General features: G+C 38.9%; 1 protein-coding gene across 1 annotated transcript; it reads left to right on the top strand.

The window, feature by feature from the left end:
* The first annotated feature begins 32,031 nt into the window (after positions 1-32,031).
* APCDD1 (APC down-regulated 1) lies at positions 32,032-70,176 on the top strand. Its single transcript, XM_087707296.1, has 5 exons — positions 32,032-32,689; positions 41,214-41,391; positions 48,273-48,804; positions 65,186-65,507; positions 68,228-70,176. The coding sequence occupies exons 1-5, from the start codon at positions 32,632-32,634 to the stop codon at positions 68,677-68,679; spliced, it is 1,542 nt and encodes a 513-aa protein (XP_087563422.1). The 5' UTR covers positions 32,032-32,631; the 3' UTR covers positions 68,680-70,176.
* Positions 70,177-72,089: the final 1,913 nt, after the last annotated feature.

Here is a 72,089-nt window from a genome sequence, read left to right as displayed (position 1 = left end):
TTGATCCCATCTTGCAAGTCAGCAGGTCTTAATATAGCGCTGGAATAAGTATAATGATAACTGAAATGCCTATGACAAAGAGAAAAGTTTTTAAAAAAACAATACTGAAGTATATCTTCAGTCCATGTCTATTTACAAAGAGGCGTTGCATTGTTTAAATTCATTTCATGGCATCCAGTAAAGAAATGCAAACATCGAAACAAAGCAGAGTCTCTGAGAGGAAGAACCATATGCATTTACTAATGTGTACATTTATTTATTGGATTTGTATGCTGCCAGATATATAATGGCTTACCATATAGGTTCCAGTTATGTTCTCTACCAAAAGAACATAGCATTAAGTCACATTCTTTCTTAGCTCATAAGAGAGCCAGTTTGGTTTAATGGTTAAGGCACCAGGCTAGAAACCAGGGACTGTGAGTTCTAGTCCTGCATTAAGCACATGAAAACTAGCTGGATGACTTTGAGCCAGTCACTCTCTCTCAGCCCAGGCCAGGGTAATTGTTGAGGGGGAAACAGGAGGAGGATGGAGTATTACAGTAGATGTGTTCATAAAAAATAATGTGGAATAAAAATAAACAACACCAATTGCAACAACTGAAAAGCAAAACTCCCATGGTGAAGGATTTGCAATGTAAACAGACTTTTATTCACATAACATTGGATTTCACTTAGTTACAGTGGCATTCAACCCAGTTTGTACAGGTTTCCTGCATATTGACTGATTGAAGATTAGCCCCTGCTTTTCAAGCACTACTGGATCAAAGAGTCTGAAAAACAGACAAAGTTAACTGCAACTGCAAAACTAAAATCTCCAGATTTGGAAACAATATGTACTTTATCAAGGAGTCGCTGTGCAATGTAAAAACAGGGGTTCTGAAATCCCCTCTTCTCAAATGGGTTTAAAGTAGTTCAAAATAATATTCACTGATTCTCCCTGTCATTGCACAGCCAAGGAAAACACAACTACAAGTAAATGCAGTCTCTCCAACAACAATTCTCCTTTCCTAAAGATTGTTTTATTCATCTGCCTCCAAAAATTCAAATGAGGAAGTAAATAAATCCATATTATATTTCTATAACATGGAAGCAATTGAAATTCAAAATTGAAAATCTACAGCAAAGCCATTTAAAAAAAAATCACTAGCAGATTACTTTACAAGTGTTCCAAACTGAAAAAATAATGAGATTTTGGAAAACAGGGTCCCCTTTTCAAACCTGTATATGTCTTGTTAAAACCAATTATCTTTGTTTTTATGTGTTAAACAAGCATGTAAATCATCTCTTACGATTTACAAATGAATTATTTAGGATTCTTTGACACATAGGCTTTGCTTGTACTACCTCTCTGATCTTATCACAACCTTGTTAAAGATGCAAATATGATGCTGAACTACTGTATATGCTAAAACGTGGATTTTGACATCTTTCTGGAACTATGGATATACTGAGACTGGAGATTAATTAGGGAAACTTTTCTGTGTTGTCCATTTCAAAAAAATGGCAAAACGGAAAACTGCAAAACTATTATATTATAACGTGAAAGTGCAGTTTCCCTATTTCTGAGACAACTGGAAGTATTTCTGCTGTCTTACAACCTTCAGTATACAGTACTGTAATGTCCAGTTCTGAGATCAATATGGAAAACTATGATTAGTTTATAATTAGAAGCATAACTTCCTGGTCTACTTCTAGTTGAGAAAGAGGAGGAGAGAAGAATATACACAGCCCACAGTATTTCTTCCATGTATCAAAAAACTCCAGTTCCCTCAAACACCTGAACCAAAGCAATATCATGGATAAAACAACATCTGTAAACGTATTTGGTTTCTTTGTCAAGAAGGCTACAATGAAGAGCACAGAACTTACTAAACAGTAACTTTCTGTGATGATTTTTGCTTCTCCAGCTAAAATAAAAACAATGTATTAGGCCATCATAAACAAAGACTCTTTCCATATCCGTTAGAACAAGTGTTGTGCTAAGGATATCCTGCTTTGCACTTGCCTTTCCTCAAGTTCTGGAAAGAATTTTAAAAGGATTTTTATCTAGAGTGGCAGACATATATTTACCGATTAAATACTGCATACCCCTCCAAAGGTTTATCATTAAGTCTATTTTAAAGGCATGCTGAAATAAATTAATGAAAATTTCACAGAAAGTGGCTGACAACTCTTGCACTATTTGCACTATCTGGAAGGCACCAATGTAATAGTGTGAGGAATTTGTCCCATAAAGTGAATCCCTGCAGGTTATTGCTGTGCATGCCTGCAGTATATGTCAGGCCATTTTCTCTGGCATCATGGAGAAAAGATATTTTATGTCGCTGAATGAATCTTGCTCCCAAAAAGTTTTATGTATCCTTGCAGACCTTCTGTTTCGGAAACGTATATTTCAAAGGCAAAATAATGTGCAATAATAGATGTTGTGGGAAAGCAGCAACCAAGACAGAACTGGGTATGTTAATGTGCTTTCAAGCCTCTAAGTTAGCCTGGTTAAAAAAATAGAAAACATTGGCTCAATAGCTGTATTAAATAGAGTCCAACTTTTGTACACGACACTGGAAAGGTTACTCTTTGCACCTTTGCCCTGGACTGTCTTGAATAGACCCTGGTTCTTCCTAGTATTTTATCCAAACCAATGGTTTTCAAAGGCCTAAAGTGATTGGCTTTGCTAGAATAATTAATTGCTATGCCCTGGCCCTGGGGCTGATGGAAGGTGTAATGTCGCATGTGGTATCTCTGGTCATATTCAAAGTGAAAGAGCCTTTGTACAGTAGCAAAAGCTTGTTTGTTTTTCCTCCGAAGCTTTTTTCCAAAAAAAATTCGTCAATAGCCTTTCTTGAGATCCAAACTCAAAAGTAACCAGGTGAATACTAGTAATTCAGAAGATTACCACTTCTGGCTTCTGGAGGGCCTCCGGGGGGGCAGAGAGTAATTCAGAAGATTACCACTTCTGGATTTGGGTGGGTTTCCGGGGGGCGCGGAGGAGGCCGTTTTCACCATCCCCCTTCAGGAAAGTCTCCAGAGCCTGGAGAGTGATTGTGTGTGCATGTGCGTGCATGCGTCACACACGCATGCGTAGGTAGGGAGAGGATTGAATTGGTGTGGGCACGTGCATGCGCACACACAATTTTGACACGCCATAAGAAAAAAGTTTGCCATTGTTGGAAGAAATGTTCTTCTGGGTTCGACTCCAAGTGGGGAAAAAGACACTGGAGACATGGGGGCTGCTTGGAAAGATGGTTTTAATGGTGGGCAGGACCACATGGCTTGAGTCCTGAACAGAAAAGGTGATAACATGCTTCAGTGTTGGTGGAGAAGAGAAGGGAAAGCTAGGGAGGAAGAGAAGCCCTGGTTTTATCCCCCTCTGGCCTTTGATCTTGTGTTCTAATTGGTTATCAGACTCCCATGGAGCCGTCCAGGGGCAACTCTCTAGGCTGCATTTTGAATCCAGGTTTGGTTGAGTTCTCAGATGCCATGTGGTGAGTTGGGTAATGCCTTAATCCTATCACTCTGGAGCTGAAGGGGAGAACACTTTTTATTATGTAAAGTGGACTAGCTCAGGCTTTAATGGCTCATTGACAAAGGGAGGGATGGGCAGGAAGCTGCAGGCAGCTATTCTGTCTTTTAAAACATGTTTCTTACTTTTCACATCCAGAGAAATATTCTGCCTTTTCAATATTTCCTAGGATATTTCATTTTTCTGGGAGAGGGCTAGGTGATAACTTCCTACAACCCCTCCTTTTTTTTCCAAAACATATGAGTGGAACACACATGTTCTTGACAAAAGATTAAAATTGGTCAGATCAGGGAGACTTAATTCTTCTGATGGAAAGGCATTGAGTGTGACAGCAGAAAGATTCCTTCAGTGGCTCCCAGAGAGCTTTCAATCATGAAGATCTAGCAACCAGGGAACAATTTCTGGAAAGAAATTTATAGTATCCAATTTTCCATGCCAATTAATATCAGATATCACTTTCTGTGAGCTTCCAGTCAGGTTTCAAGCAAGCAGAAATCCCAAAATTCTTCACAGCCATGCTTTCCCTTTAAGTTACAGGCTGCCCATTTCGAAGGGATGGTTCTTGAATCTGCCCTAGCTCTTATTTTACGAGGCCAAATTGACCTTAGCTAGTGTGCAATCCAGGCACACTTAGCTAGTGTGCAATCCAGGCACACTTAGTATTTTTTTAACTACACACAATGAGCCTGGGGACTCTTACTCACGAGACCACCAGTGCAACATATCCTGCTTTACTGGGCAGCGTGGGTTTTTTTTTTGTCACAGTGAGGGCTTGGGTTTTTTTTTTTAAGATCCTCTCTGCTAGCTCTTCAACTGGGGGAATTGTCTGAGGGGAATTGTCCCTCCCCCATGGGATTAAAAGGGAGATATCACTGTTTAGGGTTTTGTGCCAGGGCAAAAATCAACCTAGGAGAAGCTTTATGTGAAGGAGAGTCAAGGAGATAGTTTCAATCTAATTCTGAATGGAGTCTCTCTCTCTCTCTCTCTCTCTCTCTCTCTCTCTCTCTCTCTCTCTCTCTCTCTCTCTCTCTCTGTGTGTGTGTGTGTGTGTGTAGCTGCTTCTATAATACAGAAAATACAGACATTTTGGACAGAATTTCCCTCCCATTAGACAGAAATCTAAGGTGTTCAGAACTTGCTGTGCCAGCCACACTCAAATACAATTCTTACATGAGTACATTAAAGTGATTACAATATAAATGAGACAAAGAAAACCTTACAATGAATTTCTGTGAAGGAAGCAATGAAAACTTTATAATCAATTTCCACCCTCCTCCATAGTCTTTACAGCTGTCTTCTGGGGATAGAAGAGAGTCTTTTGGTCTTTACTTTTCCATCCCAGGGTCCGTTCATGCATATCTGCTGGGTGGTACTAGGCTTGGCTTGCTGGTAAGAGTGGTCAGTCAGGCTTGGTAGAGTCTGTCCCAGGCTTGGCTAAGTTTTTTTCTCATGTCAGGTTTTATCAGGATGCAATCACCAGCAGCCAATTCGAGAGTTATGGTTTGAGCTAGCAGTCCTTTGTTTCTGAGGTGAAAAAAAAGAGAGGCCAAGTATACAGTTCTTTACAGACATATCTTTAGTGTCATGTTGTGGAATCTCACCCTTTCTGTCCAAGTGTGGAAATCCAAACATTATTCCAGAAGGCAGACGATGTAAATTTCATGGAACATGACATTCCCACTGCCTCTATGATTGAAACACTTTTGCAGTAAGATGAGTAAATTTCCAAAAGAAACAACAACTTGTGTTGCAAACAAACAAACAAACAAAATATCATAGGGTAGAGCACCTTGATTCATAAGCTTTTAAAAATGCACTCAGGCGTAAAAGAGGGAGGGAAGAAGAACAGCTTCAAAAAAAATGCAATTAAAAAAAAAGAGGTACTTCGAGTCAACACTCCAAAATATCAGATTCCATTCAGATGGAAGCAAATTCTCATCAAGTATGTTAAAACATTTACAAATGTAAGCAAAATATCTCAAAATCATTTCTTTTTATAGGTTTAATTAAGCATTTTAAACTTCAAAAATTTCCAGAAAAAAAAAATCAAAATTGTATTCAGAGCAGAAAAAGAAATGTAACCACGTAACTTTTATATGCAGATGAAAAGATCACAACAGTGAAAGGTAAAGGTGCAGGAGCAGGTCACCCATTTATTCCAAATTTCTCAGAAGAGAGGGGGAAAAATGGTTAAAGTGACCAGAAAAACTTCAACCACCTTTTATGACCCAAAAGGAAGGAGGAAAAGAAGGGGGGGAATGCACAGAGGCATTCACAGGTATCACTGGGGGCATTTCATACACACACTCATGGTAAAATGAGCAGAAACTCACTCTCCCTGCCTTTCCTACTTCCCTCCAAAGAATGACCCAGAAGGAAGAGCGGGGTGGGTGGGGGAATTCACACAGGCAAACACAGGTCTCTGGATCCCTTCACTTATCACTCCCTGGGGCATCGGAGACACATACTCACATTCATACTGCAATTAGACGTTCATGCTTGCTTATGCCAACCAATCATTATAAGTATTTCAGGAAGCTTTTTTTTCCACACAAGCCATCAAGCTTCATTTTCTTTTATTAGAGGTTCTCACCCTCCCTTCAGGTTTGGAAATGATAAGACACATGCATACACACACATACCATTAAACAACCTTGCAACTTACTATTTCTTTATAATTTTAACAGACATTACATTAAATTAATCAAGTCCAATTACCTAGGTCTTCCCATTCAGACAGGCTTTACCTTATTACCTGCTAAATTTCTTACTTTTGCTCGAAGTTACGCCCGTTGTTCTATCTCCTTAAGCACTAGATTGTTAATACCTGTTCCATTTCTATCTTGAACTCCCAGCCCACGCTGGCATATTTTTAAAGATCAAGATGTATAGAGACAATGTATAGATATGTTTGTCCACACATTGTTTGCATTGGCCAGGATTCTAGGTTGAATCTCCCAGCGGAGCGCTGGCATATTTTTAAAGATCCAAACTCTTAGCTCTCCCAGCAATCGCTGGCATAGTTCTAAAAGCCAAGATGTATGGAGACTTTCATTAACACATCGTTTGCATCTGGGTGGGGCTCAAGCTCTACTTTTCTTTTTAAAGACAACTATTACTGCTGCAACAGCTTTCTAACGTATCCCTGTGGACTCCTTAGTCACTTTGGGGAAGAAACTCGGGTAGAACTTCTCTTCAGTTAATCTGATGGTGGTCAGAAAATCAGCAAATTTGTTGAACAAAATCTAAATCAAAACTGCCTTCTAGAGGCCAGATAAATGTGCAGACGGTTTTTACTCAGGTTGAAGGCAAACCTTTAGTAGGAATTTCCTTCATCTCATACATGCACACACAAGGAAACACTCTCCTCCTCCCCCACAAAAGGAAAAAAAACTATACTCACCTGAAGAGTACAATCTTCCAGGGCTGAAACACATGAGAACAACAAGGTTCTTTCCCCCACAAAAAAGGCATTGTTGGAGGATTAGAGGTAGAGGAGGGGCATGGGGGATAGATAGCTTGCAGGCAGAGCTTAAAAAATAAAACCATCAGTTACTAAACAGATAAACTGGTAACATTATGGAGATATCATAGATGAGAAATGCGGTCTGGATTCACATGCTTCAGGAAAGAAATGAACAGGTAAAATCATTTAAACACACAATAAACACACAACAAGCAAGGATGGAAGTTATCTTGTAAATGAACTTAAAACAGTCCCTGGTTTGTAACTTTAAGGTACTGAGAGAAAGAAGGAAGAAAGCATATATATTTCTCTTTACTCTGTGTGTTGGCCAAAAAGCATCTTTTGGGGGGGGGGGGGTGAGAGACATTTTACAGTTACAATTACCTCGAGGGCACACAAAGACCTAGACATACATGCGCGCACACACACAGACAAAGAGGGGATAACAAAACTCAAGAGTTTCACAAAAACATAATCATTCCCGTCATGAATCTCAGTTAAATTGGGGAAGGCACACATCTTAACAAACAAACCGCGTGGTTGCATAGAAGACAGAGAAAGAGACAAACAGGCAAGAGAAAGAAACCCCAACATTTCCCCCTTTTTTTAAAGTACCTTTATGTAGCCAAATTAGTTTTCTTGTATCATCTTTCAACAAAGCCCATTTTTCTACATATCTGTTTTGCTTTCCTTTTTTTCATTCCGGTCAGGACAGGCATCTGCCTTTTGTCCCAGGCCCCAACAGCTCCCCTAGGGGGGTTTCTGTGGCAGCCCGTGAGCTACCACTTCCCATGATCCCGCTCAGATGTGGGGCTCACTTCGTCCTAGCTGGGCTTACCACTTCGTATTCCCTGTTTATTCGTGTCCTTAGAGGATCTTGTCGCACCCTTTTAAAGGGACTTTTTCTCGTCCTTCGGAGGGACTTTTCGCGCCCTTCGGAGGGACTTTTCGCGTTCCTCACCAAGGGAACCTTCCTTCGTGCCCTTACTCGCAGGGACTTTTCAACAGCTTTCAAGTCTTGGGGAGAGATTCGGGAGGACCTGGCCACACAGCTACCCAGGAGGAGTCCTGTCGTCAGCGAGTATGCGCACCTCCTCTTTTCCTCTCTCTATGCACAATAGGCATTTGCTTTTTACTCTCACAGGACAAAAACAGCAACAAAAATTTTTCATTCACTTTTCCATTTTCTCACACACTAGTCACACACATGCAGGCATACACACATTTCCCATACTTTAAAATTAAATTTTAGAGAATTAAAATTTAGAGGTACTCACCTTCTTTCCAGGCAGCCTTTGAGCTCAAACTCAAAACTCCTTTAAAACCTAGATCCAATGGTTAAGGCCAAGATAAAGTCCACCCACAGACTCAATGGGGTCTGTGCCGGCATGGGAAGCTTACCTGGGCCATATCCATTAGTTAGGCTAGCTTGGAGTCCCATCTGGAGGGTGCCAATTGTTGGAAGAAATGTTCTTCTGGGTTCGGCTCCAAGTGGGGAAAAAGATACTGGAGACATGGAGGCTGCTTGGAAAGATGGTTTTAATGGTGGGAGGACCACATGGCTTGAGTCCTGAACAGAAAAGGTGATCACATGCTTCAATATTCTGCCTTTTCAATATTTCATAGGATATTTCATTTTTCTGGGAGAGGGCTAGGTGATAACTTTCTACACCATCACTGATTTAGTAGATTGACATGGAATATTTTTACCTTCCTGGGGCCAGAAGGGTTATCTCAAAGCACTGGAGAATTGCCTCTTTCACTGCATTACAATCCCCAGGAATTCCCAATGCTGAAATAAACATAGGCCACAGAAATGACAAGATATTCAGATCTGTAAGTCTCGCCAAATTACAATCCATTTAAGTGATGGTAGTATGTGAAAGGCTGTTATTGTTAGCACAGAGCATACATTTGGGAAGGGGGGAGGTTTGGTACTGTTTTCTCTTGGCATTGATTACACATAAGATACTACAGACTCAGTCTATTTCTCCTCAATATGGCAGAATCCTCCATCTGCTGCCCTTTTCCTAACACATTGCCTTGGTTTAATCCATAGGCACAATTAAGAGTAGCATTTCCAAATTCTTGACATATATTAATCTTTAGGATTTGGGAACAAGAAATCAGGAATCTCAGGAATTCCTGAACTCACGTTACAGAATCCTTTATTTTTCATAACATTTTATGTACTTTTAAATAATAGTATCAATAATAATAAATGCAGAAACATTTTTATGACATAAGAATTATATTAAGGTTTACTCTAACTCCCAGTATTTGTTTATTTATTTGATATATACTGTTTTTGTTTATTTTTAAGTCAAGGCAACATACATATGTAATGGTCCCATATCCTATTTTCCACACAGAAACAACATAGTGAAGACGCTTGGCCTCTTGAGAAATGTCTGGCTTTTGATTACTATGAATTAATTAATGTATTGTGGTGTGACAAGATATAGATTTCATTAACATGTCAAATGGTCTCTACTTGATATAGATATTTGATAATAGGAACATTAGGGACATTAACACAAAATAAATACCCAATAAAATCATTTTAAAATTTTTTAAAAAAATCAATACAAATATTTACAACTGAAAAGTTATCATTCTTAAAATGAAATTTTAAAACACATAAAACATTAATTGGAGAAGGAGAGAAGAAAGAGAAGAAACTGGGGGAGGAAGGAGGGAGGGAAGAGGAGAAGGTAGTAAAGAGGGAAAGAGGGAGGGAAAGAAAGAGAGAAGGAGAGTTGAAAGGAAGGAAGGAGGGAGGAAAGGAGGGAGATTAAGAGAAAAGGAAGGAGGGAAAGAGGAAGGGAAGGAGGGAAGGTATGTGAGAAGGAGGGGGGATTGAGGGAGGGAAAGGAGGGGGAAGGAAAGGAGGAAAGGAGAAAAGAAAGGAGGGAAGGCAGGGGAGAAGGAAGTAAGGGGGGAGGGAAGAAAATGATATGGAAAAGAAGAAACGAGGGGAGAGAAGAGGGAGGGAAGGAATAAGATACCTAACCTTTGATGTTTATAATGATTTGATAGTATGGGAATATCTCGAAATGTAGTCGTATTGTTTTTTACAAGTTACGGATGTTGTATTTTCTTTTTACCAATAAAATCTTTTTTTAAAATAAAAAAAAAACATTAATTGCTCAGTCTTGATTTTTGTTTTATGACAAACATTCCAGATGTAGAAATCCTTCTTTCACTTTCCGTTGACATTGGTTAATTCTTAAAGAGTATCCAAAAGCATCTTCAAGTTGGATATTAAGAGACATGTTGCTTCATTTAAACTCATTTCCTTTTTTAATGATAAAAATGTTTTTGTCTGCTTTCCCTGATTTTGGTTTTGCAAGTTGATGTCTACATTGCTTTTGCTATTTCAGATTTTAAATCAGGTTCTGATTCCGTTTTGCATTATTGCCCAACATTCATATCTTCTCTTTGCATGTCTTCTGTTAGAGCAAATTTTCCTTTAAACAGTATTTCCATTGTTGATTTTGCCATTAGTCTTTTTCATTCTTGCTTGCCAAAGCAAAGTTTGTCCTTTCCACCTCATATAAATATCCTAATGTTGCTTAAATATTTAAGCAACAAGCTATTAAGTGCTGTATTTAAGCAATTCATTTCTGATTTTGGGAGCATACTGCTCAAACAGAATTTTATATTTTAAAATCTCTGAAAAGAAACATTTATTTGTTAGAACATTTGTATGATACTTACCTAATGCTTCACTGTTAATTTAACAGTTTTTCAAAAATTTAATGTATCTCTCACAATTTTATAATGTTCCTCTTTCCAAAACTGACTAAGCTTCAGTGTCATAAAATATTTATTATCAGATTTAAGATCTTTAAAAATCTTCCAATCATTCCTTCTAATTTGTTCCAGTATATTTCACAGTGAGAAATGACTTGTAATTCATTTTTTACTCTTGCAAAAGAGGATATATAATTTTATTAAGGATTTTCACAAAGAAAGGCAAACTAATACAAAGTAAGAAAAAGAAAAGAAAAAGAAAGAGATCAAAGAAAAAGCTAAAAGGGCAAGAAAGGACAAAAAAGTAGAAAGATAAATAAGTAAGATACAAAGAATTTGCTTCTAATCTTTCTTAAAGTAAGTTAGAAGTACAATTATAAATTTATTTCTTATTCTGTGGTTACAACATAATTCCTTTTTTTCTATAATCTATCTTGTCTAATCATCAAAACCATAAACCATAAGTTCATTTTTTCTCCTTTATGCAAAAAGTTTATAAGGGGTCTCCAATCTGCAAAAAAACATAGATATTTTTTGCCCCTGATCAAAGAAGTCAATTTACTCATCTCAATGAGTTTCATCATCTTTACCAATCATTTCTCCATTGTAGATGATGCCAGAACTTTCCATCTTTGTGTATACAATAATCTTGCTGCAGTTATCATGTACAAAAACAAAGTTCCATGACCTTTTTCCAACTGTTTGTTGAAAGAAAAACCTTTGGTGTCAGATGTATATTAATCTTTAAAATCTTCTGAATCAGTGTGTGTATTAAAATCCCAAGTTTTCTAGCTTTTTACATGTCTACCAAACTTGATAAAATGTCCCTTCCTGTTGTTCGCACTTTTAACATAAATTACATATTCTATAAAATTTCTCAGGTGACATATACCAACAGTATATCATTTTATTCACTTTACAATAATAACATAATAATAAATTTTAATCCTTTCGATCAGAAAGTCAATCTATTATTCTATATGCATATTGTAACCAAAATGAGAATATTTAAGCAGTTTTACCATTTTTCTTACATTAAAAATTACTGAAGAGACATCATCTTGCATATCAAACTGACTAGCTCCAGTTACATTAGTTGAATCAGACTTGTTACTTTAAATCTTTACTTATTCAGAATCTGCATTGTATTCTCTTCTGTGGTTGTTTGTTTTTTACTTTTCATCTTTCTACTTTTTGATGTAAGCAAGCTGAAGTTCACTATTTTATCTAACTGCTGGATCTTGGTGATAACTTTCTGAATTTTTCCATAATTCTGCACTATCACTTATTTTTGCAATCACATATGTTTCACTTTTTAATTCAAAGATGTACAGTATAATCTTTCCTTAAGTAAAGATAATAGTTTATTACAATGTAATAAATCTCCAAAGTACCTGGGAATAATTCTTGACAGATCTTCCAGCAACACCTGGAAAAAACAGCTGCAAAATTGAAGCACCACAATTTACTGAACAGACTGGCTAGAATATCCTGGGGTGTTGATGCTAACATCCTACGAACAACAGTCTTGGCTTAGATTTATTTGACAGCTGAATATTGTGCCCGTGTGTGGCTTAACAATGCCATACCCAAGTGATCAATACCCAACTCTGCCAAACATTGCATATAATCTCTGGCACACTGCTCCCACTCCTGTGCAGGTTACCAATAGTGAGCAATATCATACCGCCTCACATTAGAAGACAACAAGCTCTCATTCAGCTATGGTCAAGGAAGATTAACAATGCCCTCCCTATTTACCAGGACAATGGACAACCCATCCTGTAGGCTGGCTTGGAAAACAGCTATTCACTTAACATCTTCCCAGTTTATTCCTGAGAACACCTGGAGAAAGGTATGGTCCAAGGTACCTTATTGTAGCTTAGCCATTAGTGATCCCTCTACCAAACTACCTGGTTTTGATCTGCTTTGCTTTGTCTGGTCAAAGTTGAACAGAATTAGGTATCTCTGCCCTGTATCAGTGGGAATGTGAAAATCTCCCTTGTTGTGATTGTAGTGCTGATGTGCAAACTATTAAGCATATTGTATAAAAGTGCCCATAATGTATGTTCTATGATTCCCTCAAGGATCTACATGAAGCAATACCAAAAACAATCGCCTGGATAGCTGAATTGGACAGCCAGTTATGAGGCCACTGCCATACCCTATAGAAGTTTTACCTAAAGTATGTTGCCTGTGTATAAGTTTACTCCTCTTCTGTCATGTTCTCATCATCCACTAAACTTATAGAAATGATCTCTAAATGATCTCTAAATAAAATTACCATTTTATCAATGAATCTTTGATTTTTGTTTAAAGAAATCTGCATTTCAATCTTTAACCTACGGTGGTAAATTACTCTTTGTACATCTATAAGATGAATACACTGTGGATGTTGAGCCATTCAACAATTATCATTAAAATATTAAGTTGTCTCTACTTATTAGGATGATGGTTTTCCATAAGCAAAATCAAACCAACCACTCCTTCTCTACCTCTGTCAAGAACCACTGGGACCTCGATGTTTTAATGTTCCACACAAACATACCAACATCATGATAAACTACATTTAAGAATAAAGTTCGTTTGAAAGATGTCTAGTATTCTTTAATTAATTCTTTGAGAACAAAACAATATTCTGAAAGTCAGCAACTTTTTGTCCTCACCTCTTAATGAACATGCACTGATCAGGAAATACCAATGCTCATAGGTAGGAGAAACTATGTGGGTGGTGTAAAAACGATGCACCCATGCCTCTGGGGAAACAGATGTTGCCACTGATTCACTTTGCAAGCATGCCGGCTAGAATCTACATCTGCCACAAGTTACATCGACCCAATAAGAAACTGAGCAGTTGCAAATGAAAGACACACAAACGCACTCACACACCCACATAGCCTTCCAAAATACAAAGGCAAGATGCAGTTCAAAGTGAGAGCTAAAAGCTTTTGATGTTGGGTTTTTTTTAAATCTGTGATCTGCAATAAAGTATAAAATGGTTTCTAATGAAGTCTGTAAATAAGAATCTGCTTCATTAACAGCTTGGCAACGTGCCTATACAAGTATTAACTAAATCGTACATATCCATAGGCAAGCGTTCCCTGATTGTAGGTCAATGACTGAAATAGTGGTGGGTGGAATCCTAACAATGCTTGGTTACATTCCTAATTTATAATGAAAAGAAAATTGCAAGTACAGAGAAAATAGGGAGAGAGGGCGGGAGTGGGAAAGGAAATATTTAAGCAAACTAAATAAAACTCATATAAAAGTATTGTATCCAACATGAAATCACCCACTCAAAATATGGGAATTATTAGAATAATTCTACAACTAACTAAAGTAAACACTAAGCAAAATTCAGCTATGAGGTTGTTCACAATTCGCCCTTTAAACAATTGTGTAATATGTATCACAGAGCCAGGAACAATTTGGTTCAGCCCTAGAAAAAAATGTGCCAGTTCAATTCAATATCTAATAAAGGAGGTAATTACACTATGGGGAGGGGGGCAGGAACTCTTTTCTTGAACCACTGAAATGAGTTTTCCATCCACTGAATTATAATAACACTAGACATTTGCTTTTAAAACTGAAACACAAATTCCTGAGTTAGCTATATGGGCAGGTCAAGAGTCAGACCTTGGATTATATTCTGCTCCTGAATCATATGTCAAAAACTGTCAGCTGAACAATAACCTGGAAAAAAATTCTATACCACCATGGCAACACCTGAACATTATTGGTATTATTGGCATTTGCTGCCCCTAAGTTAATGAGATACATATCTATGTACAACTGGAAATGGCATCTCATACAATTTTATAAGGTTTAGCTGATTTAGGAGCAACAATAAATTATTATTCTTTTATTTAAACATCACCAGCTGCATGTAAAGCAACTATTAAATGTTCTCTTCAACAATAATGAACCTCTGAGAAATAGCACAGTAGAGTTAGCTAACAAACTACATGGGGCAAGGTTAAGAGATGATGCTAAAGGGGACTTTACATAGGACCAGGTAAAAAAAACAACACATAATTTAATTCTCATTCATAGATATCAATGCAACATAATACATGGTGTCCCTTTTTGTTATTTTAAATTATATTTTGAATGACACTGTCACGTCATCTATTTCCAACATCCTATTATAGCACCTAACATTTTTCTTATACCAGTTCAATAAAATAAATAACAATTTAAAAACATTCCCTGCAGGGGAGGGAAATGCAACACGAGCAAAAGCTACTTTCATTGTCAATTCTTTGCATCTCAATGTATTAAGTTTTACTCAGAACTTGCAGAGAGTTATAGTACTTACTTGTTGCTTGTTACAATTCCTGGCTCTTAATAATAAAATAATTAACAGAGGTACATATTTGTTATTTTTTCTTCATAGTGTTTTTATAGCAAGTGCAGAGTTGGCTTTTTTTCAGATCAACCAAATGTTGATTCATTGGTTGCGACAAGAATTGACAGACTATCTTGTTGCACAAGCCTGACAGAGTGACTGGCACCCAGCCGATTTTCATGCCTGAAGTGAGATTAGAACTCACAGTCTCCTGGTTTCTAGCCTGGTGCCTTAACCACTAGACAGACCTTCATAAATATTTTATAATAATAAATTTATTATAAGCTGATCTTAGCCACAAACAAAGCTTAAAAGCAAAAATAATCTAAAAGTGTTATTTATTTGTTATTCCAGTTATTCCTATGATTTTTAATTAAGAACACAATAAGAACCCCATGATAGCTATTTAGACATTTTCTGTTGATATACAGTATGTGCTAGTGGTAGGATTTTAATGCTTTCAATTTACAGATAGTAACTGCTTTTAATAATCATCCAAATTCATTCCTTGTTCCAGTCTATGCTTAAAAAGTCTAATAATACTCTGCAGTCTGTAACATAACATCTGGCTTTTCTAAAAACAATTTTGTTTTGTTCTATAGCCTCATTCTTCTCTTTTGTTTATTTTCATATTTTACCACTGTCTTTTAAAATGTCAAAATGCAAATATGAGTGAGAAAAAAGGCAGTTAAATTATATCCATATGGACTGTAACTAGCTGTTTCTAAAGACTTAAGTAGTTGTTTGACCACAATAAAAAACATATGAAAATAAGGATAGTATTCATTCACTTTGATGTTGCCTTTAGTCCTTAACAGGCTCTGCCTGAACAAGTCTAACTCATTTAAGTGGGAATGATCCTGGCAAGAATTTTTAGCAACTAAGATTTTAGTTTTCAAAGAAGGGTTTTTACAGTAGAAAGTTTCATATATATTCGTATTTGCATTTCATTCCAAATTTTTGCCATGTAAATGATTTAGGACTTGTAACAAACAAAACTATAAATAAGATGTCAAACAAAGCATAGTATGTGTAGTTTGTATTATTATGCCTTGCTCAAAGTAACTTTGAGTAAGTTACATTGTCATGTGGCCTCAAAACCATAGGACTAAGTTTTGAAAAAATAAAACTGGCTGAGCTGCAGTGACAACTCAAAGGGCCTTATAATAATTCAACACTTAAATGAAATAGTATATAGAAATCTAAAATCATTATTTAAATAGGCATTAATGCAACTCAGTTATGTGCATATTTTGAGTATATATGCATAACCCTGTGTTAATACTAACTTGAAGAATGCCATTCAACAATTTCAAATTCATATAAAGCTCCATGGAATTTTATGATTTTTTAAATGAAAAAAGCCATGCTCGTGATGCTTCCCAATATTTCACCAATTTTTTTTAAAACTGTGGATCAATTGGCTCAATAGCAAAGGGGATAGTCTAAAGAAATATAAGAAGTGCTTTAGAGATACATTGTACAGCAAAGCACCTCTATCATGGAACCTGTTCATCCTGGCTATTAATAATTAGACAAAGGGAAACGAGATTGACTAACTGGATCTAAGATATTACAGTGCTTCTTTATGAGAAACAGTTTACTGGTTACTTCTATTAAAAGACTATTTCATCCAGGTGATATTATTAACTAACATTCAGTTGTTAATATTCCATTTTGAGAAAAAGTCTTTGATGATAAATGGCAAATCAGCTCCAGGTACTTTTGCCTCAAGCGGATTGTCTAGATTTAATTTAATTCAAGCTTCAGGATTGGGTTAGGCACTGAAGCATCCTCCATCCTCAATCTTATTGGTGACTTCTTACACTGTGAAATGCAAAATGGAGTTATTTTTATCTCTTAACAGTTTTTGACAGAATATATTATGATATATTGCTAGACTGTCTATGCAGATTGTGTAAGAGACATAGTAAATATTTATAGGTTTCAGAAAGTGGCACTGGGGAAATTCTGTTTAATACCATGGCAATTGTGCTATGGGATCAAAAATGTTCCATGGGATTTCCCATGCTTTTCAATAATTATATGAATTCAATGGATAAGATCATCAGAATTTGGAATTAGGTCCCTGACAATTAGGCCCATTAACACCACTTCTGTGAGAGTATCACCAGTTGCTAGTTGGTTTCTGAGTGCAATTCAAGGTGCAGGTTTTCACCTTTAGAACCCCTGACTTAGGACCTAGATACACCTTTGCCAAGGAGTTTCTATCGTTCAATATGAACTAATTGGGAGGACACTTTCAAGTCCAATATATAAGGGATTATCGTTATAAGGGACCACCAGAGCATGCCTCTTCATTTGCTGCCCCTTTCCATTTGAACATAGCTCAAGAAACATATGAATATTATTAAGTTGACTGGTGTGAGTAGAAACTTTTATATACTCCCTGCCATTTATTGTGATATTTGGTATATTAATATAAATAACATTTAGATTTTTAAAAGTACATTTTGATAAAAACAGCTATGCTACAAATATATTTTATCAAACAGAGAAGTAAAATATTATTGTGATAAACAGTTCTTCTTCTGGAATTTCCATGACAGCCTACATGATTCAGAGAGGGATTTCCCCTTATTTTAGCTCAGGTTGCTACATGTTGCAGGTCCAAAGTAGCCCAAAGAATTATATGCTTAGGGGAGAATTGGACTGCTCAAGATCCCATCCTACACCTTAATTGCTATAGTGTATTGACTCTCCTTGATCAAGAATATATATTGGATAGAATATAGATTCTTTGAACACACAATGAACCTCCAGCTTCTAAAGATTACAGTAATGTGTTTTTTTAACAGGCTTGCCTTGAAGTCTTTTTTCCCCCTTATCAATAACTTGAAAACTAGGACTCAGGATATCACATCTTTCTAAAATCTATATTTAAAAAAATAATATATATCTATTATCACTCCACCAAAAAGCTTTCTTAAACCAGCTTTTTGTTTGTTTTGTTTCATATGTAACACCAATCACAAAGTGGTTTCTAAAAAATAGAAAAAACTCCCCCATTTCTTTCAAAAATATGTATATTCTTCTATGTCTCCCTGTGTGCATATATGCACGTAAGTGTGTGTGTGCCTACACATAATATTAAGAAATTATTTCATCACCAGAAAAAGTAAAATTAATTCAGAGTTATTACTAAGAAGGTTTTATCTGTAATTTAGCAGGGCTGCCAAACATGAATATTAGAAATCCAGACAATCCACAGATGGCAAGAAAGTTAGTTTCCTGTATCTCTTTACAGTGGTCTAGTTGTCAACTGGAGTTTTGTAGCCAACATATAGAAGCCATAATTAAATGATTATATTCTGATGTCAAAAGAAAATTATATCAGTGAAGTGAGTGAGTGAGTGAGTGTCTCAGTTGGATAAAGAAATAACTATTTCCCTGTACTGGTATAAAATACAATGAAGTGAATGTGTGTCTCAGTCATAAAAAAGTATATAACTCTAACAAGTGATCATATCCTCAACTACACTTGAAGGTTAACGGTACTTTTCTATATATTACACAATGCATTTTCAAGCAAAACCCTCTTTCTCTAATATAGTAGTTGCACCCCTCCTTTCATGTTATACTAAGAGGAGGCAGCAAAAGCCAGGTGTTTCAGCAATAATAGCATCATCTTCATATCTCCTTTCTTCTGCAGTGCCTCCATATAATCTACTTCAGCATGCTCAACATACCTCTATTGGACATTATTCTACCCTTCTCGGCTCTCCTCTCTCTTTCTTGTGCACCAATTTAAGGAGCTGATTGTCCATCTGCATGCCACCAGTGGCACACAAACTGAAAAATATTGTCCAAATAATCTCTTCTGATATCTTCAATCTTTCACAGCTTTTGCCTTCATTTACAGTACTTGTCTCAGTTCATATTCTGCTTCTTACTAGGTTTTCTCTTCCGTTTTTTAAAACTGACCACCAGACCACATTCTTTCCTATGGAAAATACTGTGGTTGCTCTTTTATATAATTTTGGTTAGAATCCCTTGACACATGACTTTCAATTATATCAATATCTGCCAGCTCATTGGTTTATAAGTATAAGCCAATGAATGGCATAAATCAAATTTCTCAATTTCATCATATATGAACTAGTATTTAAACCAATTATAGGCTGTCAATTGTAAAGTTAATATACAACAGCTATTTGAGTTGAGCTGGAACATGCTTTTTCATCTTTTATTGTTCTTACTATTTAGAAGGGTATTCTTTCAAAATATATTATTATTTTTATATTTAAAAATCTTATAATATTTAGCCTATTATTGTTTTCTCCAGTTATGTTGAAATCAGTTGCACATATTTTTAAGTAAGAATACAAAAGATTGCAATCTTACTATTTCATGTTAAATAATAAACTTTTTAAAACAAACTTTCCCCGGGTTGTACAAAACTCGTATGGAAAGTAGAAGCTAAGAAAGGTTAGAAATGTTTTGTGTGAATCAAATATGTAATTTTTATTCTCTTTGGCAACATACAATCATATCAAATAGTATAGTCTCAGCATTGAAACTACATATTTCTTCTGAGTGTTGAGATTAGCTTTATAAGGAAGTACGCAAAATTATTACAGCTTATCTATCTAAAAATAATGTCCAATGTACATATGCCTGAACAATACTTTTGGGTGGAAGTAAAAAACCTGTTATCTCCAACAGCCAGATAACGCCTCAAGCCCTAGGTTAAGTGTAACATCTGGAAAGATCTATGGACATTGTCTTCACTCTTTTCTTTCAAAGAATTGTAGGTGGGGACAGGCTTTATGAAGAGATATTTGAGGATTAAAAGCAGAGGCTGTTATAAGTGAAGGAGCCAAACATGTCTGGATACAATCTAAGTCAATCATGCATTTTACTTATTGAAATAAATGGAAATTGATTTCAAAGGAATTAAAGCTTGACCCACTTTATCTAGATCTAATTGAATAAGATGTTAAAACCAAATTATCTTTGGACATAGAAAGATCCATGCATTTACTTGTGTGTGAGCACATATTCTATGCAGTCAGGGGCAGGCTCTGAATTTCTAAAATATGTGTAAAGTCCCACTGGTTTCAGAAAGCAATCCTATGTGTGACATAGACAAAACTCATATGTATTAATTTGCTCATCACTGAAGGATGCTTCTCATATACAAAAATGTTTTGCATATAGCTGCTGTCAAGAAAGTAATGAACATTGTCTAAATTATTCAGTCTAACGCTACTATTGTTGCACAGCTATCCAAATCCTTATTGCAGAAATCTTGTAGGAATCCAGATCACTGTAGTAAACATTGCTTCCTTTATTATCTTTTTGTTCTGCTGCAGTATTAAAGCCCTTTTGGTTTAGAAATTTTTAGATTTATGAAATAATGTAAGTTGGGGAACATGGGGAAGATATAAACTACATCAGAACTTCCTTAACCTTATGTATGACATTCTTTTCCATATTTGAAAAATGTTTCCATATTTCACCTTGGTTGTCTTTTCTCAAGGTTAAACATACCTGGTTCCTTCAATCTTTTAAAAAATAATTTCTAGTCTCCTGAACACCTTCATTACTTTCTTTGATTTTTTTCTTCCAATTTTTCTGCTCCATTGGTTTATATAAACCTTTTCTCAAAATGTTGCTACATGCAACTGTGGAAGTGAACTGATGTCCATAAAAGATAATAATTATATGCCATTAAGTTAATGTCGACTCTTGGCAATCACACAGGTAGATTTTGCTAAGATGACTATCTCCAACCTAATTCTTCTCGTATTCCAACAGTATACCCATTGCCAGTAAAATTGAGACTATACACCTTGTACTGTACTTATGTCCTCTTTTTCTCCTTTCTTCTATGTTGCCCAACATTATAGACTCTGTTAAGAGAGCTAGGCCTTTGCATAATATGTCCAAAACGTGAACATTTGAGTCTGGTCATTTATGACTGAAATGAAAATTTTAGATTGATTTATCATATGATTCATTTTGTTATTATTTTTTTTTGCTATCCAAGATATTTTTAAGGGACGTCTCCAATATAAAGTTCAAAAGAGTTAATACTTTTACTATCCTGCTTCTTCAGAGTTCAACATTTGCTTCTTCCATGTGCCATAATAAATTGATAAAATTTTAAATTAATAATGAGTGAATTTCTGAGTGAAAGAGACCATAAGTTGTCATAGATGCAAAACATCTAACTATTTTTAGGTATATAAAAGTCCTGCTGTTTTATCTTGTGAAACTACTTATAGTTTATGCATGAAAAGCTTCAGCTCTTAGATATATGGAGCAAACTAGAGAATGGAACAGAAAAATAGAATTTATTTGTTTCTTATTCTTATTGTTAGTGGATAGGTTTTTTTTGCAGCTAAAACAATTTAATATATGTCACACACCCCAACAATTAGCCTATAATAATCATACGGCAGCATTATCGATCAGTAATTCCCTATGTTCCTTTGAGGATTTAGGGAATATTCACTAATCAATTTTGGGTGTGTTTCCCCCAGCCATTTTGGATTTTATGAATACTGAACATTTGTACCTTTTTTGAAAATTGATAGCTCAATAAATATAGTTTGGGAACTTTTGTTGTCATGATTAATCCACTTTCTCTGTTTTTTTGCATAACCAGATAATCTAATTTAATCAATAATGAAAAAATTATACTGTACAAGGTGAAAGACATGGATGTCCTTTCGGATGAGACTATCTGCCCTTCTATTGCCAGGAAATGTTATGTTACCTGGTTTGGCTTTTATTAATTCACAGCTTTCACTAATAAATCTCTGTGGCCTACAACCACAGAGATTTTCATCAGAGATTAAAATCAGAAAAAGCTTCCTTAGGTGATGGAAGACTTTGAAGAATTTGAAAGCAGAATGGACCTATGGAAACTGACAAAGAATCAACACTGGATGGGGTCAACAGAGGAGCTGGCTCCTAAGTCTGGTGAATGCTTGGAAATATGAAAATCACTGAATAGACTGCATATGGGTACAAGAAGATCCAAAGACACTCTGAACAAATGGGGCTACTTGGTGGCTTTGTCCTTTGCGATGACTTGCAGACAACAACACATATGTATACCTGCCCTTTGTGTCCTGATTATTATACACTTAGAGGACCTCATGACAGTGTGACAGAATGCAATTTAAATTGCTAGCTTCTGACCAAGATCTGTTAAACTTGTACGTATTTTAATCTTATATATTATATTTTACGTCATATAACATGCCTTATTTTAATTGTGATGCTTCTGACATGATATGTGTCCTGCTTTGTTAATATAATAACTAACTTGTTATTCATTTGCTTTCCTGAGCGATATGAATGTCTAACTCAGATAGAAACAGATGTAGCTTAACAATGATAATTTGTATTTCCAAATATGAAGAACATATTTCTATGTTCACAAAGCTATGTCCCAAAGTTCTGGTTTGTTTCTTTATTCCTGAAGTTATAGGAGTACTTAATTCAGCTAATGCCTCCTTACACATGACTGGAGGTAATCTGTATCTTTGCAGATTACTCCTTCGTTTTATTTAACACTGTAATCATGTCTTTCAAGTTACATCACGTTAGAAAATAAACACCAGAAAAATTACTGGATTTCTATGCCACTGTTGAAGAGGATAATAACAGAACCTGGAAAACTTGGCAGTTTCCCTTCGCCCTTCTTATAGTGTATTGAATCAGATGTGGTTATTTTATGTTCTTTCCCATGCTCCCCTCTTTCCAAGGATTGAGTTGTCTTTTACTTGTTTATTATTCCTTAAGGTTCTAATAACTATCAATATTATCTCTCCATTCCTCTCTATATGGTGATATCCCTTTAACATTGCCTATATTTATGCCTTCCATTCTTTTGCTTTTGATGAAGACTACAATGTCATTAGAGGGCTTGTGAAAGTAGTAGTCCTTATTATGGATTTTTCAGAAATTAAAAATGCCTTGATTTTTGACAATCTAAATCTATTGTAGATCAAGTTTACTAGCTAGCTCAGGAATCTGTTCCTTTTATTCATATTTGTATGAAGAGCAAGATATAAAAAAAATAGACAGCTTGAAAAATGTATTTTTAAAATGATCACCTCTAGCAATAATTAATATATAAGCTCAAAGTACTGAAATACAGCCAAGGATGAATTGGGCACTATGCCTTCAGAGAAATAAATGTTAATGCACTATTACCTTTCATCTTCAGGAAGATGAAGTATATATTCATGTTTTAAAAAACAACTGGAGGCAAGCATGTTAAGCAAGCTTCAGCCTGCAAATCTACCTAATTTTTATTTTCAGCTATTCATTTTGGTTTTTAATTATTTTCATGCAGAAAGGATGCAACTTCATGATAAAGGAATCATTATTTCAATTTCTATCCTAAAATCTATGAATAGCTATAATGCTGTGTTTTTTACCCGGAGGTGGTAGTATTCAGCAGATATACTGGAGAACTGGTAGCGGAAATTTTGAGTAGTTCGGAGAACCAGTAAATACCACCTCTGACTGGCCCCGCCCCCATCTATTCTCTGCCTCCCAAGTAATCGGGAGGGAATGGGGATTTTGCAGTAACCTTCTCCTGCCCTGCCCACCAAGCCATGCCCACAGAACCGGTAGTAAAAAAAATTCAATCCCACCTCTGGTCTTACTTTAATTAAAACTTTCATAGGATCTCCCGTCATTAGAAAACTGAAAGCCACATTACAGCAAATTGCTGGATTTTTGCAAAATCGAGCATTGTTGAGTGCAATGGAACTGTATGATTCGTATTTGAATGGTCAAAATATTTGCAATAGCTCCCTGTCAGGTGTTCTAGCTCTAGCACATCTTTTTTCCTGCAAATAAGCCTGATCAGATACTGCTTCAACTGGTCTGATAATTTGTAATAACACTGATGTCCCACAGGTGCTTTTTCAGGAGGCAACTGGACTTTCTTGTTTTTTCTTTGAAGATGTTTCATTTGTCATCCAAGAGAATGAGAAACATCTTTCATCCAAGACATTTCACGTCTTGGATGAGAAGTGAAATGTCTTCAAAGAAAAGCCGTTTTTTCTTCAAAGAAAAAACAAAAAGGTCCAGTTGCCTCCTGACAACCATGACCTGGATGACTGAGAATCTCTACAGACTTTTAGCGTGGCACGACAAAACCGCGCTCGTCAAAATAGCGGTGATAAAACCGCATTGCTAAAGCCGCAACGTCATCACCGCGCGTCATCACCGCCGCGACAGCAGTGCGGCAACAGAAGGTCACTTTAAAACAGTGCGGCGGCAGAAAGCCGATTTAAATTAAGGTAAGGGTTAGGATTAGGTTTAGGGGTTTGCTTTAGGGTTAGATTTAGGGTTAGGTTTAGGTTTAGGGTTAGGTTTAGGGTTAAGTTTAGGGTTAGGTTTAGGGTTAGGTTTAGGGTGCTGAGTGCTTCGGAAGACGCGGATTTGCCTTCCGCGATTATGTCATCGCGGTAGGGTCGCGTTTTTCCTTAGTGCTCCCGATGGCGCGGATTTGCCCTCCGCACTTATGTCGGCGCGGATAAGGGCTTCGCGGTTTTGTGGTGGAACCGACTTTTAGTAGCACTGATGATATTTATGGCAGATGGCTTGCCAATACAATAAGTTATCTGGTAGAGGTTGAGGCTGACTAGAGGTTTGACATCCTCAATTAGAAGAGAGAAATAATGTATCAATGAAATCAATTTTAACCACAACTCCTTTATTCAAAGGGGAATAAAAATGCAAACATTAAAATATTTAAAATGTAGAATTTATTCTCAGCAGATGCTTTTGTGTTTAGCTGGGCTGAATTTGAAGTCATTTATTTAAAATGAAGCAACTTATTATCTGGCAAAGAATATTTGGTAGAGGTCTGCATATCCAGTATGTGAACATTTCAGATCCACAGAATATCTGCACGTTTGAATACCTTAAATAAGTAACAAAAAATGGAAGATTTTAAAAGGAAAGGCAAGTTTATACTTTAACGTTCTTATTTTAAATGAGACAACCCATGGCCTGTTGGGTCATCATTTAAGAAATATTTCCTCTACCTAAAGAAAGAAACAGAATGACTACTGGTGAGCAAAAAAGCAATGGGAACAGGAGCAACTTTTAATATCCTACTGGTTTCTCCATTAAATAAATCTTCCTTCAGTCCTTCCCTTTGCAACAGGCAAATAAATGACTGCTGATGAGTGTGGAAGGAAGCAAGGGATTGCAAGCATGGCTGGCCATAAAGTCACTTTTTCAGTGCCATTGTAACTCCAAATAGTAGCGAAACCTAATAGTTGTTAAGCAGGGACTGTTTATGACAATTCAACAAGCTTATGTTCATTCCAATTTTTCACATTATTCTAAAAGAAAGTGACCCATGAAACAGTTCATATGAACTAGTCAGATATAATCCAAAATAATTCCGACCAATAAAACCCAATATTTGAACTTTAATTAAACTCAATTAAATGCTCAATCTCAATCCTACTAAATCAGTTTAAACATTTAACTTATTTATGGACCAAGCTACTAATATATTTGTGAAATAAAATAGGCTTAAACTATGGGTTTATCTGCTTAGTTTCTTCTACAAAATTATGTGTCATCTAATTTGATTTAGAAATTTCTCGGTGAGACTTTCATTAAATGGGTTGACTATTCCCAGGTCTATCCTTCATTAAATTCCCAGACCAAAAGTGCTCTTCAATCGCTTTAATCCAATTATACTTTAAGTGAGTCAAAGAACATGGTTTAGAAGTTCAAAACCATGATGAATAGGTTGCCCCAGCATCAGTCAGTATTGGCATTAACCAATTATTGAAGGTACGAAAGCACAGGATCATCTCTATTTGTGACCAGCTTACTGAGAAGACAACCTCCACTCAGAATTTCCTATTATACATCAGAAGTTGTATTTTTCAACTTGTAACAAGAAAGGCGAGGTTGTCTGGTTCACTTTTTGCATTTTATTATAGGTAACACCTCTATTCTACCTGGGCATTGTGGCAGGAGCATTTTCTCCCCCAATCCTTGCTGCCCTCCATTTTGTTCTCAACTTGTAGGCTGCCTAAGCTTTTTTAATTTATTTTAGCCATGGAGCATCTTTAATGTGTAACAAGACTTTCCATACCCTGTTTTTTAACCAGATGAAATTGGCAAGATTTCTGCCAGTTTTCCCTTCTTTCTATTCCTTATATAGAAAGAGCCTTAAAACTCTCTTTAAAAAAAACACCAATCTATCAGATAGGAATTTGTCAATTACAAGGGGAAACTGTGGTGGGGCCAGGTCTCATACAAAAGGTTTATCAATGTAAACTACGTGTCTTAAAAGATCCATTTTGAAAAAAGCAATTGATACTTGCTTTCATGGCAAAGATGGAATCCACCAAGAGGGGGAATTCACCAAACAAATGTAATAATTGGTATGCCCATTCAGAGTCCAATGTCACCATTTTGCCCAAAGCCAAGAAGGGATTGAGAAGTGGAGATTTCTCAAGCTGAGTCTATTTCCATGTATATGTATTCCACATGTATACAAGGAGCTTAAAGTTGAAGGAAGGACAGAAAAGACCTTGCATAGGTAATTTACTGTATAGTCTCAATGCCTCTAGCATATAGATAATAATGCTGCTACCCCCCCCCCCAAAATCCCACTTATGTCCCATTAGCTAAGGAATTTAACACTTTTGAGTATATTGTGTTCCAAACATACAATATGTGCAACATATGCAAATAGACAGTGTTGGTTTTATGATTACCTCAGGGTGATCATATTTTTCCTTTATTGCCCACATTCTCTCAACATATTGATGCAAGTGCTTCTCAACAATTTTAGTTCTTTTCTGTAAGTTTTGGATGCAATTTTATCATATAATAACTATGGTCATAGCGTAAATCCTTAGTTTTTTTAGTTTCTTAATGCAACTGCACAGTTGCAAAATCATTGTCTCAGTTGGGAATGGGTCAACTTGCCACAACTTGCTGGAGCCAACTTGTCACAGCCAACTCGCCAGAGTCAACTCACCACAGCCAACTTGCAGCGGGCGAACTCACCACGGCCAACTCTCTGCAAGACAACCCATTACGGGACAATTTAACAAGTCTATTTAAATATTTAACAAAAATAAAAATTATTTTAATTTTTGCCATTTACATTTCATTCTTCTTTTGCATCTTTAATGATTCTATTCCACCATATCTTTGATATTAGTATAACTGTTATCCTGCAGCAAGTTGTCCTGTGGCGAGATGGCCGTGGCGAATTGTCCTAAAGCCCTGGAAAGCTGGCTGTGGTGAGTTGGTTGTGGCAGATTGGTCATGGCGAGCTGGTTGTGACGAATTGTCATAGACCTATCTCAAGCCACTTCAGAAATCTACCCAGTACTTTTTACAACATAATTACAAAAGTTCTCCCCCCCCCCCTCCGCCACCTTTTAGGTAGCTTCTCAAGCAGATTAAAACCTCAGTTTACTTGATAAGAAGAGAAGATTCCTTCCCACAAAATATTTTTTTCTTTGAATCTGGGAAAGATGTCATCTTACATTTGCTGAAAAAAATAGAAGGCACTGTTGAAAATAAGGGAATAAAGTGAAGATTTAAATGGCTACAGACATCATTGCTGAAAAGTGTGACTGCAGCTTTTCAAGATTAATCATTGTTTGGCATGGGATATTTGCAGTTATTTTTTAAAAAATTATATATATGTAATGTGCAAGCTTTTATTCCTGTTGAGTTTCTTCTTCCTAATCTTTGTTCAGTTTTGTTCTCTGTTTTCCATTTTTCTTTATTCCTACTACACTTTGTCACCCCTTTATCCTGAAAGACAAATACAATTGGAATTGTCAATCCTAAATTAACAAATGGTAAGGTTGGACATTGAACAAGATTTTTGTGTGTTTGCATATATTCTCATATCTACCTTTCTGGTGGGAACCATCCGATTGTCCCTTCAGATAAAATAGTATTGCAGACACTCCTTTTGGATAAATATAGTATATTAAATCTTATTTTCTCCCTTCTTTAGATACTTTGAAGAAACTAATTTTGTTTATTGTTTTAAATATTCCAAAGAAATAAGAGAAAAGTTGTTCATTTTTTCAATGATAATTGCCTCAAGGGGAATATGGATTTAAATTTAGAACTGTCAATCTGGAAGCTAAATTTTAACCCTGATTATATATTGCTATGGATTTTGACAATTATTTAATGTGCTTTATCTTCTTGCTGCTTTTAGTTTAAGCTGTACTTTATGTATGGGTTTTTGTAAATAGATATTAAATTATATTTCTTCAAATGAAATATGAAGGCAGCAATTGCAAGCTGTGTTCTCAATATCACTTTCTTTTAACCTTTAAAAGTTATAAAATTTTAAAAGTAGTAGCATTTAATACAATTCAGGATGTTCTCTATTCTTGCACAATGAAACTGTTAGTTTGTTTTAAATTGGCCATAGGCTAATAAGAGACTTGCAGGATTAGAGCTAGATCATCTATATGTTAACTCAGATGTGAGCAATACTATGTTCAGTGAAATCACACTCTGTTTTAAAGCTAAGAATAATATTTTTTTAAATTTATCCCAGCAACACAGTTAGTAGCAAATAACTGTGGGAGCTATGTCTAAATCATCTTGGGGAACCATATTACCCATTTGCGTTTTAAAACTTTACATTTATGGTAGAGAAATCGAGAATATCACATTAGCATGCAAAGGAAGATCAGTATTTCCATTTCTATTAACAGACTTAACACCCTGACATTTTCCAAATGTAGAAAAATAGGTAGCTCATTTATTACATTATTATATATTACAAATTATTACAATTTATTAGTAGCCATATCATCTAAAGCTAAAAGTAGAAATAGGTTTACCTAGAATGCATTAAATTGCCATCACCAGAGAATCCACTTATGACAAACTGAACAAAAGGCAATATATTGGAAAATTGATATAGAACTTATATCCAACTAAAATAGGGCAGTTAAAAGGTTATCAGGCATTCAAGCCCACCCTGCTAGGATGAAAGGCAGACATTTCTCCTGTTTCTGAAAATAAAGAGGCACAATAATAATGAATATTGGAAATATTTTTAAAGGACAGTTCTAATTTGCTGTGGCATAGAGTCTTGTCTTTTATGCACCAGTCCATGAGAGTGTACAGATGCTTCCTGTTTTTCCTTCTCATCATCTGCCCTCTAGACCATAGATTTCTAAGTCTTTATATAAAAGACAGAGAAATATGAATGAGAAACACTTTGCATCTTTGAATATATTAATGGCAGGTTAAAATTGCCCTGATTGCCTTGTAGTAAATATTATTGTGATATGAAAAATAGAAAAACCAATAGTAATAAAAATTTAAATTTTATATATGGTTTTTATGTTTTTAATAGTTTTATATATTGCCCAGAATCCCTCTTGAAAATGATGGACAATTTAAAAAAAATTGATAAATAAATTTGATAAACAAATAAAATGTGTGCCATCTAATTTTTGTACATTTGTGTTGATAAAGAGGTATACAAAAATTGAATTCAAATTTCTTTGAATTTATATAAACACTGAAACAAGAGCTTGTACGATGCCTCTACACTACATATTTCTGATATATTACTCAACTAATTTCATTTTCTGAATAATAATAATATATCCGAAATTAATATGATAAATGTACTGTACACGAAGTTGGAATACTAGGATAGAATCATGATAGCCATCTGCTTTGGGTCAAGATATATTGGTGAGAATATAAAATTTGCTATTATATACAATACAGTGGTACCTGGGCACTTGTCCTTGGTTCCATGAGGCGCGACAAGTACTAAAAAGAATGAGTATCCAACAAACCATGTGGCTTACCACATGACCTTCTGTTTCAGCTGGAAGGTCTTCCTCTCTGTCTCTTTTCGTATGTCAGCAACTCTCCCAGCATGGCTGACTTCTTGTCCTCTCTCTGTGACTGCTCCCTACTTCATTTTGCAGCAATCTTCTCAGCATGGTTGACTTCTTCACCGCTCTCTGCCGCTGTCCCCCACTTCCTTTTGCAGCATGTCAAATACCAAACAAACAAACAACGAATACTGGGAAATATTTCCACATCAAAATGCACTGAGTACCAAATTCAATAAGAAACTAGAAACTGGCTTTCCCTCCCCTTAATTCAGCACTTATATGGGGTAGGATACCAGACCACATATTTCATGAAATTATTTTAATGGAATTCCATAGATTACAACATTCTAATACTTTTTAAATGTTTAAGCCTTAAAGGTTTGTTTCTGTAAAGTATTGCTTGTCCATGTGGTTGTGTCCTTAATAATAAGTGATAAAATTGGGAAGATGCTTCCAAAAAGTCTGTGTGTTATAGCTTTTTTGTATTAGCTTTATGGCATAACATGGAATATTTTCTTTAAAACCCATCTGGAAGTCCATAAGGCAAAAAGCTTTCAATAACATTGAAATAGTATATTTTGGATTAACCTAACTATTATACTAAAATAATGTAGTGTGCTGCCTACAATTGTCTCTTGTGACATGGCAACTCTATAAATTTGATGAATGAATAAAAAAATGAATGAATGAATGAATAATATACAATTACAAAATACAGGGCATCCAATTAATGTGACCTATCTGTAGATAAACATAACGGGAAGATATTTATCTTTAATTACCTGCAATGTTGCATTGTACTACTAGAATCCATTATCTGGATGACAGCATTTAGTGGACCTTGGTTTGTTTTGAACTGCTAAGGAAGTTTGGAACTGGTTAATATCTGATGGATTGGGAAGTTGAAACCGTTCAGAAGAATTGTTCAGTAGCAAATCTTTTCTGTATTTTTGCCAAGAAAACCAAATGGAGAGGGGTGTGAATCAGTGGTGCATTCAATTTTTTTTACTACATATTCTGTAGCTTTGTGGGCATGGCAGAGGAAGGATACTGCAAAATCTCCATTTCCTCCCCACTCTCAAAATTTCCACTACCAGTTCTCCAGAACTTGTCAGAACTGGTTGAATACCACCTCTGGTATGAATTCACCAAGAGTAAAGCTCAACTCCAAATAGCCTTCATCTATAATCTTGGGACAAAATGTGGATTTTCCCACTATAACAGAGGGACTTATGGAAACTCCTTAAAAATTATGTATTTATTACATTAGTACCCAACACAACCAATTCTCAGTGTGATGCAAATAAATATTTATTAAACAATGAACATCTGGCAGTCCCAACCATCTAAGACTGTTCATTCACCTCTGCATCAACAAGAAAACAAATTGCTTTCATTCCTTCTCTGTCAGAGGCTGAGTTGATGGAAGATGGCTTTGCTGTCCAGAAACTCCATAAGTCCATGCCCCCTGCAGACATAGTGTCCAAATTAGGAAACAATGGAGCCCACCGCTGCTTGCACACTTTTCTATCTTCTCTACAGTGACACAACTCCCAGGGCAGCGAGGACAAGAGAAGAGCTGGAGTTTCCCGGAACAGAGAAAGTTTTATTCTCAGTAGGTGTGCATGAAGCAGGACAGAGACCGTCTTTTTCTCAGGAGTATTATATAAGTTAAAATCTATTAGCTTAAATGTACCACATCTGGCCGCTGTTGTTCTTTTGCAGCCAAAGGGCTAACACTCTGAGGGGGGGCGGGGGACCCCTCCTTTTCAAAATCTGCCTCTAACGTCATCCGCTGTTAGGCCCCGACTTGTTTGGTACCCAACGATCAAAGGAGGACTGAAGCGGGAACGCAGCCTGGGCAGGAACTGCCAGATCCTCCCTTCGAAGCCTCTCCGCTCTTTGTAGTCTCCTTTCAAGTCAAGGGTGTCCGGTTTCAGGCGGCAAGCAGTTCGCTCCGCCCGGTCCCGCCCTGGGCCACCTCAGACCCCTCCCTTCTGGGGTTGCGGCTGGGAAGGGAAATATGAAGGGGAGTAGTTGTTGCTGCCACCGCCGCCACCGCGCTTCAGAAAAAGCCGCAGGAGGAGACGCGGAAGGGGGGGAAATACGCCGGTCGGCGACCGAGGCTTGCTCTGAGAAGGCAGCAGCTTCGGAAGGCCGAGGACCGGGAAAGCCTTGGGAGCTGGGCGCGCGCCCGAAGCCCCTCGCCTCGGCCGGCACGAGGCGGACCGCCTTCGCTTGAAAAGTTTTGGCCGGCGGTGGGTGGGATAGCTGGAGGGCTGAAGCCCAGGGAGGCAGCTGCCTGAAGACGCTGGAGCCTCGCGCTGCTTTCTGCAATTGGGGTTCGCCCCGAGTTGGGAGGGGAGGGTGCGAGGATTTGGAGGAGGTTGGATCCCGCCAGGTGGCTTGCGCAGATCTGGACTTCATCCTTTGCGCAGAACCAAACTCTTGCGCTGGGTTTTGCCTTTTTTTTTTTTTTGAATGATTATTACTACTAGCGCGTGTTTCGAGCTTCGTGTGCGTGAGAAGACTTGCAGGATTTGGGAGAACAGCGGTACGGAAGAAAGGGATTATTAAAGCAAAAAAAAAAAAGAGAGAGAGAGAATATTTTTTTAAGGGCACAAAAAAAGAAGTTCGGAATAGAGAAGCTATTGGAAAGCTGGAGATGTCCTATCCCTGCTGCATCTTGGTTGGGTACCTGTTCCTAGCCCTGCTCTTGCATGGTGAGTACTCCAGAAAGAAACAGTAATGCATCTGTAATAATCTTTATATTATTCTTGTAACAAGAGTAATTCTTACATTTTCTTAGCCAGACTTAGGGTAAATCTAGAAAGGCTACTTCTTGCCTTAACTTCAAGCTCCTATGTATGTGTTTGCAAACGCTGTTCTTATGGATAACGATATTTTTCTCCCTTTAACCATGAGTTGTCTTCTGTCATTTCAAGACTTTTGTGTTGTGGTGAGAAATGATATTTTAAATGCTTTCTTTTTGCTGTACAAATGGGTTAGAGACTAGAGTCTAGTATTTATTGGAAGTATTCTCATGACAGCCAGATTTCAGGAATCTCTTATATTCCTGAAAAAACTGAAAGAGGCACATTGGTGAACAATTTAAATATGGAACATTTGTGGGGCTGGATTTTTTTATAAAAACATGTCAGCTCCAAAAGCAGGAATTGTTGTATAGATGCATTCATTATAAAGTCTGTTTTTAACAGTTGCATATTTGATATATAAGATCTTGAAAGATCTAACACAGTATTTAGGTAGAGAGAAATGTGAGATTTTTCTTTGTTATCCATATTAATGTAGTCCCATTTTTGCCTGTTAGAAGTTTCATAAAAGAGCTTCCCACTTTTATTTTCTTAAATGCCTACCTTAATATCACCATGGGCTTAACAGAGAGGACAAGAAGATGTCTACATCCAAGAAGACCTAGAAAAAAGTGTATTGGGCCATTGACCCAAGCCAGTGTTTGCTTCAGATGCATTGTTCACTAATAAAATGATTGTACATTGCAGTCACAGTTCTTTTTCATTTAATGATGAAATGGCAAGCTGTGTTCTAATTTGGGGGGGGGGGTGTTTGTCTAAAGGTTATGTACATAAATGTAACAACAAGATCACCCCAAGCGTTTGTAGAATTTACATTCTGTTCCCAGCAATGCCTAGCTCAGCACTCCATAAATGAGTAAAGAGACCCATGATGGTCTTTTGTAGTTTGACCCCAAAATTGGTATCCAAGAGTACTGAACACTGTTTTTAAACATATGGTTTTTAGTCATTGCCAAATCTTTTAAATTCATTTTAAAACAGGGGTATAGCCTCATACTGTAGTAATGGATTCTAGAAGCCAACGTACATGCTATGTAAGAAAATACATTTCTTGGCCTGCCTTGACTTTAATGTTCATTAATGTGTATTGCAGTGTTATTCCACACTATTAGTGATGTAATGTACCTCTGTTATGATCCCCTCCAGTTTTCTTATTTTCTAGACTGTAAAGTCCATTATTTTAGTCTTTACACAAATGGAAGATAATAACTGTATCATTTTTGCGCTTTTTCCATTGCTCTAATGTTGTTTTTGAGATGGGATATCTAGAACTGTAACTAAAATTGCAGATGATATAATACCGTACATGTCTGTAATAGTGTTATGATATACCTATCTTATTTTCAGTCTTTTTAAAAGTTTTTTTTACTGTTGCAAAATCTGGTACTTGTATTCCCCTGATACAATTCCAGTGTCTTCCAATAATCATAGCTGCTTCATATGTCAACATAGTCTACATGTAATTGGGATTTTCTGTCTTCATTATGAATTATATTATTGTATTGTTATTTGACATATGATTTTCACATTTAATATTCTGTTTGTGATTTTATTATCTATGTTTTCAATATGAGGAGAGTGCCTTCAATATTCAGGACCCCTTTGTTGTATTTTTTGTATTGTATTGTATTTTAATTGTATTTCTCCATTCTGTATTCTGCCTGATTTTATCTTGTTTTCTTCATCTATTACCATACCAATATCTGCCCACAGAAAAAATATATTTTTCCTATTGCTTTTGCCTTTTGCATTAAAACAAATTTCAGGGAGTTTGAATCAGTGAGAGGAATGTAAGGGAAAATTCAACTGTGCAAAAAGCCCATTTACTTGTTGCATCCAGATCACAATACATCCATAGGGGATTTACTCTTTTCATCCCCCTTTAGTTATTAATCAACAAGAGAACTTTTAAGTTTGTATAGGAGCTTATGTTTATATAGAAGTTTATTTTAAAAAATTATTAAGAACAATGCTAGTATTCTGCAGCAAGAGCTTGTTCTTTCTTAAAATTCTAGCTTTGGTGATCTCCAATTTAGAATGCCCATAAAGGTTTGTAATATTTTATTTTAAGTTATAGTTGAGGAAACTCTTGGTTCTCCACTTATGAGGTCTGGTTCCCAGCTAGGATAAATGAATGATTGGAATTCTAATCCAGTAACATTATGTTTCCCACCTTACCCTAAATGTTATTTGATAGAAATGTTTATTCATTGGATGAATAGCTGAATAGCTGTCCAGTATTTGTTAAATTAATAGAAATTAGTTTAACATCAGCATTTGAACATAGATGTGGATTTTATACAGGTGTTTTAAACACATAGTTGTTACCGTTCCAACTGTTTGGGCACTCTCAAATGTAGAAATCCCATGCCATCATGATTAGAAATATGTACCTTCCAGGTAACTTGTCATTTTATAGATAAAAGGACTGCTTTAAAAAATACTTATTCTCCTCCAATAACTCAGGACAAGATATACAGACTATATAAATATAGCTGGTTGAAACAGACATGCATGGACGCCAAGGTGTACTTTAAAATTCTTTGGTCTGGGAGTCTAGAAGTTAGACGGGAAGGTTTGAAGTTAGAGGCTAAGTAAGGAGAGAAGGTATAATTATAGGGTTAGACTCATAGGTTCATCTGTTTAGGATTACCAAGCTGTTTTAAACTTTGGCTGAAATGTGAAACAAATCAAGGCCAGTAGTCAGATCAAAACAGCCCCTGCCAAGAGAATTTGAAATGGGGACTTTTGCTTGTCCCTCCCTCAGAGTACTATCAAATTGGGAACATGAGAAAAGAAAAAAGAGGGAGGAGAAAGAATCAGTTGTTGAGGCTTCAGTAAGCATAGAGGTGAAGAAAGTAATAGAAAATCATAACGCTTTTGCATTGAAGTAAGGACAGACAATTGGATGGGCAGCACTGGCCTCTTGTGTGTGAGTGATTTTTTTTGTTGCTAAATTTATGTAACATTCATAATGGTGACATTTGTTTATGAATAAAGGAATCGATAGACTAAGGCAGCTGCCACCTTTATTTTTTATATAATGCAGCTAACTGAAGAATCTATCAGTTTCTGATAAGTATCTTAAACCAATTATTATTGTCATTAAAGATTTAATCTCATTTTTCCTCCTGAACTAATATCCCTTAAATCACTGGTTTTCAGTCTGGTTGTGTGCATGCGTGTGTTTTGTATGATACACCAAACATAGTATCAAAGAGCCTGGGGTCCACCTTGAGAAAATAAAAGGATATTTTAATGCTTATATATATTCTGTCTTTACATTTATAATTTATTGTCTCACCAACTTTAGTTCTCGACAGAGATGGTTTCCTACCAGTTTCGATCGGTTCGGCAGTAATTTGGCCTGCCACGCCCCTGAACCGGTTCTATTGGCGGCGGCGGCACCATCTTGATTTTTGGTTCTGTGCGTGCACAGAACAATCTTCTTTTCAAAAACCTTTGCGTGCCGAACCAGCAGTAATGCCAGCAGCAACCCACCCCTGGTCCTTGACTTGCAACCAGAATTGGGACCAGCATTTCCATTGCTAAGCAAGGCGGTTGTTAAGTGAGTCACACCTGATTTTATGACCGTTTTTGCCATCATAATAAATAAACCACTGCAGTTCTTAAGTGAATCATATCACAAATCCAGCCTTACCCATTGACTTTGCTTGTCAAAAATTGGCTAGGAAGTTTACAAATGGTGATTACAAGACTCTGGGACTGTCATAAAAAAACATGCTGTTTGACAAGTGCCAGTATTTTGACCATGTGATCATTGTGTGAGTACCAGTTGTAAATCACTTTTTTCAGTTCCATTGTAACTTCAAGCAGTTGCTAAATGAATGATTGGAAGCTGTGTGTGTGTGTGTGTGTGTTTGTTTGTATATGTGATAGATAGATAGATGATAGATAGATAGATAGATAGATAGATAGATAGATAGATAGATAGATAGATAGATAGATGGATGATAGATTTTTCAAACACTGCTGGTTAGGTGGGATATAAATTTAGGATTACCCAATTAATTAATTTAGGACAGAGGACAGAAATATTACATATAATTAATTTAACAATTTTTGTTGCCTTAAGATGTGATGGATTTGTTGAATTAATTGGAGAAGAGATTTGTCGGACTATTAACTCTGATAATCATGCAGGAGTTGCATATTTAAAAATAGTACATTTCTGAACTTCAGTTTCTTGCATGCAACCACAGATTGCCTCCCGTGTCTTGTTTGTGGGTTTCCTATAAGCATCTGGCAGGCCATTGTTGGAAGCAGATGGCAGAGATAATCTAAATGGGCTTCTGATGTCTTTGATTTTTGTTCTAAACATGGAGAGTCTTTGTCTATTATTTCTATGACTCATACTCTCTGAATCTTTTCCAATTCCACCACTGGTCAAAATTTGAAAATCTTGTCTGGAAGATTATATCTATCAGAGCTGCATAATAGTAATATTACATCCCAATCTCTGGATTTTGCTTTTTCTATGGCAGATTCAAGCAAATTATTCCTTCAGGTCAACTATTAAAATTGACATTTATCATTAATGACTGATTAGTCAAAGTAAAACTGAAAAAAAAAATCTGTCAAGATACTAGATTACATAATCCTATATTTATTACTTGTTGAATAGTAAAGAAGGTTTGAATCATGTTACAAAAGTTTTCTATTACCGAAATTCTGATTAAAATGAGCAGTAAAATGAATTCAGAACAATGAGATTAATTTATTTTACAATAAAATAGCATAGATTTCCAAAATAATTAACCTTTATATTGTACATTAGATGTAATTTTGCTCAAAATAACTATCATTGTTATATTGAATTTTCAGCTAGTTAACATAAAATACCAGAATGTATGGCAAATACATATAGTATATAACACCTATTGTAATTGACTCCTTTAACTACACGGGCAAGTTCATGCAGTTTTCTTGCCAAGGTTTTTCAGAAGTGATTTGTCATTGCCTTGTTTCTAGGGCTGAGAGAGATGACTGGCCCAAAGTTACTCACCTGGCTTCATGCCTGAAGCAGCACTAGAACACACAGTCTCCTAGTTTCTAGCTCACTATTTTAATCATTTCATCAAGCAGGGTCTCACCCCCTTCTTTTTTTCTAAACAAAACATTAAAATGTATCCAATGTTAAGAAATTAGAATTTGGGCTGTGGGGGCATCAAAATAAGGACCACTCTTGATAATTTTTCAGTAAAATTATCATTTCAGACATCCATTCATCCTAGAAAGTAACTTCTGTTAAACTCTATTAAAAGTCAAGGTGCCGCAGTGGTTAAATGCAGCACTGCAGGCTACTGCTAGATCAGCAGGTCAGCGGTTCAAATCTCACCGGCTCAGGGTTGACTCAGCCTTCCATCCTTCCGAGGTGGGTAAAATGAGGACCCAGATTGTTGGGGGCAATATGCTGACTCTCTGTAAACCGCTTAGAGAGGCCTGAAAGGCCTATGAAGCGGTATATAAGTCTACTGCTATTGCTATTGCTATAAAGTCATAATTATAATTATAATACATTATTCTGTCAAATTTGTTTTTTGTGTTTATTATTTATGTGATCTTGTATGTATGTAAATATCTTTATTGGTCATGAACAGGGCTTCCCAATCCAGGAGCTGGTGCAATTAGTGCATAACATAGATTTGTTGAAAGACTTTCCAAGCCATAGCAACCGCTATGGGATAGGAGCTATGAGTCCAAGAAGATCCCAAATGTGTACCAGTTCTGTTTAGGGAAGCACTACCCTATCCAGAACTAATGATGGAATGTTTTCAGCTCTGGGGAGCCCTAAAACCCACAGCCATTTGGTTTTGAAGCCTATTCTTCCTCGAGACCCTCATAGCCTTCAACACTGGCAAAGAATCTAGGTGGAATCACTAGATTCTAGTGGATAAAGATGTGCAACTGAGCATCATCAGCATATTGATGTTGCTTAATCCCTTACCAAAGAACCATCTCCTCTAGAGGCTTCCTGTAAATGTGAAATAAAAGTGGGGAGATGAGTTCTAAGGAACTTCACAAAGCAAAGGCATAAAACTAGACCTATCTCTCTAGCCATATGATTGGAATTAGCCCACAGGAGGAGGAAAATTACTGCAACACCCTTTCGCCCCCCCTCCCCCCAATTCTAATATCCTATGCTGATCCAGAAGGATACCATGATTAATGACACTTATTTTATTTACTTACTTACTTACTTACTTTACTTTATTGAAGATCTTTGACAGATGAGAGAGGGCAGTGATAGATGTTCTACCCCTATTGTGGCTGAACAAAACTTATGAACAAATACAATATAGCACAAGTGTCAAACTCGCCATGTTACATTGCCGTCACATGATGTATCCTGGAGTTTTTCCCTTCGCGGAGCTTGGGGGTGTGGCCTGTGCAAGACACATCTGGCCCATGGACCGCCAGTTTGATACCCCTGCAAGTATAGCAAGAAATATCCTAAAGCATGACAAGTCCTTTCAGCAATGATTTGGGATGTAGGGAAAAGAAAAGCTCTGTTGCAGAATTTTATAAAACTTCTGACAAGTTTCTTCTCCAAAAAACATGTTGCAGAATGTAAAGCTTTATATCAGTACTGTCATAACAGAGTGAATATTCACAGGTTACATGTTTTCCTTATTTATTTATATCCTATCTTTATTAATTTTATAAATAACTCAAGGTTGTGAACATATATAATACTACTTCCTCCTCCTGTTTTTCTGACAACAGTCCTGCTCAGATGGGGCTGAAAGAAAGTGACTGGCCCAATGTCATCCAGCTGGCTCTCAGGTCTAAGGTAGACTAGAACACACAGTCTCCTGTTTTCTGGGCTGGTGCCTTGAATATTAGACCAAACTAGTTCTCAGGGCTCTGATATGTCCTTAAACCTATTGAACCATGGAATCAAATAGGCCAAATCTTAATTTCTCTACGTGGAAATCTTTGCTAATGATTGCACAGTGTCTTCTTATACATAGTTATTCAGATGTCCTTGCATAAAATTAGTCACCACATTGAGTATAATATTTGCATATATTGGGTATTAATATATCATATACTTTTTGTATAATTGTATCAATTCGGATTTCCCTCAGTTTTAGAATCTTAGCAATGAAGTAGAAAAAAAATTAAATGGCAGTTCTTTCTATATCTCAACTTTGAAAGGCATTTATATTTTTTACAATATATTTACAGGATGAAGTGTTTTCATAGGATATTGTATACTGTATACAAAGTATATAATAGAGATATCATAAGTATATAATAGTATATAATAAAGACTTGGTTTTCCTTTTACAGTGATTAACGGATCAGTGCTATCTAAAAGTAAACTAATCGTGCTATAACTTGTCCAAATATATATAAAAGCTATTTTCTAAATACATTCTAGCAAGAAATTTAAACATATGCAAAGAAAGAAATTGGGATCTGAAATTAAAAACAACTTGATTGTTTAAAAGAACAATCCTGTAGAATGAAAATAGAGGAGGGTGTTGAAAATAAAGGAATTACTATGAAGTGCAAAAGGCTCAGCAGATGCTCCTGATGCCTTTGAAGATTAGTTATAGCTTGGAAGGGCTGTTTGACTATGAAATTTAACCCTTTTTAAAATGGGAAAACAGGTGTCTCTTTTCTTTCTCCCCCTGTTTCTCTTCCTTCTTTTTCTATCCACATTCCTTTTTTCTTTTTCTTTTTGCTCTTTCTTTCAAGGAGAACAAAGTGTGAGTGTGTACGTGCATGTGTGTGTGCGCGCACATACAAAACTGTGAGTAATATGTGTAATATCGATTTGTGCATGAGAAAGAATAGTTGGAATACACTGGTAATCTTTCATTACTTTTGTAAAAAATAATTTATTTTACTGGCAATTAATATGATTTAGTAACCATTAATTTAATCAATATTAACTTCTTTCATTCCAGCCTTGATTTTTTGCAGGGGAAGGGGGAATGATAGCTGCTGGCAGCTATTGGCACACATAAAATCAAATATGTCACTTGCATTCATTTATTGATAAAAGGGAATTTTTAAAATAGGCTTCAGCTGATTTTGGCAACCCCAAATTGATAAATTTGGAAGCTAGGTATTGCATAAAATAAAGCTTTTCCCCCCCCAATGTAGTGGGATAGCATGCATGTAATTCCGCTATATGTTGGATCCAAGTTTTAGAATCCGTCAGTCAGAAACTTTTCATAATATCTCTACAGTCTTTCAAAATTTGTATTCATCATAATCTCTATTTCAAGCAGATGGTCAGTTTCTAAGGGCCTGCATTCTTATGACAAACTATCTCTCATTGCCAATAACGGGGACACACACACACACACTGTGTGTGCGTGTGTGTGTGTATGTGTATTCTTACCAGAATGTTTATGTTTCATCTTTGATTATCCAGGGCTGGGAGAAGGTTCTGCACTTCACGACAGCAGGATTCATCCTCAAACATTCGAAAAGAACGCATGGCGAACTTTCAAGGAATCACAGTGTCACCACATGCTGAAACATCTTCACAATGGAGCTCGGATTACTGTACAGATGCCACCCATGATTGAGGGACATTGGGTCTCAACTGGGTAAGTTTATAGGCAAACAAAATGATCACATTGGAAAACACTACAGGCTAAAATACTTTTCACTCACAATCAGTTAATTTTTTCTTCCCCTTAATGATAATAGCTCTCTGTCTGTCTATCTCTCTCTCTCTCCCCCTCTCTCTCTCCCAACTCTTTCCTGCCTCTCCCTCTCCCCCCCTCTCTCTTCATAAATATCAAAGTCAGTTATTGTAACATGTGGCTGTTGTGATTGGCTGCAGAATTTTGTGACCACAGTCTGTGTTTAAGACATTTCAAATATTTTCTATCTTTCTTATTTGGAAACTGCAGCATAGCAGAAACTTGTTCATATGTTGTTCTTGTGTTAGGACTTAGATATTATAAGATCTTGTGAATGACCGGTGGCTTACCTGAATGGTCGTTCTCTAGGCGCTGCGGAAGTGTCCAAGCAGGGGTTAACTTCAGCTTGCTGCCCAAGAACTGAGTTTTGTAGCTCCGCCTCTGAGAGGCTCAGTTTTAAAAAATGAAAGAGAGTCCAAAAGGTCGTAGATGGAGATGCAAAATGCCCCCACTGGAGAACAGAATCCCATGGGCACTTTTCTTGGTGGGGTTGGACACTCCTGCAGCGCCTAGAGAACGACCATTCAGGTAAGCCAACGGTCATTCTCCTAGGTGCTGCTTGGAGTGTCCAAGCATGGGACGTGCCAAAGCTATGCCATCCCAGGGTGGGAAGAAGAATTGTCCAAGCCCGCGGGAGTTGCGATGACCTGCTGCAGAACTCTTCTCCCAAAAGATGCCTCAGTGGAGGCAAAGACACGAAGTCTGTAATTTTTAACGAATGGAGATGGACTGGACCACGTAGCGGCTCGACATATCTCCTCAATTGATGGTTGCGTGGCTCACGCAGCCGAAGTTGCGGCGCTCCTCGTTGAGTGCGCTGTGATGCGAAGAGGGACCGGTCTGGCCTGCTGTTCATAGGCCAACTTGATGCAAGCTCATATCCAGCGACCTATGGTGGAAGGGTGACTGAACGACAAACTGACCAGATCGGCGAACCAGGACCTCCTGGGCCAGTGAGCAGCTACCAGAAGCACCTCCACCCCCTCTGACAGGATCTTCCTGATCACCATGGGAATCAGAGGCAGAGGTGGAAACGCGTACAGGAGTCCTGGTGGCCATGGCGACCGAAGAGGATCCGTCCCCTCTGCCCTGGGGCAGTGGAATCTGGGGAAGTACCGGGGAAGCTGAGTGTTGGCTCGGGTCGTGAACATGCCGACCTGCGGGAAGCCGAACCTCCGCGTCAGCTGGTGGAATAAGGCTGGATGAAGATGCCACTCCAAGTTCTGGATGGTGGTTCTGCTCAACCAGTCTGCCGTCACGTTGTCCTCCCCCAAAATGTGGTCTGCTCTGAGGGAGGTCAGGAACCTTTCTACCCAGTGGCCTAGCGCTTCCGCTTCTGACATCAGGGCCAGAGATCGTGTGCCGCCCTGATGGTTGATGTGCGCCTTTGTGGCGATGTTATCTGTCAGGATCAGTACATCGTGGGCCTCGATCTGACTGCGGAAATGGCGCATGGCTAGTCTGGCGGCCCAGAGCTCCAGCCAGTTGATGTTGTGGGCGAGCTCTGCCTGCAACCAGCAACCCTGGACCACCTGAGTCTGGAGGTAAGCGCCACTTGGCTTTCACGTCCGCCTGCCAGTGGCGAAGCCATAGCAGACAGCATGAAGTTACGTTGGAGGCAAGGGCCCTAGAAGAGAACCTGGTGGTGGCAAGGGAGGCATCGTCAGAATATTCCACGGCCGCTATGATGTTATTAATGTCCTGTCTAGCTCTGGTGTCCCCCGCAGGGAGACCAGCTAATAACTTACGTAACCAGAACAGGGCCGCTCTACTAAAATCTGAGGAAGATACCGAAGCTTTCATGGCCCATGCTGTGGCCTTGTGGGTCTTATGGGAGACTGACTCTGGCTTCTTGTCCTCTGCCTTTAAGCCCTCCAGTAAATCAGCTGGAAGGGCAGAATTAGACGTGAGGGAGGAGGAGTTGCTTAAGCTTCCCCAGGTAGATTACCCCATTGTCTCCCTCATGTCTAATTCTGCCCTTCCAGCTGATTTACTGGAGGGCTTAAAGGCAGAGGACAAGAAGCCAGAGTCAGTCTCCCATAAGACCCACCAGGCCACAGCATGGGCCATGAAAGCGTCTTCCTCCACCTCCTCCCCATCGGATACCTCACTGATCCCAGTAAGGACCGGGGAAGCCTCCCTAACCAGGGGCTCCTGAAATCGAGTGGCATGAGTCTTGTTGGAAGTGCCAGAAGCCCTGGGAGCAGAAGAGATAATAGCAGTGGCAATACCCTGAGAGATTGCATGTGCCACCACATCCTGCATGGATTTGGACAACTGGGACTCCTGGACCCGAGGCAGAACTAGCTCAGCTTCAGAGGGAGCTAAGGATTCCTCCCCAGCAAAGGAGTCACCATCATCAAGGGAATCCTCAACCAGAGAGTGGCAGGGGGACCCCATGGAGGCCCTAGAAGGATTGGGAGAGAACCCAAAATCCTCCTTGGCAGGCAAGGAGAGGGAGACCTCTGGCTGGGAAGTGGGAAGGGAAGGTCCTGCCTCAACATCCCCAGAATTGGGGCCTGCCTGTTGGTGCTGCTGAGCAGCCTGGGCCTTCTGAAATTGCTTCTCAAGTGCCTTCTGGCGTCTTTCAGCAAGTTTCTCGTCTGCCTTAGAGGCTTTGTTGATTCTGGGGTGCTTCCCCTTGGTTGGACACCCCACCCCATCACCTTTGGCAGCAGGATTGGGCCTGCTGCGTTTGGAAGTGGTGGGCCCAGCTTGTTCCACCTGCTGCTCCATTATAAGGCTGAGGTAATCTGTAGGTGAAGCCAGAAAGAATCTCCGATGGTGAGCAGAGAACTGGGGCCTTGCAGGAGTCAGGCCATTAAGGAACTTGAGGCTTTCAGGCAGGTGGAGCTGGAACACCAATGGCACTGGCTGAGGAGGGCCGGATGCCTGCAGATCTGCGCCGTTAAGCAAGGGAGAGTGGCCAGAAAGCCCCTGCAGCCGCTTGGAATAATCCAGGGGAGAGGAGAGCCTGCCTGGAAACCCAAAAGCAAGGCCCTGTCGATAAGCGCTCTCCGCGGCGATCCGCTAGTAAGGACAGGCTGCGTGGCAATGGCCAGAGGTTTAGGAGAAAAGTGCGCCAAAATTAAATCCAAAATAGCGGCTGCAACACGTGCGCCCGCCTGGAGCGATACCGGGGGAATCCTCAAGAGCCTAACACTCTGCGTTGGGGACTTTGACTACCTACTTGTCCCCTGGGCTCGTCAACAGCCGCCAACGAGCCCCCCACGGTCAAACACAAGCCTCAGAAGCAAGCTAATAAAAGAGGCAGCGTCACTCCAGGAAGCCTGCCTCGCACTGAGCAGCTGTTTTTAATTAAGCCCAGAATGGAAGAAATAAAAGGGACAAAAAAACTTCTAAGCTAATTAACACACTAAAATAAAATCCTAGGAGCTAAACTAACTTTAAAAGGGGACCCAGTTTGCTGCTCAAGGACGATCTCCCCAAAAAGTGTCCTGTAGGTCGACTGAGTTTTTTAAAACTCCCCTCTCAGGGTAGCAAGAGGCGGAGCTACAAAAATATGTTAAACTCAGTCCTTGGGCAGCAAGGTGAAGTTAACCGGTGCTTGGACACTCCAAGCAGCGCCTAGGACAGTGATGGGCAACCTTTTTGGCGTGGTGTGTCAAAAATCGGCAAAAAATCGAGCATAACTCGCGTTGTGTGTCACTTCGACAAAAACATAATTTTGCGCAATTTATAGTTTAAACTACAAAAATATATAATTGCAATATAATTGTATTTAATAAACCAAAAACAAATTATTTAACATAGCTGCTTAGTAACTTCTTTGTTCATCAGTCGATTTCGTATGTTGCCCTTGATATTATTATCAGTATCACTTACCAACGGTCCTGCTTAGCAACCAAAATGTTGGCTCAGAAACTCTGGCATTGAAGCGTGCAAGTCTTAAAGCTGTCAAGTTACAAGAACCTTGCACCCCTAACCCTTTAGGAAAAAAAACCCAGGGGTCTTCAAACCTGACAGCTTTAAGCCTTGTGGACTTCAACTCTTCAACTAAAAGAGAGACTGATAAATATTAAAAAAAATAAAACCAAAAAGCAGCTACTGCAGTGGCTTAGAATTTTACTCAATTACTGTTGAGCCCATGGAAAGTTCTGCAGCCCCAGGAGCAAAGGAAGGGGGACGGAGAGAGAGAGATTGGCTGTTTGGGGTGCTTGAAACCACCTGGCCCTCCCCAAAGGAAACCCTCATTTGCAGGATGAGCCTCGACTGGCTCTGCCCAGCGGGGTTACCCCAAGCGCCATTGGGCAGCGACAGATGCTTATCCTTTTTCCTTCGGCTGCTTCAGCTGGGACTTCAGACACCCCAAGGGAGGGACTTTATCGGGCCTCCCCCTCCCCACCCTTTGAATGAAGGTGTGATATGGCTCCTCCATCCCTGTTCTTTAACCCAGCCAGAATTACAGGAGGGCTGCCCCCGTTCTGCTTTCCGGGGTGGATCTTAGCCGAGGGACACCAAGACCCCAGAATGGGTGGGGGGTGGGGGAAGAGCTTCTTGACGGAGGCCACGATCGACTTTTGGAAGTTGTGTTTTCGTAAAATAAGATTAACCTTTGGATGTGTTTGTTCCGCTCGGCCAGCGGCGTTTTCTCCCACTTAATCCCGGCGGATCCTGATATCTGAGCTAGAAAACTGCAACCCCCCGGAAATGATGACGCCCCGCTGAGTAGCTGGGACTTGCAGAAAAAGGCTGCAGAGAGAGAAGCGTTCGATCTGTAATCCGTCTGTGGGGGGCGCTGGGGACAGGCCGGGCCCCTTCTTCCCACCTCTATCCCCCCCCACTCTTGAGGGACAAGCCCTTTCCCCTGTCCCAACGGTGGAATTTGAGGCTACCTCTGCTTTCCCTCTCCCTCCCTCAGTTGTGCAGCAGCGGCAGCGGCAGCTCTCAGCCTGGGCGGCAGCGTCACACAGGCTGTGGAAGGAGGGGGAGGAGGAGGGAACCAAAGAGAGCTTTTACCGAGTCTGCGCCCCACAGCCAGGACCGTCCTGGCGCCTCAAGCCGCGTTTCTTCCTGCAAAGCCCTTCTGGCGTCAAGCGGAACTCTCGGGTTGCCCGAAGGGCTTTGCAGGAAGAAACGCGGCTTGAGGCGCAAGGACGATCCTGGCTGTGGGGCGCAGACCCGGTAAAAGCCTCTCTTTGGTTGGTTCCCTCCTCCTCCTCCACCTCCTCCTTCCAGAGCCTGTGTGACGCTGCCGCCCAGGCTGAGAGCTGCCGCTGAAACAAGTTTGGGGAGCATGTGCGTGTCACCCGAAATGGCTACGCGTGTCAGCACTGACACGCGTGTCATAGGTTCGCCATCACTGGCCTAGGAGAATACATTCATCACTTAATGTTTTATCTTCTGACATTTGTACAAATTCATTTATAAATTGAAATTGCAGAATTATAATTGACAACACAAATATGTGTAAATGTTTAATTGGCATTATAGATATTCTATATCTATATTTATATATTCTATATCTATATTTCCCTGAGTCCCCTCAGGGAAAAGGGCGGCATATAAATCCTTAATCCTTAATTCTAGTAGAGTAAGATTTATTTTATAATCTTCTTTTACAGTATACTCTAAATTATGTTCTTAGTATTCTCCAGGTGTTCAGTTCCTTCAAGTCTAATCCAGCAGTCCTTATTCAGGCAAAAGCCACAGTTAAAGTTAACTGGCCTCAATTACTTTGATAAATACCAGTCTTCATTCAAGTTACTAAAATGTCCTGGTAGAATCTATAGAAGCTCTTTTCTTGGCAAATTCCTTCTTGTTTATAATTGGCAAATAAACAAATAGGTTCATTTCATACATCATTTTTTGCATTTATAGTCTGTATACAACCATTTGATACAGGTATTTGTTTAGTATATTACAGGGGTGAGTTCCAGCTTCTGCTACTGCTGGTTCACTCAGGGATGCGCTTCACGTGCACTTGCACAGTAATAAAAAAATGCTTCTGGGCATGCGCAGAAGCAAAAAACAAGATGGCACCTATGGCACCGCCAATAGAACTGGTTCGGGGGGCATGGCAGATCAAGTTATTACCTACTTGGCCGAACCGGTCCGAACCGGTAGGAACCCACCTCTGGTATATTAGTGTAGCATATGTTACATTATTAATCTAGAATAAATTTATGCTACCAATCTAAAATTTGGTGGATGGGTACAGTCTTTTTATAGGAATGTGTATAAAGTATCTTTACAGAAGTTCAATTAAACTATCTCCATAAAGCATACCATGAATTCCTAATATATAATAAAGAGAGCGAAAAAACAATAAGTCAAATAGGAAAACAAAGTGTAGTGCAACAAGTAGGAAGAGAAATAAAAGGCTCTTACTTGAAGTGTTCTGTTAAGAAATCAAAGCAAATATTATTACATATAGAAACATTAAAGCTCAGGTATTCTAATTATCATTATTATAAATATAGCAATAGCAATAGCAGTAGACATATATACCGCTTCATAGGCCTTTCAGGCCTCTCTAAGCGGTTTACAGAGAGTCAGCATATTGCCCCCAACAATCTGGGTCCTCATTTTACCCACCTCGGAAGGATGGAAGGCTGAGTCAACCCTGAGCCGGTGAGATTTGAACCGCTGACCTGCTGATCTAGCAGTAGCCTGCAGTGCTGCATTTTAACCACTGCGCCACCTTGGCTCTATTGTGAATAGGTTGTTACTTAGAGATGTATTAACTCCAGAACCTGTTTTGACAATAAGTTTTATAATTTCATACCTTAACGAAGTTTTTTTTTCCTGTTTGACTACAGTTGTGAAGTTAGAGCAGGTCCAGAATTCATCACAAGATCCTACAGATTCTACCATAACAATACGTTTAAAGCTTATCAGTTTTACTATGGAAGCAATCGGTGTACAACCCCAATCTATACCTTGGTTATCCGTGGTAAAGTCCGCCTTCGTCAAGCATCCTGGATTATCCGAGGAGGGACCGAAGCGGATTATCAATTGCATAACATTCAGATCATCTGCCACAATGAGGCAGTAGCTGATAAACTAAATCAGTTGGTGAACCGCACATGTCCTGGATTTGTAGCAGGAGATAAACCTTGGGAGCAGAATGTGAGCTATGATTTATGGAGAGAAGAGAATGGCTATGAGTGCACAAAGGCACTGAATTTTGCTATGCATGAACTTCAGCTGATTCGAGTAGAGAAACAATACCTTCACCATAATTTAGATCACTTAGTAGAAGAACTGTTTCTTGGAGACATCCACACAGATCCTGCTCAAAGGATGTATTATCGCCCATCCAGTTACCAACCTCCACTCCAAAATGCCAAGGTATGTGAACATTTCACTTGTATTTCCAAGACATGTAAATGAAGTATGTTATTAAAATTACTTGGCCCAAAGCTTAAGTCCAGATCCCATGCAGGCTTTATCTGTTTCCACTTGTATTCCTTATCAGGGTTACTTATCTTGTCTGTCAGGTTCTAGACATTATCCTCCTGTTAAATCTTCCTATCTGACAATCAAAATGCTATATTCTCTTTGCTGGCTTATCACCTATGTTGCCACTTTTTCATGTCTTTTTAATTTGTACCTTGGATGCAGACTTGTAAGATCAAATCTGTTTCATGTTTTTAATATTTTACTTGGAAAGAATATTGCAATATATCATTTTTTCATTATATTTACAGAGGTGGAATCTGGAGGAATTAGTGAGGTACAAAATGATAATAGCAGTATCATGACATAGGCCCTGCATCTAATAGGTGCAGCGCAGTGTAACATACATGTACAGAAGTGATGGAGCTTGCTGACAGAATGCAACAATATTGCTTTTGTCCTTTTGACAAAGATCCTGCAGACATTGCTGCTTGGCAGAATATTTTCCTTGGTGGCAAGGAAGCATTGATCCATACTCTCAAAAGTTTCTGCTCTTTGAAATCTGTCAGATAGTTGCAAGAGAATACGTTGCAAAATTTCCTGAAAAACTGAAATATATACTGTGTGGCCTGTTACCCAGCCACCCACCTGAAAGGAAATTTCTAATGTTATATTTTATTAAAAGTGAAATAGTTCATATCTACAAGAAAGAGAAAAGTAGAATACGATAATGGCAAACTTGTTATATATAGATTTTCATAATGATTGTGAAAAAGAAACAATTTATAATAGTTCACTGCTTTTCAATATTTGCCATTTCAAAGTGCATTTCATAAGATTTTTTCAAGGTCTAACTTTTTTCACCTTTTACGTACTTTATGTACTTAATTTGTTTTATAATATTTTCCCCTTGCTCTTTATCCAAAATATATTTAGAATGGCTTATATGCTCCCCCCCCCCCCGTCTCTCCCCCAAAAGGAAGAAGCAAAGTGGGGGAAGCAAACTCAGACAAAGTTTGTTAAATTGTATCAAACATTAGTCTGCCACCACAGCTGATAGTATCTCTTCCCTCAAAATTATAAAAAATATGGAGATTATTAAATGGAAACTCCAGTGCCTTCCTTTTTAAAGGAATTAATGTTATAAAACAGCAGAAAATGGGCACATTTCCTCAATGGACAGTATTTGTTTATATCAGGAGTGGGGAATGATGGCCCCTTTATGAATTGTGGATTTCAACTCAGGAATTCTGGGAGTTGAAGTCCACAAGTCATAAAGAGGCCATTGCTCCCACCTCTGCTTTATATAATCTTCAAACATATTTGGGTCTCGATCATTTCATTGGGGGGAAATGGCATCCATTTAGAATATGGCTCTTTTATGACTTTTATCACCTCTGATTTAGAACATCATAAGTCACAATGAAAATTAAAGGGGAAACTGTAACAGAATAGAATAACATATATTCAGTATAAGCATATCAACATATGAATCAAAGAATACAATTTTTGCCTTACAAGTTTTGGTTGAAATGTATCATCCAAGACTGAGGAGAATATAAATATCAATGGAAGCAATTGCTGAAAATATTTAATAGCATTTTCTCTTTCCAGCAATCAGTTCACATTTGACAAGTTGCTCTTTGCTATCAAGTTTTTCCTTTTTCTCTCATTAACACTGTAATTATTACAATGCCCACTGTTGTATAGTGGATTTTAGTAGGCAATAACCAGACCAGCATTGCTGCAATAGTATTTATTGACTCAAAAATGGAACTGAGGAACTGCAGACAAATGCCTGTGATTTATAGTATAGGGGCCACAGGGCCTTAACCAATCATAGAACTAGAAAAAGCCCACCCTAATATAAATGTTCTAATTTTCCCTCCAAAACAGTTGAGGTCATCTAAAGGTTAGTTTCACTTTAGCACAGTTAACAGTTAGGGTCATCTAAAGGTTGGTTTCATTTTAGCACAGTCAACACAGCTATACATTCAATACATAACACCCACATTATAGTGTACTATCACAATAGATTTTGATATTTGCATGAAGTGCATCATCATTAAAGCCCCAAAAAGGTTAATGCTAATTGGGAAGACTTACTGAAAGAAAGAAGGAAAAATGCCTGAGAAAACAGAAGTGGGGGAGAGAATGATGCAGTCAACAGCAGGGACAAGAGCTTTTTTACGTTCTGAGGGACACAGACTGAGGAGACCAGGTTGAAGCAACAGTAACTTTATTAACAGACTGGAACAGGCAAAAGACAGCTATTTATACTTGGAGCTGTCAGATGGGGAACCAGTGAGAAACCCAGGTTTCTCCCGCCAGCTGGTAGGCGCGTCCTGGCCAATCAGAGGTGACTTACACAGCGCCATCTGCTGGCCAGGACACAACACCTCTTTCCCCTGGACTGAGCACCTGTAGTCGGGAAGGTACTTGGGGCGTCTGCGAACATGCTGCGATTGTCTCATTAAAGGTGTGGCCGCTGCCAAAGGAGGAGCGCTGGGTTCTCTGCTCCGCTGGATTGGCAACAGAGTGCGTAAGGAGTCCCAGGACATAATGGACCACACGGAGCCAATGTCCAACTCCATAGAACAGGGACGGCCTTCCAGTAGGAGGCGGAGGTGGATCTTACCCCGACCCCCCACAGAGGAGGAAGAGGCCAAGTTGACCAGCCATTCGGGGCGCGCATCGCCAGCGTCCCCAAGGGAGAGGCAATTTTGGCGGCGTCCCACAGGAGGGGCCAGAGGGTGGTAGGCAGCAGTAGGCTAGCCTTACAGGCGCTGGTCAGGCAGGGCAGATAGCAATAGCAATAGCAGTTAGACCTATATATCGCTTCATAGGGCTTTCAGCCCTCTCTAAGCGGTTTACAGAGTCAGCATATTGCCCCCAACAACAATCAGGGTCCTCATTTTACCCACCTCGGAAGGATGGAAGGCTGAGTCAATCCTGAGCCGGTGAGATTTGAACAGCCGAACTGCAGAACTGCAGTCAGCTGAAGTAGCCTGCAGTGCTGCATTTAACCACTGCGCCACCTCAGCTCCCTACAGATGAACGCTAAATGGCCCTTCTTGCTGCACTTTCGGCAGACGGCGAGGCAGAAGCGGCAAGTAGATTGGGCATGCTGGCTGCCGCAGCTGTGGCAGAAACAGCCATCGTTGGGAGAGAGCGACTGCATGCGGTCGATAGCCAGGTCCAGGTCAGACTGGAATACGTCCGAGGCTTGCTGGCAGTAGGCAGCGGAGGCAGGCAACTGTGGAGGTGACGGCTGAGAGAAATGACGGAGATCAGGAGTGCACTGGTCAGCCATTTCATAGGGACAGGCATCATCCACAGCAATTTTAAGTGTGAGTTCATAGCAGGAGAGAATGCGGCGATGTAAGTGGACGTCTCTGAGGCCGTAGATGAACTGCTCTAGGAGGGCCTCGTATAGGTCAGGAAATTCGCAGTTTATGGCCGTAGCCCATAGGGCAGCCACATAGTGGCTGATGGATTGCCCTTCCTTTTGAACACAACGGTGGAAGAATTGGCACCGCACAAAATGGGAGGCTCGTAGTGGATCTTCAGCCGGGAGAATAGCAGGTCCCATGACATGGAGTAGACCGGGGTGGGTGACGATAGAGCCCGTGCCGTAGTTAACATCTCTGGCCCACAGTAATCAAGGAAAATGCCACGCTTTCTGTCAATAGACAGATCGGTTAAATCATGGGCCAACAAGAAACATTTAAAGCATTCCATGAACACGTCCCAGGATTCAGACTCCAGCCGGAACGGAGAAAAAACAGTAGCGGCAGCCATGGGAGGCACGCTGTAAGGATCCGGTTCTCCAGCCCTTGTCGCCAGTTTTAAGTTCTGAGGGACACAGACTGAGGAGACCGGGTTGAAGCAACAGTAACTTTATTAACAGACTGGAACAGGCAAAAGACAGCAAACCCCCATCTGACAGCTATTTATATTTGGAGCTGTCAGACGGGGAACCTATGAGAAACTCAGGTTTCTCCCCCCAGCTGGCAGGCGCGCCCTGGCCAATCAGAGGCGACTTACACAGCGCCATCTGCTGGCCAGGACACAACAAGCTTAATGTAGAGTTCCTCAAGTGGTAACTTTGTAACTTTAATAACATTTGTATGCCGCCCACTCCCTAGGGACTTTGGGCGGCTCAAGTGGTGATACATGTGTCTTTCAAAATAACCTGAGGATCATTCCAGCATACTGGCAGTTCGGCTTATTGATCAGGAAGATCAGAAGGACCATTCACGAGAAATGCACTTCCATACTACAGCTAGAATAAAGAGGCCCACCCAGTTGCCTGTTTTGATACCTATTTGGGGGAGAAGGGAACTTGGGTGGAGCTGACAAGTATAAAGAGAGTGCTACATTGTCATGAGATTAAGATTGTATAGCGTGTTTCTCAACTTTAGAAATGCTGAAATGTCTGGGCTTTCCAGCTGGATGGGGAATTCTGGGAGTTGAAGTCCAGATATATTAAAGTTGCTAATATTGGGGAACACTGGTGATGAGATTTACTTTTGCATTATGGAATAATTTGGTGATATATCATGTGAGTCCAATGCAGTGGAACACACCAATGTAAGATTAACTTTTCCTTTGAGTAAGCTGTTATCACAAGCTTCTCTAATAATTATAATTATCCTTAATTATTGTTATTATGACACCTTTCCTAGTAATATTTTTTCTTATCTTGGAGTTATACAGCAGTAGAAATTAATATATTTACATATTTTAGCTGTAATGAAAACTGAAGATACAGCACCTCTATGAGCTAACTTATTCACAGAAACATACATAGAAATGGGAATATATTGTTAAAGTTTCACAATAGGGCTGTACATCTTTTCTGATAACATCTCAAAGGAGTGTACATAGCAATTGGAACCACATTTGAGATCAGAGTTGTCATCAGTTAATTCCAGCAGACTCTTTCAGAGTTACTTCAAGTTTATTCTTTAAACAATTTCATACCATAAAAATATGATTATAATTAGTTTGGTCATGATCATAACTAGTTTGGCCTACCCTTTAAAATAAAATGTAATTGAATGAACCTACAGAATATTTCTAAACAATATTTTCTTGGTTGAACTGTATTAATCTTTCTGAATGTTTTGTAGAAATAAAGTTGAACAGTGCATATTTAAATGAAGCATATGGCATTATTTTAGACCAGTGGTAGTCAACCTGGTCCCTACCGCCCACTAGTGGGCGTTCCAGCTTTCATGGTGGGCGGGTACGGGTTTTGTCTGATATTGAAGCACTTTCCTTTTTAAAATTTAATTGACTTCCCTACTTTATAAATCACCATTATTGTGGAACCGGTGGGGGGTTATAAAATTTTACTACTAACAGAGATACAAAAGTGGGTGGTAGGTATAAAAAGGTTGACTACCCCAGTTTTAGACTATATAATTTTATTGAATGCAGTGTTACAAATTATTTTATTTTCATGAATATGCAATAAGAGAACATAGGAACTGGCTGTCTGGTTCAGATCCAGAACCCTTTGATGTAACGTTCCATTTTAAGCAAAAGTGTAGATATGACTCTAAAGTCTTTGGGTCAGACTGTGCAATTAAGTTAATACGCGTGATGGGACGGGGGCTTATTGGGCAGCTTTTCCCAACAAAGCATCTTCCAGACATTTAATTTCAAGAATGCTCTGCCAGCATAGCTAATGGGAAAATTGGGAATGTTGTGATAAGACTTAAACAAAAGTAGAACATCTATTTGAAATATAATTGCAGTTTGAAGAATTCATGTGACTGCAAAGAGCATATGTTACTTTTCCCCTGTCCTCCTTTTTAAAATATGAAACTTGCCTTCAGGTTGTTTTTGTGCCTGTGTGTGTGTGTGTGTGTGTGTGTGTGTGTGTGTGTGTGTGTGTGTGTGTGTGTGTGTGTGTGAGAGAGAGAGAGAGAGAGAGAGAGAGAGAGAGAGAGAGACCTCTTTTTGTAAAAAATAAAATAACCTTTGCAGAAATATTTACCAAGTGAACAATTGCACTTTGATTGTTTATGAGGTAAGCATAAAACAAGAGTTATAAAACATGCATAATTATTACCCTTCTGTCTTGAATTTCTTTTTCTAATTACCCAGCAACACTGATGAAAATCAGATACTGGACTACATTTAAAATCTCTCATCTTAGTTGCTTCTGGAATTGGAAAAGAGACATTACATCAACTTTTTTCACTAAAGCAAACAAACAACACCCCTCTCTGAAGAGAATCAGTTGTAGAGAATCTGCCTAGCAAACCTTGCTTGATGATCTGTTGTTCAGCTGTAAAACATAAATATAATCCTATTTATAACAAAGAAGAGAGTTTAGAAGATTTTAAACTTGAGGGATTCCATAGCCAAATTGCCAAAAAGCGGAACAGTAATCCCTCAGCACATTGTTCTGGAAATTGTCATTGAAATATAACTGCCATGGTACAGGGCCAATTCAGATGGTCTGGCCAGTAAGAAGCTATGTTCAATATTTTCAGGACATTGATAGGTTGAGGAGAACCAAGATAATTGCTATTTCTATCTTTTTCCTGACACAGATCATTCCACAGGGTGAACAAAGCAATTTCTTTTTGATAACTAAGGCTGAAACCAGTTTGAAAGGAATCTAAACATCATATTCACCAAGAGAATTTGTAACTGGTCAGTTACCACCAGGGGTGGGTTTCAACCGGATCGCACCGGTCCCTGCGATCCGGTTGGTTGCCGAACCCGGAAGTAAGTAACTTCCGGGAACGGCGAAGCCCCCCCCCCGCGCCCGCGCACGCCCGCTCCTTACCCGGTTTTTACGAATTCTGCGCTTCCACGCATGCGCAGAACGCATACAGCGCCTGCGCGATCCTCCAGGAGCAGCTGGAGCATTGCGCAGACGCTAGTACGCATGTGCGGGCCACGTGCGCGCACGCGAGGACGCCGCGTGCGTGCGCGAGGACGCCGCCGGCCTCGTTCCAACCGAACCGGTTGGAACGGGGCGAGAAACCCACCCCTGGTTACCACCCTCACAAACACCTTGCCTAACAAGGGAGTATTGACCACTAGTATGCAACTGTTTTCATCCACTGGGTCCAGGTTTTATTTCTTCAGGAACAGCTTGATCATTGTCTCTTTAAAAGAGGTGGACATCACACTCTGAACAGGGCATGCTTCCTGCATCCACCAATCAATACAGTTATTTTAAATAGCAATAGCAGTAGACTTATATACCGCTTCATAGGGCTTTCAGCCCTCTCTAAGCGGTTTACAGAGAGTCAGCATATTGCCCCCAACAATCCGGGTCCTCATTTTACCCACCTCGGAAGGATGGAAGGCTGAGTCAACCCTGAGCCGGTGAGATTTGAACCGCTGAACTGCTGATCTAGCAGTAGCCTGCAGTGCTGCATTTAACCACTGCGCCACCTCGGCTCTAAATAAACTTTTTGTACTATTCATCTTGTATTATTTTCTATTGGTTAGTAAATGTTAGAGATGCCTTGTCAAGGGACTTTTTCCTGCGGGTTTCTGATGTTTCTTTCCAGGATTGGCAAATGGTTCACTGTAGATACTTTAGATGTATTTAATTTGAGTCGTTCCTGACCTTTTCTGGTTCTCTGTTTCCCATATTGGTTACTCACAACCAGCAGCCCAATGTAAAGGCAAGTCATCTGTTTTACTTTTGAAAATGGAGAGCAAAGTTTGAGGGTCTACACGTATTTCCACTGAAAGATCAGGGGTGAAATTCAGCAGGTTCTGGAGAACTGGTAAAGGAAATTTTGAGTAGTTTGGAGAACTGGCAAATACCACCTCTGGCTGGCCCCAGAGTGGGGAGGGGATGGAGATTTTGCAATTTTTCCGAAGCGAGGGACAGGAGGCTCCAGTAGAGGTATTAACACGGCCAATTGGCCATGAGACTGGGATGAAGCTGAAGCCACGCCTCTGTGCTCCACCCTTGACATCCAGTTTCATCTCAGTCCGGCCAAAAAACGAGACATAAATAATTTTTCTCCTGATTAATAACCTCTACTGGTACTTCCTTGCCTCTGCAGCCTCTGGAAAAGAAGCTCCCTCCTCTTGCCAGTAAATATCTCTGTGTGGCTCCTATTACTGGCCACCAGGGAGATTAGTTTAAACTGCTGGGGGCTGGAGAGCTCGATCGCTGCTGCCCCGCTGAACATGTGGCGTCAGTCCCCGGGTCCTGGGTGATCGGGAGGCTTGCGGGCTCGGGATTTCCAGCCCCAGGTCCTCCCGTTGCTCCGCTTTGCTGGCTGAATATTTTGGCAACTAGATTCAAGCTGTGGTGATCCCAGCAAGTGCGTGAAGAGGCTTTTGGAGGCTGCAGGCGAGAAGGCACGTGAGCATCTGGAACCGAGGCAAGCCTCGGAAGCAGCCCCCAGGCATGCCGTTTCTCAGCGTTGATGTAGGGGCTGCCTGGATGGGGAGAAAGCAGCATTGTTCCTGCCTTATTTCTCCTTTGCCTGTTGCAGCTAAAGAGAGGGAGTTGAGAGGCTTCGCAAGGAGGGTGAGTACTGCCATGTGGCAAAGATGCCGGAGGAAGCGAGAAGGTCCCCTTCGCCATGTTCCCCTGGGGAGGACCCATCTTCCAGGCAGCGGCCGACTGTCTCTGCCAGAGGTCAAAGGGCTGCTGCTGCCCCTCATCCCTCTCGTGCCACACAGAGGAATGAACTAAGGAGGCATAAGGCAATTTCAAAGATCTTTTCCAGGACTGAGAAATTGAGGGCCCTGCAGGGCAGGCTCAGTGCCTCTCCCCCCTGGACTAGATCACCTCTGGGGGGTGAGCCTCAGCCTGTTCCTTGCTCCCCCCAGGCTCTCCAGATTCCCTGGAGAGGTTTTGGGGGGAAGTTTCCCCCTCTCCACCTCTTTCCCTGGAAGACCAGGATATGGACTTGGAAGATTCCTGTGTCCACGCGGAGCCCATGGGGGATCAGGTCTTGCCTAGTCTTATCCTGGCTCCCCAGGCTGGGGTAGCTCAAGATCCAGAGAATTCCAGCTGGGATTCTTTGGATGTGGACAATCTCCCAAAAGGGTTGCAGAATCTTATTGAAAGGGCCATCTCCACAGCAATTGCGGCTGGTTTGCAGCAACAGGCCGCTCAGTCCTTAGCACTAGATCAAGGCAAGACCCCTAGATCCAGCTCCTCCCAGGCATGCCCTCCATCCTCTCCTGTGAGCTGCCCCATCTCCCCTTCCCTGATTAGTGGAGACTCAGTAGCAGGGGATAAGGCCCAAAGAGACCCTGACCTATCTGAGTATGAGGAGGATGACAAGCCGGAACCTCCAGCCTTCACTGGCCTTTTCCCCCCAAATTTATTCCGATCTCTTCTGTGCAAGGCGCGTGCTACTGCACAGGTAGAAAATGTGGAGGGGAGTAAGGAAGGAGCGAAGGATGGGGCTAAGGATGGAGTTGCAGAGCAGGCTGCAGCGAAGAAACCTCGGGGCCCGGTCTTCTCTAAGCCCGAGGCTGTTAAGGAGATCCCTGCTATTCACCTCTTCCTGGAGGTGGTGAAGAAACAATGGGGGAAGCCCACTGCTTTCCCAAACCCTGGCAGTAATGATAGATGTTTTTATAATATTGAGCCAGATTTTTCCCAGGCCTCACAGCTACCCACTGTGGACCACCTGTGGTTGTTTTGGCATCTCCTGCTTCTCTGGTGGCCAAGAATGTGGCTGACAATCTTAAAGCGGATGACAGGAAGGTGGAGATGACGCTGAGGAAGACGTTCCAGTCTGCAGCCTGGGCCATCAAGGCAGCAGCATCGGCTTTGTTCTTCAACGGCACGGCTATCTTGTGGATGGAGAAGATCCAGGAACGCATCCCCCCTGAAAATGTGCGGCTGCACCAGGACCTAAACAAGTTAGTGCCAGTGGCGCAGTTCTTGGCTGATGCCACATTGAATGCCATGAAGTTTGCTTCCAGGGCTATGGCATTGTCCATTACCTCTCATTGCCTTCTTTGGCTCTGGGGGGTGGCAGACGGATAACAAGTCAAAGTGGCAGCTGGCATTGGCTGACTACATGGGGGGCTCCCTCTTCGGGGGCACCCTTGACCCGCTCCTCGTGGAGGACAAGAATAAGAAAAAAGTCCTGCCCACCTTGGCGAAGAAGGCAGAGCAAAAGTCTACTCCATTCTACCACAAGCCCTCGTACCGACCCCAGGATCAGGAGGTTCAGCAGAGCACGTACTCTTTCCCCAGGTCAGAGAGGCAGCCTGAGCACAGTTACAATAGGGATGGATCTCACTTCCAACATCAGAGTAAGCATCCCTTTTGAGGGGGAGGTGGTCGTCCTTACTGCCGGGGCAAATAGGTCGGGCCTGACCCCACCCATTGGTAGTCGCCTGGCTCTTTTCTCCGAGACCTGGGCGGAAATCTCCTCAGATGCCTGGGTGATCAGCACTGTCACTCATGGTCTTTGTTTAGAGTTCATTTCCCTTCCCGCAAATTGATGTGTCAGGCTATTAAGCATCTGCTTGACATCACTGCAGTGGAACTGGTTCCTTGGGGGTTCTATTTGAACCTGTTCCTTGTATCCAAGTCTTCAGGGAGCTGGAGAGCTATCCTCGACTTGAAGCTGTTGAACCAATATTTGGTCTACTGCAAATTCAAGATGGCCTTCCTTAAGTCCATTTTGGCAGGTGTTCAGGAGGGGGATTACATGGCGTCTATAGCTGATCCTGGTGGCAACGCATTGGCCGTGGAGGGCCTGGTTTGCGGATCTCGTGACCCTGTTGGTCCAGCCTCCATTGTGGATTCCTCAATGGGTGGTAGAGCTGCACCAGGGGAGGCTAGTTCACCCGGAACCACACTGGCTGCAACTAGCCATGTGGAGATTGAGCAGGAGCAACTGAGAGAGGCTCACCTGTCATTACGCGTGATTAGGACCATAGAGGCCTCACACAGACAATCCATCCAAAGAATCTATGCACCTGGGCTTCCTTAGTGGCCTGGTGCCAGGCTGCCAGGTGGTGCCCACCAGGGCTTCTGTTCCACAGGTCTTGGATTTTGTCCAAGACGGGCTGGATAAGGGGCTTTCCCTGGGCACCGTGTGTAGGCAGCTTGCTGTCCTTGCTACGGTTCTCCAAGGTGAGGCCTCTGTTTCCCTCACCTAATTACCCATTGTTAAGAGGTTTCTTTGGGGGATCTCCAACTTGCGCCCTCCAGTGGTCCATAGGTTCCCGACATGGAATCTCCCTACTGTGTTGCGGGCTCTCATGGCCGAACCCTTTGAGCCATTGAGGACAGTTAGCCTGAAACTCTAAGTGTTTTTAGTGGCTATCACGTTGGCTAGACGAGTGTCAGAGTTGGGGGCCCTTTCCTCCAGGGAGGATTTGTGCATGTTCCACAGCAACAGGGTTGTTGAAGTTAGGTCCGAGTTTTATGCTGAAGGTAAATTCTATTTTCCATCGTTCCCAGGAGGTTGTACTTCCGGATTTTTGTCTGGATCCGGTTAGGGAACGTGAACAGCAGTGGCACTGGTTGGATGTCCGATGGGCCCTACGTATATTTTTGAAGTGGATGGCCTCTTTCCGGAGGTCGGAGGCACTATTCTTATCCTTCCAACCTTTGTCGCTGGGTGAGAGGGTTACATCTTCCACCATTAGTCGGTGGATCCGCTTGGCCATTGCCCTGGTGTACGAGTCCCAGAAGTTACCTGTGCCGGCTGGTATTATAGCATATTCTATGAGGAGCGCTGCCACCTCCCAGGCTCCGATAGATGACATTTGCAGAGCGGCAATGTGGGCTTTACCATCACCGTTTATTCGGCATTACAGGTTGGATGTGTTCGCATCGGCTGATGCGGCATTGGGGCGTAGGGTGCTACAGCAGTCATTGCAGATCGTTAAGTTTCCTGCCCATGGGACTTAGCTTTGGTAGGTCCCTCTACTGGAGCCTCCTGTCCCTCGCTCCGGAAAATGACAGTTGGTCTTACTTGAACTGCTATTTTCGGAGTTGGGACAGGAGGCTCCAGTTCCCATCCTAGGTTAGTTAATCTAGCTGGGGTGGAAGGAGTTCTCCTTTGTGCCTTGTTTTCAAGTCTCGGGGGAGCGCGCTTCGATGAAACTGGAAGTCAAGGGTGGAGCACAGAGGCATGGCTTCAGCTTCATCCCAGTCTCGTGGCCAATTGGCCGTGTTAATACCTCTACTGGAGCCTCCTGTCCCAACTTCGAAAATAGCAGTTCAGGTAAGACCAACTGCCAATCCTTCCCCTGCCACACCCACTAAGCCATACCCACAGAACCGGTAGTAAAAAAAACGTGCATTTCACTACTATGAAAGGTATACTAATCTCTTGATCTCCCATATCTTCCAGGACATTGATATCTCAAGATATTCATAAACAAATACATATTAAATCTAGAATAATAAAGCTGGCAGCCTGAACATCTTCCTTTCTTCCATTTAATTAGAATTGAGCCATTAGTTTTCTTCACTGGTAGGTGAAACAGAATGGAAGAGAAAGAATTTCAGGGAATTCAGTTACTATTGTAAACCTGTCCTAATTTACACTTTATGAAGTCAGCAACCCTCACTGGCTATGCTTCTGAGACATGATAAAAATAGGCTGTGGGAGCAGCACTTATATCAACATTCAGTCTCTGAAGCATGGTAGGGAAGCACATTAATGCATTGTAAAGAAGAGCCCTAAAGTGTAGGGTTGACTCTATGAAAGTAACAAGTCTTTCTCATGCTTGCCTTTGCACAGTTTGCTCAGCAATTTGAAATGGACAAGGAATTAGTAACCAGTTCAGCTACTTCAGTAAAAGACTAATATAGTACTTATAGCACTGCTACTTTCTGGACCAATTTCAGTTTCTGGACACTCAAATGAGTAAACGGCAGGTAAATTTGACACTGACACTTACCTATTCAGTGTCAAATTTAGGTGGAACACCAGTCAGAGAACTTGATTCTTAGCTTAAAGGGTCAAGGGCATCTTCAAAATTTCAAACTTCAGCTTGTAGAATCAGTAATAGTAGATTTTGCCTCATTTGAATTCAGTTTCAGTTTTTTCTTCGACATCCAGGTCCCCTACAACCTAAAGATATAGGGAGCGTACAGAGTCCCAAAGCAAGAATATTGCAACAACATATTTTGTTACTTCTCAGAAATAATGCTTTAGAGAGAGACGAAAAATAAACTGTTCAGGACAAAGCAGCTGAAGTAAGTCAAATGTTGCCTTTCAATTGTTTTCTCATTTGAAACATTTATTAGGTATGGAGATTTGTATTAACAAACATATCTGGCATTATGTTTACTATTAAATAATCAATTGGTTAAGATAGACCATTTATCACAGAACTCAAGAGGTGTTATTGTTTTCAGGCAGTGATTGGGTAAGCGAAAGATTACACCAGTGGTGGGTTTCTGCCGGTTCACACTAGATCGGGAGAACCAGATGGTGAAATTTACCGATCCAGTGAGAGAAGTTTCGACCAGTGGACCCAGAGGTAACTTCTGGAACGCCTGCCCTGGCCCTGTAGCTCTTCACTCCCCCCGCCCATCTGGAAGCCGCTCCATCGCTCGCTCCCCCAACCCATCCGCACTATCCTAGCCCAATTCGGTGTTAAGTCCCATACCTGGGAGTGGAGGTAGTGAACGGAGAAGCATGGAGAGGTCCAGCGGCACAATCCACCAGACAGCAGCAGCAAGCTCAGGAGTTTTCTCCTGGATTCCTCTCTGTCATGCCTCCTCCGATCTCCCAAAGTTTTCTCCAGAGTGTGATAGCTTTCTACTGGATTCCCCTGTCTTGCCTCCTCCGTTCTCCCAAAGTCCTTTCCCCAGAGTGTGGTAGCTTTCTACTGAATTCCCCTCTATCTTGTCTCCTCCATTCTCCCAAAGTTCTTTCCCCAATGTGTGATAGCTTTGTCCTGGATTCCCCTCTGTCTTGCCTCCTCCAATCTCCTAAAGTTCTTTCTCCAGAGTGTGATAGCTTTCTACTGGATTCCCCTCTGTCTTGCCTCCTCCGATCTCCCAAAGTTTTTCCCCCAGCGTGTGATAGCTTTCTATTGGATTCCCCCCTTCTTGCCTCTTCCGATCTCCCAAAGTTCTTTCACCAGCATGTGATAGCTTTCTACTGGATTCCTCTCTGTCCTGCCTTCTCCAATCTCCCTAATTTAGGCCCTTAATCCTCCAGTTATCTATTTTTGGGAGGTTTTCCCCTCTCTCCACCCCCTTCATAGGAATCCCAAAAGTTTTTGCCACATGGCTTGGGGGTGGTGGTCATGTGACTGAGTATGCATGAGTGATGTCAAGTTGGCCATACTGACCCCGTCACATGACTGCCAAGCCACACCCATAAAATAGGCCACACTCACAGAATAGGTTCTAAAAAAATTTGAAACCCACCACTGGATTACACGGAATATGATTGCAAATCAGCAAATAAATAAATGAGGACAAGAAAATCTCCTGATAAACTATTGTAATGATGTCTGAACCACATTGATTAAGATATATTAATTCTGCAATATATTGTTTTAGGTGACAGTATATTTTTAATCTCACAAATTAGTTGTTTTTAAAGCTGTGCTGTAGTTTGTAATAACATGTAAGCATTTCAAACTATCAAAGTACACTGAAGATCTAAAAGAATGGTTTTTAAAAACACCCTATTCAAAATTAAGTGACTCATCACCAAAAATAATTCTATAATGGAGTAATGGCTACTCCCAAATGCCTGATAGAGCTAACATTGATACAATATAAAATACAGAATAATTCTTACTTGGCATGTCTTTTTCCTTCAATATTTGTAACTCAATTTTTATGAGCTTCAAGATTCACAATTAAGTACTTATTTTAAAGCAAATAAACTATTCTTAGTTCTATTACCTGTTCATAACTCTTTAACTTTTTAATCAAATTAGTTCCTAATCAACAAACTAGAACTGTAATAGCTTGACACAGGTTATTGGATAAAATCTGATACGCATCAGATCATCTGGACATTTTTATTGAAGCATGCTGGGATATAGAGAAAAGGTCAGGAAAAATAATTCCTGAAACACTTTATTTTAGTCTCACTAAATCTGAGCAAGGAATTTATTATTGTTAATCAGTATAATATCATCTAGAATAAAAAGCTACCATAAGCACATTCAGAAAAAGTTATGAAAAAAGCAAATTACATGTGTATTTTTTATTTAAAGTGCTGGTCTCAACAATACTTCAAAAAAATCGATTAAACTGCAGTTCTTGAACTGCATTTTAATTTCTCATCATTGAAAGGAAGAAAGAATAAGCAAGGAGCAAAAGGAGACAGGAATAAAAAAGAATTTACTTTTCTTCCAAGAATTTACTTTTCTTAAAACTAAATTGCATTTCTTAAGCCTTTGTCTTTATGAAAAGGATTCACATACTGTATTATAATTTCAGATTGTATGCGTCAGTGTAATTCTCTTTTTTCTTCTCGTCAAAATATTAATTCCTTATTTTGTTTCTGATACTTTCATTTAGTAGTTTATTCATCATTTTCAAGTTAGTAGTCTGGTAAGAATGTATGTTATGGAGAAGTGGCTTTGAGTAAGATTTGGGATTTAACATAGTATTTCATTTTATAATCTATATTAAATAGAGGAAACTAATACTTTGCATTTGGAGATGATTAAGTATAGAAAAAGGAAGCTTATTCTCCTGAAATGGTTCCACGTGTAAAACACAATATTTTGCATCTGTGAAATGGGATAATAAATTTGCTTATAGATTTCAGTTTGTCTCATGCATTTCCAGATTCTACATCCTTAACATAGCACAGTACAGTTTCAAATGCAGAATCTAAGCGGTTTCACATAAATCAATGTTATTACCTAATATATGCTTTGTTTTTCTTCTTTGAAAATTTAGTGGTTCTTTAAACAAAGTTTTCTTGAATTGAGGTACAGTATTTTGGCAAGGAAAAAAACTTGTTTTTGGTAAGGGTCATTTCACTAACCTGTCCTATGCAAAATTACATTTATCAAGGAATTAGGATGACTTAACTTTGTTACTTATAGACCACCATAAGGGAAAAAATACATCTCTTGCATAAGTTGTAAGAAAGATCAAAATGTTTATTTTCACCATTAACTTAAAATACTAAGGCTTGTGAATGCTCAAAGGGTTTTTTTTAAACAAAAAGTTTGAAGATTTATTTCTAGCATGAAAGTTTTCAAGCACCATGATCTCTTAAGCAGGCAACTCTAGTTTTGTCTCATTTTAGATTCTAGCCACATTTAATCACATGACCCATATGATATGTAAAGGTTATGAGCATTATGAAATGAATTGTATTTCATACTTTTTTTTAAATGGCCATTTTTTTTAAACTTTCAGAACCATGACCATTCGTGTATAGCATGTAGGATCATCTATCGATCAGATGAACATCATCCTCCAATTTTGCCTCCAAAGGCGGATTTGACTATTGGATTACATGGGGAATGGGTGAGCCATCGCTGTGAAGTACGTCCTGAAGTGCTCTTTCTTACTAGACATTTCGTTTTCCATGACAACAATAATACCTGGGAAGGTCACTACTATCATTACTCTGATCCAATATGCAAGCATCCCACCTTCACTATTTATGCAAAAGGCCGTTACAGCAGGGGTGTACATTCAACCAAAGTGATGGGAGGAACAGAATTTGTCTTTAAAGGTAAGATTCTATTCTCTTCAGGTTCAGATTCTTTCATTCTGGGTGAGATGGTAATGTAATAAAGTTACTGAAAGAGATGGAATTTGAGGCATGTGTTTCCTCCTCTTGGTTGTGGGGAATAATTTTAAACCTGATAAGGGGCTTAGTACACCAGTGGGTTTTTGTTTTTCTCTTGTTTTCTGTCAAAAAATATCAGGAGGTTACACTGCTTCTGTTTGCCCATTTGTATTATTGTAATTTAGTTAACAGTCTTGGAGGGTGGGCAAGTAAAGGCAGTTAATCAAGGAAAGTTAAAATATGCACATTATTAAAGGGAAAAGATAGCAAGGGCATGCATCTTCTTAAGGAGGAGATAAGTAGGAAGGTTCAGTTGGAAGACAAAACTAAAATGATTTAAATTACATTTAGTCATTCTTCTCAGAATCAAAATAACTTGGCTCATATAAACCAAGTTTATTTTTCCACAACAGTGGTCTTTATACATTACTCAGGAAATTATGCTAGATGAAGGCTCAAAAGAGGATAATGGCTGCCATTCTATCTGATGCCTACTTCCCATTTGATTACAATTTTTAAAAGAAATTTAGTTGAAGTTTTGCATCATTCGCTCTCCACAATACTTCCATAAATACCAGTTTATAAGTTTGACTGGCCAAGAGCATTAAGAAACAAAAAAAAAAGTTATCTTCAATTTTTGTTCCAAGAAATCAAATGCTCTTTTTTGAAATGGCATAGTTATGTGCAAACCTTGAGTTGTGGTAGTTTATTGAATACATTTAGAAACATTTGTGTTGTTTTACAAATGAGTAAATCAGTTGATCTTAACTGATCCAAAAATAAGTCAAAAATTGTAAATATAGTGACTAATGAGTAGATATATTCTACAGAGTACATGCATTTTATGGTTAATTCTAAAATTGTGAAAGATATGAATTTGTTGAATTACATTTCTATTTTAGAAAAAAGTAGAATTACATCATATGAAAACATTGTCTACATACTGATTATTTGTAAGTAATGGGAAAAGGAAAATAAATTTATTTCACCTTACTCTTTTTGCCAGCAAGTGAGATAAAATTATAGGATTTCTGCATGTCTACAAATTTCATATGCACAATTATTAAAAATCAAACTGCAAATTACATTTATCTCATTTTTGAAATAATCTTTTTTCCTAGTGCTATTTTCTACTATTAAAAAAAGACATAAGGCTTTGTTCTTGATCTAATTTTCCAAGAAATAACCTACATAACCTACATAAAATATTCTTGTAACAATTTCTCCTAAAAGCTTATCTATTTCTATATTTCATTCAGCTCCCTCCATTTAAATCAAATGCAACTACCCCCATAAAAAGAAAGTTTCAGGTGTGCAATCTACTCAGAGGACATTCACAAAACCTTGGCAGTATTAAGCAACACAATTATGTATTGGTAAACTGTGCATGCTACAATTCTAAAAAGTGCATTATTGAAATACTTGTTCATGAATAAAACCCATTCAAAACTGCCAGCTCATTGCTTTCCTGGCTTCACAATATCCATACATATTGGATGCAAGATGATGACCTCTGGGACCATCTGGATTCAGCAGAGCACCGCTACAACAAAATTACTAGAGTGTTCCAGGGATATCATTTAATATTCACAGATCAGTAGGCAACTGTGATTTGTCATGATTAATATTGCAAACATAGTTATGCCACTTGTTTGCTTCTTAAAAACTAGAGTACTAATCCAGTACTGTCACAAACAGAAACTAATTCTTTGGAGCATTTTTAGATTTTTCTCCACAGCATATTTTTCACGCATACACTCAGTAGCTACAATGTGAAAATACTTTGAGGGACATAATGAAGATGGATCTAAAAAGAATGCTATCTTTACCTTCATGAAATGCATTCTGTCCCCACTGCATCAGTTTTTCAGCAATTATTCAGGAAGGGCAATAATACACTTTTCTACATGGTGGGAATTGTCCTGTTGTGGAAGCACTGCCATCAATTAGATCAACTGTTTGTTCTTAGTCAAGCTTCTGCATTCATTACCCCGACTAGAATAATAAAGAAATACAGAGGAGAAACAAACAATAATGTCCAGACATAAAGATGGAGAGATGACATTTTAGGTCCCTTCAAAGCATCATTTAAGGCTATTTCTAAATACTGAGCATATATTGTGAATATCGTTATATTATTCAAAATACGCTGCTTAATTTTAATACTTAAAATTACAAGTAATGTATTTGCAATAGTGAATATCTGCGTACTTTGCTTTTATGTCTGAGATAATTTTCACTTGGTGCATACCAACGCTTATGCAAGATGTAACAGACAGTAATTTAGGCACCTCTAAATATTAGCCATATTGATAGAGGATACAACTGTTAATCATGAATTCTAATGGAATCTCCTAGTTTAAAAAGCGGTATCTAAAAACCAATTGCTTAAAAGGAAAAAAAAATGTGGAATAGTTGTTGACTTTTTGAAAGGATCTTGGAAATAGAATGCTGGAGGTGAGCAAGAGTTGAAATACCTTTGAAGCAAATTAATTTAGGCTTATTACAGTTACATCGATTTTAATGTATAAAAGCACAATTTAAAGGAAAACTATAATTTAAATGTAAGGATTTTGATCATGTTCACAAAATAGCATCAATTCAGGACTGGACTATTAATTGCTATACTTCAAAATATAATGCGAGATTTCTTCTCTTTTCAGTGAATCATATGAAAGTTACTCCCATGGATATAGCTACAGCCTCTCTCCTGAATGTTTTCAATGGAAATGAATGTGGAGCAGAAGGATCCTGGCAAGTTGGGGTGCAGCAAGATGTGACTCACACAAATGGATGTATTGCTTTGGGAATTCGTCTGCCTCACACAGAATACGAAATCTTCAAAATGGAGCAGGATGCCAGGGGGAGATACTTGCTATATAACGGCCAGAGGCCTAGTGATGGATCCAGCCCAGACAGACCAGAAAAAAGAGCAACCTCCTACCAAATGCCCTTAATCCAGTGTACATCAGCAGCCCCAAGAATAGAAGGAACATTAGAAGAAAACATTCTAGGGTGGTATAATAATGGAGCATCAGCAAGCAATTCCTGTGTATTTATGCTAGCCACAATGGTGGTTATTTATATTGTGCCTCACTTGGACCTTCTCAGCTAGAAGAACATTTTGAAATTTCTCAGATCAGGGCAATATAGGAATTGGGATCCATGAAAATGGCAAAGGGCATTTTTAAGACAAGAATAATAATTTTCTTGATGCACTTGAATGCCTAAGAATTTTCTTTATTTTCTCATGCTTTCCTGTATTTGAATCATGAACAGCACTCATTTTTTTGAGCTTCATCCAGTCCGATCTACGGTTTGACATGACTGCACAATAGTAATTGCACTTTAAGACTGCAGTTTCTTTATTTCATGTTAAAAGCTGTTACAACTAACCGGAACATATTCTGCAACCTTTCTTCCATCAGCTTTGCTGTTGCAGTCCATTGAATTAAAGAATATTTCTTTCACTGAATTTAATTATCAGATATTATACCTTTATAGTGCCAATACTAGAAAACTGCATCTTTCTTAAGCTACAATGTACATATGTATATACGAAAAATTCAAACCATGGATGTATCTAAATATACTTTTATAGATTTTACGTATGAAATGCTTAGAATAAAATAACTGAATGAGAAATATAAAATCTTCAAAAATTGAAAATATATAAAGATTTTGTGAAATTAAATTCAATGATGCATAACACATGACACGTTTTATATTGTTGCTCAATATATGATAATTTAATGATTTTCTGATTTCCAATAACTTGTAATTAAAATTATAATGTAAAATGGGGAGCAAAGGTTACAAGACTTCTCGGTTAACAGCCAAAATATTTTAAAAATATATTTTCATGAAAGAAATGTTGTCATATTCATTGCACTTACCTTGAATCTCATTTTATTAAAGTGGGAAATTAATTAAAACAGGGCTAATTCTAATAAATGTCATTCTTTGCAAGGAAACTTTTAAAACTAAGAATACTAAAATAGTAATGAAACAGAGCATATGGATAAACTAAACACCATTATATCATAAAATATAATAGATAATTCTCTTACATCTTATAAAAAAGAGTTCAGTATATTGATTATGATTTAGCCATTTTGTAACTTCCTTAATTTTAGAAGTCCAATTGGAATTAAAAATGCAAGAAAAAGTTAAGGTGAAGCTTATCCTTTGAAATTAAAAACTTTTAATATGTCATGTTTAACATAGTAGCTTATAATTTATTCCCTTTTTAATAAAATGCATTATTGAAAGCATTGCAAAGATTTGAATATGAAATTAAGAAAATTCCTACCTATTTTTTTCCTGGTATTACGTCAAAGCTCAATAGCAATTCTATTAAGATTGCTTTTTGTTAATATTATTTTTGAGTCTTTACAGCTAGCAATATATGTAGAAAATCAAAAGTACATAGTACATCATGATCTTTATTATTTCTCAAACATTTCTAAAGATGATTTTAAAATTATATCACCTACCTACTTCACTTTGGAAAACATGTATAATTCTGCAATAATGACACTTGTATTTAAACCCCATTATTTTTGAGTTTTTAAACTGATAAGATAGCAATTTAGTTTTTAATTTAACAGTAAAAAACAGAAAACAATGTGTTAGAACTTCCAGTCAGTACTATATACTGTATTTACTTCCATATACTTACCACATACTATTTGAGGATTTATGTGCATGTTCATTGACACAATTTCCTCTCCAAAATTTCAGTTTATATACTGAGATGATTGGCAAATTTCCACTTTTATATTTAATAGGGAAGATCATGAGGATATCATGTTTTTCAACTGAATCTTGCATTAAAATAATGTAGTATATAATGCATTCTATTGTTTAATGCTAATAAAGGGACTGAGCTCTGAAATTTTCATCTCCTGGTATCTGGGTATGCTACTGAAATTTACATTAATGCTGGCTTAAATAATTTCCTTCCAATTGTATGGAAAAGAAACAAAATATACTAAAATCAAAGGGAATGGGCAGATCATGAAACTATAAGCTTCCATTAAAATGAAACAAAAAACAAAAACAACTCATAAATGAGCATTCACAAGATGTATGAAAACCAGAGAGACATTCTTAAAAGTAAATTAGTATTTGAAATATTCTATTGATACACTGGCCACATATTAATTTCCAGAAAGAAAAGATAATTCATTTATATTAAAGGCATTCATTTAAATAATGAACACTGCATGCAATCAGCTGTGTTTTCTGATATTGATAGGCAAATGGGCTTACATGTGTGCAGAACTACACCTACTGTATTAAAACCAATACAGTAATCCTCTGCACTTAAAGATGTTGGACTATGGGATCAGCAGACTGCAATTGCATGGATTCAAGCATGGTTCCACTTTTTGGGATTAAATTGTAAACTGGATATATATTTACATATGTGCCCAAGAATTGTAAGATACACTTTTTCCTAATATTTTACCCGTTCATTTTCTAATTTAAAGTGCTTGGGAAACTTGAGCATGTTAATACCCTAAATACATGAAACTAATTACTAGAAGAATAACTAATTCTTCTACACAGAAAATGTTTTTGTCAACTACAGCTGTCTCTTATTTGCTATCCATATGTGTTGAGATTGAAACTCCCAACATTCCTTAGGAACCATGGTTACAAAGCCTCTTAAGGGTGTAAGTCTATGAAAAATTTTCTGTTAGATTGCAAGATGAAACATTTTGCTGTTTTACAAAAAAGTGACATTCTATAGTGAACATTAAATACATTCTAGTACGAATTAGCAAATTCACATAGATAAAATGGTGCACATAAAGCAGGTCTGTCAAACTCCTGGCTTGCGAGTCAGATGCATCACATACTGGCCACGCCCACACCCAGTTTAGTGAAGAGGGAACTCCCAATACATCACGTGACGTTGCCGTGACGATGCGAGTGACACACTGACAAAGTAATTCTGGTTGAAATTAGTTTTATCTTATTCACAGTTGAAATTATTTATATCCAATTATCTTAACTTTTAAAAGAGCAGGGAATGTGCACAAATAACTTGGCATGATATTGCAGCTAACATTCAAAATTTTCATTTTGTTCTTATATTCTGAGAGGATGTATAAAATCTTCACCTACCATTTAATATTTCCAACTTAGAATTTGTTTATGTCTTGCAAAAGTTGCAAATCCAAATTTTATATTCATTAATTTACTGTTGTGCATACTGGCTATTCTGTAATGGATTTAAAAAAGGAATATGGTGTAAGATTGTTTTTTAATGAACACAGATGATTTATGTAAAACAACTATTAGCACAAGCCTGTACTAGAAACCAAAGCTACACAGAAAAATGTTCCAGTGCTTCCAACAAGAACTAAAATATTGCCATCTAGTGGTATCATCTTGTCTCCAAGATGGATAGATTTCATAGTAATTATTATATTTATCTAGCAATATTAGTCATTTGTTAAGAAGACTCTGCAGTCTTCTTAGTACTGGAGAAGACTCCTGCGAGTCCCTTGGACT

This window comes from Thamnophis sirtalis, unplaced genomic scaffold (genome assembly GCF_051295495.1).
Source record: "Thamnophis sirtalis isolate CommonGarterSnake01/CBP01778 unplaced genomic scaffold, rThaSir2_p1.2 scaffold_2, whole genome shotgun sequence".
Lineage (NCBI taxonomy): Eukaryota > Metazoa > Chordata > Lepidosauria > Squamata > Natricidae > Thamnophis > Thamnophis sirtalis.
The sequence above is the reverse complement of the archived record's forward strand: the minus strand, read 5'-3'. Positions and strand labels throughout refer to the sequence as shown.

Bases quoted from the DNA above. Each gene is read 5' to 3' on its own strand.
- APCDD1 (XM_087707296.1), top strand. From the start codon at position 32,632: ATGTCCTATCCCTGCTGCATCTTGGTTGGGTACCTGTTCCTAGCCCTG. The intron at 32,690-41,213 runs GTGAGTACTCCA...TTGATTATCCAG, and splicing joins CCTAGCCCTGCTCTTGCATG to GGCTGGGAGAAGGTTCTGCA. The intron at 48,805-65,185 runs GTATGTGAACAT...TTAAACTTTCAG, and splicing joins CTCCACTCCAAAATGCCAAG to AACCATGACCATTCGTGTAT.